General features: G+C 39.3%; 1 protein-coding gene and 1 pseudogene across 1 annotated transcript; one reads left to right on the top strand and one right to left on the bottom strand.

Annotated features, from left to right (window-relative positions):
- The first annotated feature begins 46,581 nt into the window (after nt 1–46,581).
- RUS6 (root UVB sensitive protein (Protein of unknown function, DUF647)) lies at nt 46,582–50,204 on the top strand. Its single transcript, XM_079020264.1, has 13 exons — nt 46,582–47,093; nt 47,412–47,510; nt 47,610–47,723; nt 47,811–47,882; nt 47,974–48,084; nt 48,235–48,354; nt 48,435–48,536; nt 48,647–48,719; nt 48,809–48,892; nt 48,992–49,056; nt 49,132–49,233; nt 49,737–49,922; nt 50,016–50,204. The coding sequence occupies exons 1-13, from the start codon at nt 46,755–46,757 to the stop codon at nt 50,079–50,081; spliced, it is 1,533 nt and encodes a 510-aa protein (XP_078876390.1). The 5' UTR covers nt 46,582–46,754; the 3' UTR covers nt 50,082–50,204.
- Nucleotides 50,205–52,596: 2,392 nt separating this feature from the next.
- Nucleotides 52,597–53,869, bottom strand: LOC145074841 (zinc-finger homeodomain protein 2 pseudogene; annotated as a pseudogene).
- Nucleotides 53,870–72,089: the final 18,220 nt, after the last annotated feature.

The following is a 72,089-nucleotide window of genomic DNA, read 5'->3' as shown; positions in this document are numbered from 1 at the left end:
ATGATGAGCACAGTGATGACTTTTACCTTCCTACAGAAGCTCCAAGTGAATGAATGTTGGATCTCACAACTTTTCCTCATTCCTTGCATGAATCTCACTTCTTATTCTTCCAATGCTTAACAAAAACACTCAAATATTAGCTCTATCACTCTCTCGTAGCTCAATGGCCGGTTAGGGTTTCACTCAGAGGAGTAGGGTAGCTGGTGAGGCAGAAATGAGGAAATAAGTTTCCTTAAATAGGTCCCAAACCCGGGGATTTAGGGTATCCTCACACAGCGCCAACTCGGCGAGTCGGCATCTCTAACTCGTTGAGTCAGTTATTTAACCTGCATGCTCAAATCCAACTCTACTCGGCGATTCGAACACACAACTCACTGAGTCACTCATTAATTCCCAAAAATAAATAAATAAATAAATATAATACCTGGGAGTCAGGATGTTACAGATTTATTTGAGTTTCTTGGGGTGTATGTGTGTATGTGTGTATTTTAAGTTCATAAAGTGTATGTCTATGATATATGTATTCTTTTGAGTTGTAGATCCATTATGTGTGTTTTTTAAAATTTTCAGTGAGTGTATGTAGTTTTATTATAGAGTAAGAACAGTTGATGAAGAAGATGATGGACGGAGAGAGAGAGAGAGAGAGAGAGAGAGAGAGAGAGAGAGAAATATAAAGATAGGGAGTTACCGGTGGGATGGGGTAGGGGTGGGTGGGTGGGATTTTATTTTTTAGTTTTTATATAGTTAATGAAATACTAAAATAAAGAAAGAAAATATAAAAAGAGGATTAATAATGGCAAAATAATCCTTTCAATTTATCAAGGACCAAATTCATAGAAAATTCTTGATTTTGGACTATCCATGCAAGTTGAAAACTTTTTTCACCTTATCCAAAGTTTTTTGAATACCATACGGACCAATTTTGCAATTTTGTCTAACACAAAATAAAAAATTTATTTTTTATAATTTTCGTACGTGAATAACAGTGCATCAGATTTTTATAACAGTATATTTGTTATTCACTTATGAATAAAAAATATGTTTAACTTTTTTACACTTTAAGTATCATTCATATATTAATATAACATGTAATAAACTTTTTACAGTTTACATCAGCTCTCGTCAAATGTTATATTCATACATATGAATAAAACGTGAGTTAGTTTTACTCAAAAGTTATATTCATATATGAATAACATGTTTATCAAAATGTTGTTACAGTTCATTTGTTATTCACATATGAATAAATAGTTTGAATTTTCAAAATACTTCGTCTTTTATTAACATACTACTTATTCATATATAAATAACAAATAAATCTAACAAAAAATTGATACCTATTTATTCATATATGAAATATATGACGAGAACTAATACATGTTTTATTCATATCACTACAAGAAAAAGACCCTTTTACGACGCGCAAACCACGACACTCATTGATTTATGTTACGTAAAGGAGAGTGACATTAAAAGAGTGTCATCTCTTAAAAAAATTATTGATTTAGGTCACGCATTATTGTGTGCCTTTAAATTAATGTCTTATGTAAAAAAAGAAAAAAAAAACGGAGGGCACTTGTGCGTCCTCTGTGAATGTCGTTTTATATTTTTTTTAAGAAACGCGCGCCTCTCTTCCTAGAGGGAAAATGAAATCCCTAAAAATTTTAAACCCCGCTTTCTTCTCCTACATTTCTTTTTGATCTGTTCTCTGATATCTCCTCTCCTTCGTCTCTGCCCCTCACCCACCTCCACTACCTCCCACCCACACTGACTCTTCAGGCCTTCACGACGACGATGTACTGGCCTTATCGACCAACAATTCATCCACCATCACCATTGGTAGCTCTCTCACCCCATCCTCACTGTTAGACCTTGCAAAATCCTTATATAATATTCCGACGACAATCACATTCCGACGAACCCTTAATAGGTGGCGTCTCCGGTGGAAATAAAAGGTGAAATTGAAAACTCCCTATAATTAAGAGAGAGAGAGAGAGAGAGAGAATAAATAAAAATGGGAATCGAAGCCGGGGAGTCCTCTGGTGTCGGAAGTCTTGAGACGAGCAGTCGTAGAGAAGATGTCGGTCTAGCTACCACCCCAACCAGTACCTCCAACTATCTACGCCAGCGGTACCTGTTCAAGGTCGTATCAGAATACAACTTTCGCCCTAGATTCAAATGAGAGCAACGCAGAAGGACGACCAGTATACTTCTTTCGCCCTAAATTCAAAGTTAGGGCTATATTTATTATGTTGTATAGTAGTTGCACTTCGATTGGATCACATATAAACAAGAGGATCAGAATACAACTGCTAAATTGAATACGTTGATGTTCAATTCACTGAAGGCGATACCTGTTCAAGGTCGTATCTATCAAGAGAAAGAATCACCACAATTTATCGCTATTTTCCAGCCGATGGTTCTTTTCAAGGTACGATCGTAAAACATTCATTTGATTTGTGAATCAAATCTCTTTTCTTCTGTTATGGAATTTGACGATGAGTCCACAGTAGCTGAAAATATGGATGTTAAAAGAAAATCAAACTAAGATTTAAGTCTTTGAGGTTTTTTATGAATCATAATGTTTTCATGGATATTCCAACAAGGCAGATGAGTCCACAGTAGCTGAAAAGCAACCATATAAAGAAACCCCATTTCTGAGCTTCTTCAGGGAACTATAATAATGATGATTTAAACAGAATCTTTTCATCAAAACTTTTCACTTAAACTAATAGTTGAAGGAAGTAAAAAGATTATACGTACACAGTCTCTTGCACTACTGAACCATAGAGATTCTTCAATTGCAGTTGTAAAAGATAGTAAGGTAAGTGTTGATGGTTTGTGTATGAAGAATCAAGCATCTACCAAAAGTATCTTGAAAAAATTCAATGATTTGGATCCCAATAATGAGATACTTATGAGTTTAATGAAAGAAATTAGAGCTGAAATGATGGCTTCAAAGTTGAGTGCTTCTGAGTCTGTGACTTCAATTAGAGCTGAAAGTATGATTTTATTTCTTACTGATACTTGGTTTCTTAATTAACTTGATGCAGCTCTTATTAGCGGAGTAACATTAGGCTTTATAAAACCCTAGTCTGGGATGCCTTGCTCACAAATATCATGTAGCAAAATTTAGCACTTGTGGGATATTTCTCATATCAGGTTATTACATGAAAGAAAGTCATGCTTTAAGTTATTCATCAATATGGAAAATATTTTATGTCTTTCTGGTTATTAAACCATTTAAACATTTTAATCTACTTATAATTTGTTATTTCCATATACAGGACTCACACTGCACAGTGAAGAAATAGGTGCAGCTGTTGCTGCATGGCCAGTTGGACTTTATGGGCTTGTATGAACTAAAATTTATAAAATTTCCATCAAAGTTATAGGTTCATTATGTTCACTCTCCCTTTTTAAATAACTATAGGAAATTAGACTAATTTAAAAATTTTGAAATCATCAAAGGCTTATATTTTGTTGCTGACTACCCTTTTTTAAAAATCATCCTGCATTTTAACCTTCAACCTCAATAGTTTGTAATAGGTCTGGTTTTATAAAAGGACCATGCAACATGTTTCATTCATTGATGTGCTATTATCTTATCTTTGCACATGTATCCAGCCAAGCTTTGTTATTTTCTCTATGTTCATTTCAACCTGTCACCAAGTCGAACTTCAACATCATATAAGAATAACTACCTTTTTTCATTTTTTATCTTTTTCCAAATCAGAAAAATGGTTAAGAAACTAAGCTCTCTAAAACAAGGATTGGAAATGAAGGTAAACTTTTTAACTCTATTGACATTTGGAATCTGACATTACCTCTTCAATGCTACAACTACATGTTTGCCTTTTTTTTTCTTTTCAGCTACTAGATTGGATTCAGCACAAGTTTCACCAGAATAACAATGAGCACCTAATAAAGGAATTTGCTCCAAGTAAGTCATGCATCTTCAACTCTCACATGTTTATGTTTTATAACCATATCATTTTACACATTCTTTATTAATGAACAGGGAACTCATGTGCGTTTCTTACGGATTTACAATACTATCCTAAATCACCGTACTGTTACTCCAAGGCTCAAAGCAATAATAAACAAAGAGAGAAGCATTTTCATAAATAATTTGCATGCACAGATACTGCTACATCATACTAAGAGGAACCATCTAGTGAAGTACTCTTCCATGGATTCCTGGCAATTGGGACTGTTGCTATTACTGAACCAGAAACACCAACATTTGCCACCTCTGTTGAGAATATTACATGGAAAGAAACTGAAGCAACTAAGAACGAACTGAACCTTATCAATGGTGAGTTAGAAAAGGTGCTAAGAACCGAAGGAAAGGAAGAAGAAGAAAAAGAAGAAGAAGAAGAAGAAAAGGAAGATGGAGCAGTTGTTTGTCCACTACAGACGTATCTATTAAGTTCGGTAATTGGATTGCTTGAAACAACAACGGGAAAGAAAGAACATCGAGCATCACTTGGAGAGCTCTTTTAGAGAGCTAAAATGGAAGAAAAAGAAACTGATGGACCTAAAAACAATGATGGAGAAAAGAGAAAGGAGAAATTTGTTCTCCATTTGATGAAAAAGATACTAAAAGGAAGAACCCTTTATCCTGGTTCGGCTGATAAAAAACCAAAACCAGGCAAGGTATGTACATTAATCTATTGTTTTAGTAAAAAGTGTTAAATGATTAGTTGAGTATATATCCTTGCATGTTTTTTTTTAATCTGGGTGGGGCTTTTTACAGCTCCAACGAATGTTCCATAGGAAAGTTCACCCTGAAACTGATGCACCTAAGTCTGACTATCTCACATTATTTCCTCTGGTGGATACTTCTGTTTATGGTAGTGGGTTTCAACAGGTGAGTCAAAAACTCAAAATGTGGTGCTTTTAGAATCTCTAGCTATTGTGGTTTCTTGATGGATTTATGGACCTTTGTAGGTTGAAAATCGAGCACATAGGCGTGGTCAAACTAAAGTAGTCAATGTTTATATATTTTGTGCCAAGTTGAGATACATTACTTACTCGTCTATCCATATAGTTTTTGGTCCACTTATGATTAAGTGTTTTGAACTATCAATGACTGTTTTTTATTTTTATTTCAGAACACTCCAGATTAGTCTCACTGGAGAAAAATGAATAGAAGTCTGCATCGTACTTCATCTAGTATAGATGGGAAGTATGATTCATTGAAGGAGATCATGGTATGGTATCTTTTCTTTATTATATTTTGGAATTTACTTTTAGGATTACATGTTGATTCATCTTTAGGAGTTAGTGGACCAAATACATTTAGGTTGCTGAGAAATTTTAAAAGAGAAAGGAACTGTCACATTTTAAAGTGAACACTCTTTTCAGAACTCATGGATCACTTGTTTATTTTGCATGTTTTGTGGAACATATCTACTTTTGAAAGTTGATATTCACTTTGTTAGATAGTTTATCATATGTTTTCTTGTGTTTCTGCTGGTCGGCAATGTTTCTTTACTTGAAACAGTTGAAGAAAAAGAAGGGGATGAATATTTGTTCATTTAAGGGGAATGTAATGATGAATCTTATGGCAATGAGCTAGTGAGATGCTCTCAGTATTCACATAGTGGACAGATTCAACAGATTCTTCACACACTTCATGAGAAGGTGACACGTGTAATTTGATAGAAAAACCAAGTGAAGAGGGCCCTGTTGTCCAGGATGAAGATGAAATAGGTTGCATCTCATCACATTCTCTTCGCTTTGAGGTAAAGAACTGATATTAAATTCATAGCCCAAACGAAAAAAGAAGGTAATTGTTTATAGTTGATTTGTTTTTTTTCCAGGTCAGCAAATACACAGGAAGAATCCACTTGTATTCATGTATCCAAGAAGTAGAAACATGGCCTACCTTATTGTTTAAAACTTTCAAACCGGAGGAACTTGAGACAAAAGATCCAGACAAAGGCAGTACACAAACTTTAACTAGAGGGGCCTAAATGTATGTACGCACATAGTTGAGGGTGGTATTTAAAATTATTATTATCCAACAGGGTTTGCTAAAAGGAGGAAGTAAATTTTTTTTATTTAAAAAAAATGATAAATCCTTTCTATGATTTTGTGTAGACTTGAAAAGCTCATCAGTGATCCTACAGAGGGGAATGCATGGCATGCAGACCACATTGTGCTAGTATATCGAGGGGGAGGTAAATTGAAATCTTCTACAATTTCTTTTATGGTTTTCTCTCCTTAAACCCTGAAAAAGCCTCTGTTTCTGGGTTCTTTGGAAGATGTTTAGGTTATTACTAGTGGCTCTTCATTTGATCGAGGTAGGTGAGTATTTTACAATCCCTCTCAACAAGATAGAAGACTTTGGTGCTCATAATACAAACAGGTGAGTCATATGGAGAACTGTATTGAGTTCATGTTTTGATTTCTGTTCTTGGTCGAATTATTGGGAAAACTAACAATATCGAGTTTAAAGGTTGTAGATTAAGCCAAAAGTAAATTAGAGAACACATGTTGCTACTTTTGTAGTGTTGATTGGAAGCAAAATGATAATCAATCCAAACAAACAAATCTAAAAACATCAACAAATCCGCTCACATTTTCTTTTATATAGAATAAATTTTTTGAGTTAATACACACTCTATATTCTCATAATTGCACTTTCTTGAGAAAAAGGGGGGAAAGTTGGATGAGTTGGATGACTTTGGGAGTTAATACACACTCTATATTGATGGTTGGCTAAATACATGTGAAGAAAGAATTGACACCTTATCTTCCTCTGTTTTAGAACAGAACTGATACTAGATGCAATCCGTGAAATTGAGGAAGAAGATAGAGAAGTTGTGATATTAGTTCTAGACTTTGACATCCAGGTAATCTATTTCTATGAAAAAGACATGAATGCCCTTCTCATGTTCATGTTTGTCTGTTTTGTTTTGATAACATGTGATTGGGTTGCAAATGCTACCAGGGGAAAATCTACCAATACTAAGAAACCAGGAGGTGTATCGCATGCCTTTTGTTTCAAGTATTTCTTAGACATTTGATAGATGTTGTGAATATCAAGAAAAGTCTACATTCTTTCCTATGATTGATCCACTGGATGCATACTATTTGCTCAATCCAGGTGGCGAGCTTCCTAGCACACAAGCTGCATTCTTTCCAACATTCTTTATATATGAACCAAAGGTTGCATCTAGGGTCATCTCCATGTGGAACATATGTGGATGATTCTGATGTTGTATGTTTATGCTAACGGTTGATAAACACATTTTCGATCCTCATCTTATTTGTAACATCGGATATATAAGCAACAATAATTTACTGCAAAGCGTGGGCCCCTTATCTAATTATTATTATTATTATTATTATTATTATTATTATTATTATTATTATTATATTGTCAGCAATTACTATTTTCTTAAGCATGTTCTTATTTTCTTTCTAAATGACAGGTCACCATGCTCCCGAAGAAACCTATGCATGGAGCTCATGAGATACAAAGTTACTGCCTTGGCCATACAGAGTGAGTGAGTTACTGGAAACGCCATAGTTGATTGCTCAATAAGTTTGACATGGTTTATAAACTTTGACATGATGTGTCTATTATTGTTAAAATTATACTCTTGTCGTTTAATTAGTAGTGATGGTGGGCCACCTAGGTGGTTTTTCCCTGTTGCCTATAACAGGCCTCTAAAAGATTCTCATGTTCATATGTATTTGCCTGGTAATTTGTGTTTGGTTATAAAATTACACAAATTACCATTTTTCCCCTGCAAGATATGTTTATATTTACTTACTAATTGGATGTGATACTTTGTGTTGGGTTTGGACATTCTTTCTTATAAAATTTTGTTTTATAGAATCTTTAATAGGAGTATGTAAATGTTTGCTTAAAATTTTGGTGTCTTGGGACTTCCTGCGGATCATATTCAACATTTCAGCTTGTACCAGGTAATTAATTAACTGTCTCTATCTACATGCTCTTTCACTTCACCATTGTATCTATTTTTCTTTAGTAAAAAAATATTAGGTAAAATCATGGTGTGTTGTTATGAAACAAATAGGCAGGACAGACATACTGATGAAAGTGGAAATCCCACAAGATACAGAGCTTGTGGAGCCGCTAGATGAAGCTTGTATATGGCGCCAAACAAGAGGCACCGCCACTGAAACTTTAGGAACAGAGAAGGTTCAATTACAATTTACAAATCTGCCCTTCTGTTTTCTTAAATATTTTATTAATCCAAAATTATCATATCTGTGAAACTTAACAGCAGTTGTTGGTCTTCCTCTTGGTGATCCATCAATGAAGTGGCCAACTTGCATCATGTAATAACATTTTAGGCGAAGATGTAGGTATATGTTTTTTTAATGAATAATGTAATCATATGTATGAATATCAAATAAAGTTTGTTATTTAGTATGTGATAATCATGTATAGGGAGAAAACAACTTTTATTGATTTGTTTTATCTTTCCATGGATCGACTATTTGTATGACATTAAATTTTATGCAATGGATTGTATTTTTTGTATATTGTAATTTATTTTTTTGTTATGAGACATTAAATGCAAATTTAATTTTAAATTAGTAAATCTATAAATAATATTTTTTTTAAACATTTAAAATTACGATACGCAAAAATGTGTGTCATCTTCATTTATGACATGGCCTTTCTTGACAGGGGCTTCCTTGATACGCATTGTGTGTCATAAACACACACGTCGTAAGGTTACGACACGCAATTGCGCGTCGTCTTCCTTTATTACAGGGCCTTCATTAACACGCACTGCGTGTCATAATTGTGCGTCGTAAATGCGTGTCATAAATGCGCGTCGTCTCTCTTTGTGACAGAGCCTTCCTTGACGCGCATTTGTGCGTCGTCTGAGCGTTTTACGATGCGCAATGAGCGTCGTAAAATGCTGTTTTTCTAGTAGTGTAAATAAATATAACATGTGATGAAAGATAATGAAAAAAATATATTTTAGGTAAGAAAACTTTATTACATGTTATATTCCTATATGAATGATACTTAGGTAGTGTTTGTTTTTTGTCTGCAGATCTGTGTGGTCTCTTCTGTCTGCGTCGCGCATACCACACGCAGACATTAGCCTTCACAGACTGTTTCTTTTTTTGAATACTGTAGACCTAAAAATGTCTGTGCGCCATCTTCTTGGCGCAGATGTGGACCAGAGCCTTCTAACATCTTCAGACATATTCTAGCCTAAAAAACATATGTATCTTTAATTTTTTCAAGTTTTTTTTTTAATTTATATTTTTTCCAACTTTATTAATGATAAACGATTTAAAAAAAATAATAAACTTAAAAAAACGTTTGACAATACAAACATAATATTTTTGACAAATTTATAAATAAAGATTTATTACAATAATAGTCGTTGAAGTTATTTATATAAATATGAAAAAAACCATAATATATTCTTATATTTTTTTTCCAAATTTTGTAAAACATTATTTAATACAGTATCGTCAATTTCTCGAGAAAATATTTATGGTACGTTTTTAATGGATTTAATTGAAAAAAATCGAAGTTTATTTTCATCAATTTATGTATCAAATTCTTTGATCACTAATTATAATGTTTAGTTATAACTTTGCAACCAAAGTTGTTGGTTTTTATCAAATATACACGTTAATTCATACCATTTTTATTTTTATTTTTTATACAATAATACATAAAAGTTGATCTAGATTCGTTAATTATTTATAACAAAGTCATAAAAATATTAAAACATCACAAGTTTACAAAAATCAGTTTATTTTAATAGCCTGTAGATGTCAAAAAAAACAAACAGTTTTCTTTTTTCAGACTGCAGACGTTTGGTCCACCTCTTCTACTGTAGAGGTCTACAGATGTGGTCCGTAGATTGCAGACATTTTGCCTCAGAAAAAACAAACAACATCTTAAACTATAAACAAAAATTAGCATACATTTTATTCATAAGTGAATAACGAATATAATGTGATAAAAATATGATGCATTTCTATTCATTTACGAATAACGATAGCTGAAACTACAAAAAAAAAAAAAAAAAAAAAAAAAACTTATTTTATCTTAAACTATATCAATATGTGTGTCTATTTATAGAGAATAAAAAATTATGAATTTTAATATGTTGCAAGTAAATTTTCGATTAAAAATAGCTTTTTAAAAATTAAAAAAAAATATATGTTTTTATATATATTAAGGTAATGTTTAACATAATTTAAGGAAACATATTTGGTTTAAAGATACATGTGTATCCCTTCCCCATTTCCGCCGGTACACCAAGTGTTTTGCGGCAAAATAAATGTGAGGCTGAGATTGATTCCCTCATTCTCAACCTTTTTATTTTCTCAATTGAACTCTAGTCTCTCTTTCTTTCTTTCTTTCTTTCTTTCTCTCTCTCTCTCTCTCTCTCTCTCTCTATATATATATATATATATATATATATATATATATATATATATATATGTGTGTGTGTGTGTGTGTAAGTTTTACTCACCTTATCACCAATTAATTGGTCAAAGTCCTAACACCCGAGCTTTTATCCTTACCTTTATCTCCCAGAACAATTACAACGATAGAGTCATTCTTAAGTTTTCTTACCATTTATTATGTAACTCTCCTTTATACTAAATAGTTCAATATATATCGAGTATTTTAGTTCTATCATATAACACACCACATATACTCATTATATGTTAATCTTACTTGCTTGTCTTTACCCATTAAGACATAAATTAAGTAGCATCTATTCTTTCAAGTTCATAATCTTACTTGCTTGTCTTTACCCATTAAGACATAAATTAAGTAGCGTCTATTCTTTCAAGTTCATAATCTTACTTGCTTGTCTTTACCCATTAAGACATAAATTAAGTAGTATCTATTCTTTCAAGTTCATAATTTAAGTACCTTAATCTATGGTACAAATTCATTAAGCACAATGCTACACCCTAATCAATTATCGTGCAATTTTATGTCATATACAATGAGATAGCTTCCATGAAGCCTTAATTTATTAAGACACACTTTTAACATCATCAATTTACCATAATACATGATTAGGGTTCACAATAACCCTGACCTAAAAAATCAAGAATTTACCACAACACTTGCATTGAACACATGTAACAAGGTTATTCTCATCTCCAATTACTTCAATATATCTTAATCCCTATTTTTCATAGCATAATCATGCTAGTGTTTCAAACCTTAACCCATGATGTCTACCCATCTACTAAGATTTTCAAGCTACAAAAGGATTTACGGTACCACTCGGTTTCAGATGTGCTTCTTTATTCGGGGGTGCGGTCCAATCTTTAGTGGTCATGAGGCTTAGGGCCTTGGGGAAGGAAGAATTTGGCCCTTCTCGGGTGTGGGTGTTATGGTTTAAGTGACGCAAGTGTTCGATTGTGTCTTTAGAGGTCAAGGGTATAATCTTAATTTGATAATTCAGTTGTTTATGAATTTTGAATTTAATTTTAGTTGGTTCTTAAACTAAATAAAGTTTAAAGAAGTTTAAGGCTTCACGTTACCTTTTCTTGGATATAAAGAACGTCAAAAGCGGATAAAGGATGCAAAAGTTATGACCATTTGAAGTTAGAGGGGTGTTGGGCCAAAACAGTTACGCATGGCGTACAAGGGAGGTACGCATGACATATACAGGAAATTGGACGCGGGTGCATTTGGGAACACCCTGCGTTCCCCAAGGGAACGCACTGCGTTCTTCAGGCCAGATTAAAACCCTAAATTAGGGTCTTGGACCCTATTTAAAGATCTTAACTCACCTCTAACCCTCATTTCCTTCAGCTTCCATCCTCTCTAACCCTAAGAACGAAACCCTAGCCTCCATTTGAGTGGTTCTTAAGCTTTAAAGTGATTTATGTGTGTTTTTGGTGCTTGAGGAAGAAGAATGAACTTCTTGAAGAGTCATTGCTTGACTTGGAGCTTTTGGATCCAAGCTTTGTGCACCTAGATCAATCTTCTGGAGGTATAAAGTCTCAACCTTGACAACTCTTTCATGTAGATCTAGATAAGTGGTATTTTGTTATGGTTTTGGCCCCTTTAAGGTGGTTCTTGCAAGTAGAAGTTACTCCAAAAACTTTTGAGCTTCATATTTGGTACTTATTGAGGTTATGGGATCATAAAGTTTGAATCTTGATGGGTATAAACCTTCCATGCATGATTTGATAGTCATTTGATGAAGTTTGGGATTAGGGTTTTGATTTGGGTCCCATTGAGTTATTTTAAGTCATAAATTTCGAAACATTATGACTTAAGAAGTCCCTTGAAATCAGATCTGGAAATTCGTATTGAGGTCATAAGGTATTAAGAAGTTTCTAAGACATTTTGGGGTGATATTGACCTTTGGGATTCATCTTTGGTGTTGGGCATCTTTAAGCCATGAAAAGGCTTAAAGCCTTCGACTTTATGGGTTAATTCACTATTATGGGAATATTCTAGGGTTCTAGACGTTGTACATAATGGATTAAGTCCTTAGAATGAGAATTTTGAACTTTGCCTTGAATGTCGTGTGTAGCCCTTGGGAATTCCATCTTGAGTCCCCGTCAATTTGTCCGGCGATGAACATTGTGCGTTCAGACCTTGAACACTATGTGTTCATTTGATAAATGGAGTTTTTGGTTGTTCGGCTTGGACTTAACTTTGCATGTGGGTCTTGCTGATTTTGGCCTTGTGGTGTCATTTCGATTTTAAGCTACCTATTTAGGCTTTGTTGCTTTAGGCCTTTTGGGCCATCGGAGATCAACTGTTGGACTAAGAGAATTTTTAGGCTTTAGGATAAGGCTCATATGGGTTGCGGCCAATTTGGAAAATTGGGCCATTAGTGGGCCTTTGTGGAACTTTTGGTTTTGGGCCTTTATGGTTTTTGGACTTAGGCCTTAGCTTTGGTTCAAGTTGGGTTAGGGGTAAAATGGTCATTTTACCCTAAGTATGGTTTATGGATCATAGTTTGGAACCCAATTGCTAATTGGGTGTTATCTTGATACTAATAGCTCGGAGGAATCATTAGGGCAGCAACTAGGGATTTCTTTCAGTGAACTTCTGCATTCGAGTTGAGTCTCCTCATTGTTCTATGGGTCAAACGCACCAATGCCGGCCCATTTGGTTTATGTATTGTAGGAAGACCCGGGGGTAACCCTTGGCAGTTTGTATGAAAGACCAGGAGACGGCTCCTGGCAAACTGTATGCAAGACCAGAGTCTGAACTCTGGTAGTTAATTAGTGTAGATTGTATTCTAGTTGTTTTGTGATGCTTGCATGGAAGATGTCACACCCCAAAACCAAGAACGGCGGAAACGTTTTGGGGCGGAGGACGTCATGTATAATATCAACAACAATGTAAAGTAGTAAACAAGCAACAACATCATCCATTGCATTAATAAAATAATTATTATACAATTGTATTCTGTCAAATTTTGATAAACACTAAAGCATAAATCAAAATGAAAGATAAGTCTTGAATAAGCTTCATCTTCCCTTCTTCTTGCATCGGTACCTGTCTATGATGACCTGAGGATACAAGTAATTTTGAAAGCGAGTATCAGCTATAAAGCTGGTGAGATCATAAGTATTAATGTGTCTTAATTTGTGAAAACTTATAATTTCTAAGACTTGACATTACTTTGAAAGAAAGCTAGTATAAGTATGAAAATGTTTGTAGCTCAACTGTAAATGTTTGAAAATCCCTAGAAATCCCTATGATTCCTATTAGTAACAAAAGGAGTCTTCTACCAAGACTTAACTGTTCTCTGTGTGTGTGTCTCTTGTAAGAGTAAGTATTTTTCCAAAGTATAACTATCATTATTCAAAAATATAATTTGTACAATTTTGTTTAAGTGAGGTTATCACTAAAATATGTACTGGAAAAATTAACATAGTACTAAACGTAGCTCTAAAAGGACTACTACCGTACTAACTACCTCAGGCCGGATTTTGGGCAAAGGCATTACGTGATAAATTGCGCCATACTATCGACTAGTAACAACGACATAATGAATGGTCGTAATAAAGATATGACGTTTGGCACCCGCAGACCTGCAGGTCCGGCTGTAGCTAGCAGCAAGGTGTAGGATTGTCAATCCAGCATAGATCTATGCGCAAACTCAACGCTCCCCCTTCAAGAGACTCTGGCCGCAACTCAAGTCATGAGGTTTTAAGTCATGCTCCGATTTAAATCACTGTAACCAACGTATTCTCGTATATGTAAATGTAATGTACTGTTCTACCAAGTATAGCAATGTAATGAACTGTAATGTTCTATGTGTGCTAGCTGTAAAGTGTGCTCTCTCTATCTAGCAAGTATAGTAATGTAAACGTTCTAGTATTCTTGTATACGTTCTCGTCCTAGTATAGATGTATATGTAATGTACAGTAATATTCTAGAAAGTATTGACTCATGAATGAACTGACTCATTGTATGATATCGCGTTCTAGTAATGGTTCTAGTATCTTCCTGAACTACCCATATGGTAGCTTACTAGTAAACTAAGTGGTACGTATGGACGTGGATGTATACCCTTGCTACCCAAGGGCATAGGATGAAATGGAAAGACCTTTTATGACTATATATGTACACATGATATATAACAAATCTTTAAACGACCTTCGGACGAATACCCAATGTCCCACCAGACCACATCTCAAGGCGCGAAAAGGAAATAGGGTGGATAGTCTTCCTAAGTCTTTTAAACATTTCTTATATAACTATACATATAGAGGCATGAAATTTATAATAAAATAAAAGCATAAGTAAGTTTTGTAAAACATTTGAAACAGAAATATTATTTTAAGAGAAGATCGACTTGGTGTCAATCTATAAAACAATTTGAAGGCATAAATATAATAAAACAGTTTTGAGTATAAAGAAACATTTGTTTGAAACACAGTTGTAAATAAGTTTGAAAGGCAATGTACAGAGTAAGATGTACAGTGTAATAAGTAGTTTAAAACATATAAAAATGTTTATAAAAATCTTTTGAAGGAAACTATTTGGTAAAAACGGCTAATGAGTAGCCAAATCTTTTGAATGCTGTATATTAATCACATGTGATTGATGTAATAAGTAATAATGTCCTACTTACTAATCACATGTGATTGACATAATAAGTAGCATGATTCTACTTGTATCCCCCCCCATAAAACATTTAAAATAGTTTAAAACATTAGTTAAGGGGTATGAACTCACCTGCAGTATGTGACTGAAATTGAACGGCTGCTATCGTATGGAAGGATCGGACAAGTGCTTGGTGTCAAGTGATGACTTAGACACACACAATGATCCTAATTACATATGAAGACATATGTATATAAATAATTAGTGATTATAACACTAATTATTCAAGTAATAACATTTAAGCGCGAGGACAACACTTTTGGGTCAAGTGCTAGGAGGCAAATGGGTTGCAATAAAGGAGTGCAATGCCCCTAATGGAAGTTTAAGGTCAAAAGACCATAATCATTAGAGTTTACGGCCCAGGGGAGTAAGCTCCTGGCCGTAAACTCTCAAACAAGCCATGAAATTGAGTTTAGAAGTACTACAACCTTAGAGGGGAATTGCTTCAAGGCTAAACAAGAGTTTAAGGTACCATATTGACTCCTAAGGGGAGTTTACGGCCCAAAGACCCTTTTCCCTTGGAGTTTACGGCCGTAAACTCCCTTGGGAGGGTTCTTATTGTCTTTTCAAGTGTCTAACAATTCTAGGAACAAGTCTAGGCTTCAATACTTGGATTAAGGGAGGTTTAAGGCACTAAATGCGACCATTTGATGGAGTTTACGGCCATAGAACTCTTTGGGCCGTAAACTCCCTCACACATGAGGTCCTAAGAATTTTAACTAGTCCATACCTCATCTAAGTACTTGCCCTAAAAGTTTCTTGGCCTAAGGAAGTGTCTAGGGTGTCCTTTGACCCCATTAAAGGAGTTTACGGCCCAAGAAATACTCTTGGCCGTAAAATCTCCAACACTTATGCTTTTCATGATTTTCCTTGGTCCTAAACCCATTAAGGTGCATGCTAAAAATGAAGACTAAGCCCTAGGAAGAGTTTGAAGGGGTTTTGGCCCTAAATTTTGGAGTTTACGGCCTAAGGAGCATCTTGGCCGTAAACTCCCTTCCAAAGTGGGTTTCTAATTGTTTTGTTGGTCTAAAACACTTGCTTAAGGCTTCTAGGTTCTTGTTCTAAGGCTAAAGGATCACTAGGCACTCATTTGTGCCCTTTACTTGGAGTTTACGGCCCAAGAGGTGGTTCCTTGGCCGTAAACTCCTCAAACCAAGTGATTTTGCTTTGCTTCTAGCCTCTAATGATCATTCATAAAGTCCTTAGTTAGATGCCTAACACGGAAATGGGACAAGGTGGCCTTTAGGCTTGATTTTGGAGTTTACTCCCCAAGAACGTTCTTGGGCAGTAAACTCCCGGATCTTGTGTTTTGGACATGTAATCAATGTTATAAAGCATATAACAAGTATTAAAACACATTTAGGGAAGTAGACTCACAATCTGGGATGAAAACCCGAAGATCCGTGAGAGAGTATTTGGCTTTTCTCTAATTGGAAATCAAATAATGAACCATTTTGGTTCAGAATTCTATTTATAGTCCAGAGATTTTTGGCAGAAAATATTTCTATTCTCGGAATGGATTCTAATGACCTAGAGTAATGGATTTACAGTGTTGCACAAAATCCTAGTGCAACCACTCTCCTAATAACTCCTTAGGTGTAAAACCCTAAAATTGCCAAACTTATTCCAAAAGTTTGAATTTTCACTGTAACTGCTCTACTACTATTGGATTGCAATGGTTTGATTTGAATGGAAAATTTCGGGTTGTCACATCATCCCCCTGTTAAAGGGAATTTCGTCCCGAAATTAGAATTTAGGCATGGAAGTATACACGAATGATCGAGACGTGAGGAGGAAACTTCCTAACCGATTGGTTCTAGCGCACCTAAGTGAAAATCGGGCTCTCGGTTGGTATTCCAACGCACCTTCACTAGTTGGCGACGGCGTTGCTTCGTCCCCTTGACCTCTCAGTCGAGGGTCACTACGGTTCTGATACGAAGGCAAAGATCTCGACGAATGGACTTGCGAGAGTCCTAACGGAAAGATATGGTTTCACGATCGAGATGCGAAAAGTAGAAAGTATGTTACTGAGTTCGCGGAGTAGGTCTAGTTTGTGCGAGGCACAGGACCGATTCCGATAAGAATTTCGGAGGTCCTAACTATATTGGATTTAGATTTCCACGCTTTACGAAGCGTATTAAGCCATTTTCAGAGTGAGTTATCTTAAAGAACTTGGTCACTCACTCGGAATCGCAAAGGTTCCTTTTTCTTGTATAACTTCCCAATCAAAGGCAATCCCTTGCTAGGTCAAAGTCGTACGAGTTTCTGAAGCTTGCGAGGAGTTCTGAATGAACTAAGGCGGTAGGTCGGTAAGACCTAGAATTTGGCGAAAAGCTGTCGGCGTCTCTGGTGTTGATAAATGCTCAATGGTTTTTGACAAATTGAAAGAGTACTCAAAATTTCTCACATTACTAACAGTGTGTCCTAGAAATTTGACTCTTCAATTTCAAAACTCAAGCCTATAGAACTTTGCTAAAAGTTCCTCTGTAGGAAATGTTTTCATGGGTTTTCTTCTTACTACAAGGGTAGATAAGTAAGTCATTTCATGGAGAAATGACGAATCGATCCAAGTAAGAAAGACGTAACCCTAAACATTTATCTCATGAAAACCATGGGCGTATTGGTCCTATCCGAAAGGTATCACTACGGACTCGAAGCGTCCGCATCGAATTCGGAAGATAGTCTTCCAGACATCCTTCCCTAACACATCGAACTGGTGATATTCGGATCTCAGGTCCATTCTTGGAAATGGTTTCTTTCCTTACGTTTGCTCAACCATTTTGTCTATGCAAGGCAGAGATAACGATTTCTATGAAAATCTTGACGGATTCCTCGATATCCGAGGCACATACGAAGCGATCCATCGATCTCTGGAAGAATCTGACCGGGGTTCTCTAGGGTGAGAAACCTAGTCTTCTAATTCTATTTCTGTGTGGTTCGCCAAGTTGCTCGTGCTGTTCTTGTATTTCCGGGGGTGTTTAAACTATAGGGTGATCTGTTTTCGGGAGTCGTATTGGGTTCTAAGTTTATTCACATGACGATGTGATTACTCGTACCCTCAGGCAGTTTCTCCGTCCTGAAGTCCATTTTAGAATTCATACCGGGCTTTACGATCACAATTTCGTGTATACGAGTCGTATATAATTAAGATTGAAAAGGTAGTCGAATAACTGATTCTTCCTTACCCTCACATCCCAAGGAGGAAATGAGTTAAGGTGGAATCATCAATTCTAAACCTGTAGAACCTTGATTATATAACACTCTTATGTATACCTTCCTCAGTGATAGATCATCCGCATGAATCCCTGGATTGAACTTGACGTACTGCACCAGTGGTACCACGGGGATCTCTTCGGAAAGAAATTAAATAAGAGGTACTCCGGGAATGAGTACTTCGGCGTTCTGATATGACGGCTTCGCTGGAAAAGTGATCTAGAAGATAGGGACGTACGTATAAAGTTGTTTTCGCGTCAATCAAATGGAATCTGATTGTATGATAATGTCGGAATCATACAGAAACTTTAAAGACATTAGAATTAAACATAAGACGTTTACAGATAAACACAACCGTGCAACCTTGAACAAGAGTTATAGTACTTTAAGTTTACCACAAGACTATTGCTGCGAAATAAGATATACTACAAAAGACAAGTATACGCAGCACGAGAATTTCTATACAGACAGGATCTCGCAAGAGGTAAGACTCTAGTTGCACTAGTTCTAAATAGTTTATAAGTCTGTTACAACGAACGCCTTAATAACATTAACGTGGTTCCTGAGCAGGCTCTCCTGCGGCTGTGATCCTGAGAATCTTCCCATCTGCGCCAGAATTCTGCGTTATCGGGCAATCTGTCTTGAAGTGCCCTGTCTCACCACATTGGTGACATGACTGGCTAGTACTAGCTTTGGTGACGGGATTTCGGTGCTTAGCTAGTGTTATGTGGACACGAGTGCCTTCCTCGTTACTCCACCTCGAAAATTGCTTCTTGAATCGTTCTGCGCTATAACTCAACTTGTGCGCAGGGTTAGTCTCGATGAAAGGGACTTGAGTGACAGGTCGTTTCGGTGCTCCACAGTCACGAGCATGATGCCCTATGTTCAGGCAATTGCAACATTGCATCTCATGGCAAGTCCCATGATGATGGGAACTACACTTCTCACACTTCGGGAGTTTTCCTTCATATGACCTGCGCGGTATGGGAACGGCAGGGGTTTCCACTTGCTGTTGTGGTATAGCCAGCTTTTGGGCTCTCTTGCGTTCCTTCTGGGCTTGACGCTTTCGTTTCTTGTTCTCTGCTTTCTGGCTTTGCGAGCCTGGGACTGTTACTGTTGGGTGACTTCCTGGATGGATATCACGATTGGGAACTTCATTCCCATCAGCAGTATCGACCGTGTTGATAGTGCTACGGTGCGCAATGACCGCGGTTACTGCAGCCACTACGGCAGTTGTAAACACCATTTGAAAGGTAGCGACGTCCATGGGGAAAGTAGAGGTCTCCTTGCTTGGCTGGTTGTTTCCGGATGACGACATGATTCTGTAACACGAAAGGGTAAAGATTTGTGAGCGATTCTGGTTGAAACCGATGTACTTAGATTGTTCATGAAAAGAGTAAGTGTATGATCTCGAAAGTTTGACCTACATCCCTATGATGCAGTCCCGGTAAAGAATAAATGTATGTTCGCTAAGTTTTGACTTACATCCCTATGATGCAGTCCTAGTACGGAATGGAAGTATGTTCGTAGAATGGTCTCAGAACGTTTGTCGTTCGAACTGAGGTATCATGGGTTGGTGAATAACAAGATCCAACCACTGAAAGAGACTTGGAAATGCCTCTGGAGATAAATCACCATAGTCCAATGACTTGACTAAAGTATGATTCAGATAGACTCCAATGAAAGTAAGATAAAAGTACTCGGATGAAGAATGACACAGAAGTTAGCCGACTGTCAATATCTTTGATATTCACGATGTAAAGATTCTGGAAAATGACCTTGTAAAGGTCTTACATCATATCCACAGAAGATAGTTCCTGACAGCATGAAGACCTAACTAAAGTACTTACGGAACAAGATAATTTCATAGAAAATACCACATCGGGCATAGACAGAAAAACACGATTTCTTTTTATAAGGGAAAATAAAGTAAAGCGTCTACTACGGGCGACGGTCATCCCTCTAGTGAACTCTTAGTTCAACCAATTGACGTTCCATGTCAAGTAGGTGTCTTTCGCACACCATCTGGCGTACTCGGAGTTCTAAGACTTTGGCTCACGATTCAGCCAGTGCTTGCAACAGGGTTTCATGGTTTCTCTTTGATCTCTCGTGAGCATCCTCTAGATGAATGGTGTGGAGGATATGCATTCTAGCATAGGCGACTACTTCTGTAATCTGATGTAGGGTTGTCCTACCTTGAACCTCATTTATGGCCTTTCTGCGGACCAAGATTGGCAAGACTATATCTGCTAAGCCCTCATTGCTCAAGTCGTAAAAGCTTCGGTCGCTATTAATTGGCATAGGTTCATCTTGTCCTTGGCTCCATGTTTCCAAGCATTCCACTCACTCAGGGTCGGGCCATGAAAAGCCGGAAGAGGGTTAGGAATTGAAACGGGAGCTGCTCGGGGTAGGTTCTCAACCTCTGGTTCGGGGTTAGTATCACACGAAGTGTCTTCTTCATGGTGATCATCCAAGGGGATAGGATGATCATTCTCTGGTTCTTCTCCAAACCAACCAGCTATGACTTCATTCGGAAGATACTGGTTGTCAAGGGGATGGAGTCCAGCTATGATTTCTATGCGAGAATTTAGGGTAGAAGGATAATTATTAGACGAACTATCTAAATAATTATTTAGAAAACCTTCATTAGTTACATCGCTATTTGTGAAGTGCATACCAGCTATGTGTAATCTAAACAGGATAGACCTTCGAATAAGTGACCTTAACTCCTTATTCACACAGAATAGGGGTAAGGCAAAATTATCACAGATTCTGGGTCTATAACATCCTAATTACATGTAGCCTCTGTGTATCCACTTAGCAACTATCAACTTAGTAATGAAGATCCCGTTTTAATTCTCAAGTATAAAGTACTTATAGTAACACCAAATACTCCTATAGTATTTTAAATTTATTGTTATGTTCTATTGTTCTCATTGTGGTAGGGTTGGTAAGATTTTAGCATTGTTGCAACCACACACTTAAACTTAGGCACATGCTAGTCAACCCTCGGATAATATAGGTGATCAGGCTATATCTTCCCAGTTTTGACCATATGTCTCTAAGCCCACTTGTGTTGCCCAACAATCATAATTCTTTTGTACTGTCCTAATGACATTGATTTTAGTATGAATGCAGCACATATACTTTATTAAATATTTTACTATTTAAAGTATAAACTCTTGGTCAGAGTATTTTTAATCCCTTATGTATTTATAGTTAGTATATCTTTTATGGGTTGATATACTTAATTCACTATAAACAATGCTCTGATACCAATCTGTCACACCCCAAAACCAAGAACGGCGGAAACGTTCTGGGGCGGAGGACGTCATGTATAATATCAACAACAATGTAAAGTAGTAAACAAGCAACAACATCATCCATTGCATTAATAAAATAATTATTATACAATTGTATTCTGTCAAATTTTGATAAACACTAAAGCATAAATCAAAATGAAAGATACGTCTTGAATAAGCTTCATCTTCCCTTCTTCTTGCATCGGTACCTGTCTATGATGACCTGAGGATACAAGTAATTTTGAAAGCGAGTATCAGCTATAAAGCTGGTGAGATCATAAGTATTAATGTGTCTTAATTTGTGAAAACTTATAATTTCTAAGACTTGACATTACTTTGAAAGAAAGCTAGTATAAGTATGAAAATGTTTGTAGCTCAACTGTAAATGTTTGAAAATCCCTAGAAATCCCTATGATTCCTATTAGTAACAAAAGGAGTCTTCTACCAAGACTTAACTGTTCTCTGTGTGTGTGTCTCTTGTAAGAGTAAGTATTTTTCCAAAGTATAACTATCATTATTCAAAAATATAATTTGTACAATTTTGTTTAAGTGAGGTTATCACTAAAATATGTACTGGAAAAATTAACATAGTACTAAACGTAGCTCTAAAAGGACTACTACCGTACTAACTACCTCAGGCCGGATTTTGGGCAAAGGCATTACGTGATAAATTGCGCCATACTATCGACTAGTAACAACGACATAATGAATGGTCGTAATAAAGATATGACGTTTGGCACCCGCAGACCTGCAGGTCCGGCTGTAGCTAGCAGCAAGGTGTAGGATTGTCAATCCAGCATAGATCTATGCGCAAACTCAACGCTCCCCCTTCAAGAGACTCTGGCCGCAACTCAAGTCATGAGGTTTTAAGTCATGCTCCGATTTAAATCACTGTAACCAACGTATTCTCGTATATGTAAATGTAATGTACTGTTCTACCAAGTATAGCAATGTAATGAACTGTAATGTTCTATGTGTGCTAGCTGTAAAGTGTGCTCTCTCTATCTAGCAAGTATAGTAATGTAAACGTTCTAGTATTCTTGTATACGTTCTCGTCCTAGTATAGATGTATATGTAATGTACAGTAATATTCTAGAAAGTATTGACTCATGAATGAACTGACTCATTGTATGATATCGCGTTCTAGTAATGGTTCTAGTATCTTCCTGAACTACCCATATGGTAGCTTACTAGTAAACTAAGTGGTACGTATGGACGTGGATGTGTACCCTTGCTACCCAAGGGCATAGGATGAAATGGAAAGACCTTTTATGACTATATATGTACACATGATATATAACAAATCTTTAAACGACCTTCAGACGAATACCCAATGTCCCACCAGACCACATCTCAAGGCGCGAAAAGGAAATAGGGTGGATAGTCTTCCTAAGTCTTTTAAACATTTCTTATATAACTATACATATAGAGGCATGCAATTTATAATAAAATAAAAGCATAAGTAAGTTTTGTAAAACATTTGAAACAAAAATATTATTTTAAGAGAAGATCGACTTGGTGTCAATCTATAAAACAATTTGAAGGCATAAATATAATAAAACAGTTTTGAGTATAAAGAAACATTTGTTTGAAACACAGTTGTAAATAAGTTTGAAAGGCAATGTACAGAGTAAGATGTACAGTGTAATAAGTAGTTTAAAACATATAAAAATGTTTATAAAAATCTTTTGAAGGAAACTATTTGGTAAAAACGGCTAATGAGTAGCCAAATCTTTTGAATGTTGTATATTAATCACATGTGATTGATGTAATAAGTAATAATGTCCTACTTACTAATCACATGTGATTGACATAATAAGTAGCATGATTCTACTTGTATCCCCCCCCCCCATAAAACATTTAAAATAGTTTAAAACATTAGTTAAGGGGTATGAACTCACCTGCAGTATGTGACTGAAATTGAACGGCTGCTATCGTATGGAAGGATCGGATAAGTGCTTGGTGTCAAGTGATGACTTAGACACACACAATGATCCTAATTACATATGAAGATATATGTATATAAATAATTAGTGATTATAACACTAATTATACAAGTAATAACATTTAAGCGCGAGGACAACACTTTTGGGTCAAGTGCTAGGAGGCAAATGGGTTGCAATAAAGGAGTGCAATGCCCCTAATGGAAGTTTAAGGTCAAAAGACCATAATCATTAGAGTTTACGGCCCAGGGGAGTAAGCTCCTGGCCGTAAACTCTCAAACAAGCCATGAAATGGAGTTTAGAAGTACTACAACCTTAGAGGGGAATTGCTTCAAGGCTAAACAAGAGTTTAAGGTACCATATTGACTCCTAAGGGGAGTTTACGGCCCAAAGACCCTTTTCCCTTGGAGTTTACGGCCGTAAACTCCCTTGGGAGGGTTCTTATTGTCTTTTCAAGTGTCTAACAATTCTAGGAACAAGTCTAGGCTTCAATACTTGGATTAAGGGAGGTTTAAGGCACTAAATGCGACCATTTGATGGAGTTTACGGCCATAGAACTCTTTGGGCCATAAACTCCCTCACACATGAGGTCCTAAGAATTTTAACTAGTCCATACCTCATCTAAGTACTTGCCCTAAAAGTTTCTTGGCCTAAGGAAGTGTCTAGGGTGTCCTTTGACCCCATTAAAGGAGTTTACGGCCCAAGAAATACTCTTGGCCGTAAAATCTCCAACACTTATGCTTTTCATGATTTTCCTTGGTCCTAAACCCATTAAGGTGCATGCTAAAAATGAAGACTAAGCCCTAGGAAGAGTTTGAAGGGGTTTTGGCCCTAAATTTTGGAGTTTACGGCCTAAGGAGCATCTTGGCCGTAAACTCCCTTCCAAAGTGGGTTTCTAATTGTTTTGTTGGTCTAAAACACTTGCTTAAGGCTTCTAGGTTCTTATTCTAAGGCTAAAGGATCACTAGGCACTCATTTGTGCCCTTTACTTGGAGTTTACGGCCCAAGAGGTGGTTCCTTGGCCGTAAACTCCTCAAACCAAGTGATTTTGCTTTGCTTCTAGCCTCTAATGATCATTCATAAAGTCCTTAGTTAGATGCCTAACACGGAAATGGGACAAGGTGGCCTTTAGGCTTGATTTTGGAGTTTACTCCCCAAGAACGTTCTTGGGCGGTAAACTCCCGGATCTTGTGTTTTGGACATGTAATCAATGTTATAAAGCATATAACAAGTATTAAAACACATTTAGGGAAGTAGACTCACAATCTGGGATGAAGACCCGAAGATCCGTGAGAGAGTATTTGGCTTTTCTCTAATTGGAAATCAAATAATGAACCATTTTGGTTCAGAATTCTATTTATAGTCCAGAGATTTTTGGCAGAAAATATTTCTATTCTCGGAATGGATTCTAATGACCTAGAGTAATGGATTTACAGTGTTGCACAAAATCCTAGCAACCACTCTCCTAATAACTCCTTAGGTGTAAAACCCTAAAATTGCCAAACTTATTCCAAAAGTTTGAATTTTCACTGTAACTGCTCTACTACTATTGGATTGCAATGGTTTGATTTGAATGGAAAATTTCGGGTTGTCACAGAAGACCCGGAGGTGGCTCCTGGCACTTGTCTGTAAGACCCAGGGTTGTGTCCCCCGACCTACAAACGAAGACCACGAGGCGGCTTGTGGCATAATGGAAAGACTATTGTTGGCACATAGCACGTTTATTGATTGATTGGATATGTCTTATATGTTTGGCTCATGGTTATGTCTGGTATGTGGTATTTTGGGAAACTCACTAAGCTTTGTGCTTACAGTTTGTGGTTTATGGTTTCAAGTACTTCCAATTCGAAAAGGAAGGGCCCAACTTGATCGCAACGCACACACCTATGTTTTTCTGCAACTTATGATTTTGGGAATTACTGTGATAATTGTTTTAATTTGGAATACCTTAATGTTGGATAAATGTAAATGGATGTTGAATCTATACATATAAAATAATGAAATTTTTACTCTTGATTTTTGGGATGTTACAACTTGGTATCAGAGCCTTGGTTTGAGGGATTGGGGCGTACTTTCGGGTATGCCTGAATTCAAACTGTGGATTTGGTGAGGATTTTTACAAAGTAAACATTTAAAAAAAATAATTTCTAATCAAAGAAAGGGGTGTGATGCGTACAATCGACCGAGCTCAAGTAAGTGGTTCCCAGAATGTAACACTCCAAATCAGGTAAATACCCTTTGTACCCTTGAAATGAGAAAGTATAGCATAATGGTCCCTTAAGTACGTTGGGCATACTTCAGGAGTACGCTTGGCGTAATAAGGATGGATGATCGCAGAGGGTCATCACGTACGCTAGGCGTACCAAAGGGTACGCGGGGTGTACATGACGAATATTTAAAACCCTAATCCTCGGACTTGACACCTATTTAAACATCCTTAAGTCATTGGGACTAAAACCACCAAGGATCATCTTGCAAGAAATGGAAATATAAGAACCCAACCATAGAAGAGATGAAGAAATAACAACCGTTATTGTTCTTTGGGTCCTCTAGGGAGGCTTGATAGTTGATGAAGAGGGTGGAACCTTTGAGACACCAACAAGAACTCAAATTGACTTCAAGATGCTACTCTTGGTGATAAAACTCTTAAGCTTGAAGATAAAACTAAGTTCTATCTTCAAGAGAACAAGAGATGTATGTAACTTGGACTCTTGGTCTTCAAAAGAAAGAGAGAATGAGAGAGGGTGGTGGAGGATTTAGATTTCTCTCGAAAGGAACGAACCAAATGAAATCCTTCAAGCTAGTTAAAGTAGAAACAACGTCTAAAGGTCATTAACCATTAAGCCCTTATGACATTTACACAAACTTGTCCCCCATGCATGCAAGCCATGCTTTTTTCTTTTTATTAAACTATTCAAAAGTCCATACTCTTCATCCAATAGAGTATATATGGTTTTGTTTATAAGAGAATTCAACATTTTTTTTCTAAAACTCATAACTGTTTATAAGTTATAAATTTTAACCTTTTGGTAAAAGAACAAAGGATTAATCTCGTCCAAAACGTTGTACATGACTTATTAATTCATACCATATGAAATTATGCATGTAATGTTACTTGCTATTATAAATTAACATTTCCATGAAATAAATAATTTCTAATTAATTATAAGAGTTTATTGAATATTTATTAAAATCAATTTCTAATAAATAATCAATTATATTAAGTTGTTGTTAGTGTGACCCTTAAGATCATATGTTAATTAGAAATATCATTTTAATATGACTCTTGAGCATACAAGATCTTTCATTTTCTTCATGATTGTGGAAGTTTGAAGGAATGGATTCCATAAATTTGGTAACTTTATGGATCCTTGAGGTCCCTTTGTGGTCATATGTTGTAGATCTATAGTTTCTTGGAGTTTTTGGTCCCATGAATAAGTTTGAGTTCCTTTCTCCCCTATTTTTGACCTAAAATGGAAGAGACGTGCATTGAACACGCATGTCCATAAAGCATCAATTTTTATGATCCATTAGGTGTAGGAAAGCCTTCTGGAAAATATGGATGAATGATTTTGGTTATTACGAGCTTAATCGATAAGCCATGCTTCATGAGGTCATTAAGAACTTAGGTTTAGAGGTTTTGTCTTATTGAGATGTCTTAATGGATAATGTGGGAAACTTTATCCATCAAGACATTGGAGAGTATCAGATCTGAGCTTTGCAGCTCTTAAATTTAAAGGAAAACAACTTAATCTCTTAAGTCGTTTAGACCCAGTTCCCATGATGTGGTCTTCTGGCCGCAGGGAGGCCATGACGTAGAAGCTTGCTAATGATAAGTTTTGACCTCAACTTTGACTTTGACTTTTGACTTTTGGTATGGGTTGACTTTTGGGAAATTTTATATTTTAAGAAGTTGGACTTGGTTCACCTTGTGTGGTTTATTAGGAGGTGTTTAGCACCCAATCATTGGCTTTGAATGCTGTTAGTTGTGGACTGCATCACAAGGTAAGTTTTCTCACTATACTTTGTATTGCAGTATGTGTCCTTATGTGTATGATGCTGTTATATTGTAGTGTCCCATTAGACTGGTAGATCTACTATAATTGACTGTGTTCTCTTGTTATTGGTTTGTGCATATTATGGTTGGACTGAGGCTGCACAACTTTGTGTTGTAAGCCAACAAACTCGGGAGCAATCTAATCTTATGTTGTGGGCTCGGGAGCAATCCAATCTTAGGATGTGGGCCAAAGGATCAATCCAGTCTTAAGTTGTGGGCTCAGAGGAAATCCAGTCTCCGTAATGTGGGCACGAGGGTAATCTAGTCTTCGTGTTGTGGGCCCAGGGGCAATTCAATCTTCGTGTGTGGAACTGCAGGCAACCTAGTCTCTTTGACTATGGGCCTGGGGGGGGAATCCATTCTTTGCGGTTGTGGGCCCCGTATGCATGCATTGTGTATGTATTATTGTTTAAGGTATTTTGGGGGGAAACTCACTAAGATTTGACTTATAGTTGTGGATTAAATGTTTTTCAAGTAATTATCGGGTGGCGAAGGCGAGAATTGTAAACACACACATCAATGATTTTATGATTCGAGATTCTGCAATGTTTTCCTTATAACTTTGATTTTGAATTATGGTTTACGAAAAAATGGGTTGACTTTAATGTAACTTTATAAAATGAGTGTTTATTTTGTTTTAAAATGAACAATTTTATTATGGAATTTGGGATGTTACATGATGTGTCAGTTAATGACACACGTTCCATTGTCAGAATATAACCAAAATATTTGTTTCCATGGGAAGTACAAGACTCACATTTTTCGAATTATATAAAATAGGAATATTTTATTGTTATTACTTGATTAATACTTTTAATATTGAAAGACAAAATCCATTTGAACCCTTTCGGTAACTCCACTCTCAAAGTATGAAAGGCGGTGAGGGGGTAAACGCGAATCATATTAAAAAGCGACTTCATTAGGAATCAAAGAGACTTGCTTAAACCATATATTAGAGTAGGTCAGCCTAGTTTTGATTCAACGACAATGTCTTTTATTAAATATGTGAGGACACATGTGGTATTTATGTTTTACGTATAGTAAATAATACCATATAATAAATTTATGCTTTTAAATTTATATTCTTATCTTTCTAATTTAATTTTCTTATTAAATAAAGTCCAAGATAATATTCAAATTTTAATCTGGTTTTTATGATATTCAAATATATTTAATTAAATATTCAAGTTTAAGATAATATTTCAAATTATTTATCAGATTTAAATATTCAGATTTATCCGGTTAAAATAATATCTTAAAATTGAGGTTTCTCCCTAAATTTTCGAAATCAGTAAAAATCCCGCAAACCTAAAATTCCGGTGAGCGCGATGCGCTCAACGATTAGCTAGTTTCTTTCGTTTTTCCTTTTTCACAAATTTTTGTATCATAACTAAAACAATTATGCTCCAATACCATTGTAGGAGATTATTAGCATCAAGTACATATCACATAGTAGCAAAAAAAATCAAAACTTTATATACCTAAGTGCACATGCAACTTAAAATCTATGTTTTACTATTATAGCAACATACTTTGAAAACCATTATATAAAGAAGGGAAAAGACTTAAAATGGCAACTAATAATCCGAATTTTGCTCTTTAGGCTACTAACCCTTTAATTGTATCCAATAAACAAACCAACTTTTTATTTTGGTTTTAAAATTCCAACGATTATGATTTTTATTTATTAAAATGACAACAAATACCGTCATTTCCCTTGCCATGTCTAACTAGTAGTCTATTATAGTCATTTTTCTCAAACCACAACTTCAAGTACAAAGATTTTTATATATTAAAATGGCAAGTTCATAAAACAATATGGCATTACTAATGGTTATCGGTTGTGGTTTGAGAAAAATGATTACAATAGGCTTTTAGTTAGATGTGGCAATGGCAGTGACAGTGTTCGTTGTCATTTTAATCGATAAAAATTGTAATCGTTGGTATTTTAAAACAAAAAATGGTTTTCTAATACGATATAATTAAATTTTTATTGATCTAAAGAACAAGTTTTGTGTTATTTGTTGCTATTTTAAGTCATTTTCCTTAGAAAGAATTACTAACCTTAGATTCACTTCTTTGTGATCTCGTACGTGCCAGTTTGTTACAAGATGAAGAATCCAAAGGATAGCCCATCTGATGGAATCAGAACCACACACTGAGTAGCAAAAGAAGAACCCACAAATTAGGGTTTATTTAAAACTGAAGATCCCTAGGAGAGGGGTTGAGAATTTGGTTATGGAGAGCGAGAGACATAGGTTATATGATTTTAGAGAGAGGAATAACTAGCTCTAGGGTTTACCATAACAGTCTATTTATATGTAGCTATTAAAATCCCAGATGAATACAAACTGTAGGGTTTATCCTTATCTGATTCAAACCAATTTTATCCTTATCTAAGGATGATCAAAACCATCCCCTATATCTCTCTAGAAACTTCTGGAATATTCTAATTAATCCTTATGATTAATTAATATTCAACCACTTTTGTTTAATTAAATCATTTTAATCAATCACCAAAATAGTTTCTAATTAATTTATTAATTCCTTAATAAATTAACACATTATTAAACTCCATTTCCTTATGCTATTTGGGACATGAGGCCAAGCCAAAAGGACCATGATATTATTAGAAATATTACCGAAACATTAATAACCTTAGACACCATTTCCAACAAATACAATTATGAACATGTTATCCACCGGTTCCAGTGCATTTAGTGTTGCTTTATTAAATAAAAAAGAAGGCTTGTAACGACTCATCCTCCCCTTGTTGGAAAACAAGGATTGCTTGGGCGTTTGTTGTATATTTTCTCTACTGCACGAAATGTCCCATAAATTCTTCGTGTAATTGTTTGAAATCATGTATATTTTCTATTGATTGTAGTCAGGAAAAATATGCACCAATACTTCTCATCCAGGTAAGAGGCATCCATCATCCACTTATAGTTCTCGATGTGTCCGTTCGAGTCGCCAGATCCATCATACTTTGAGATCTTGAGCAAGTTTTTTCTCATTGGTAATTGGTATTCACAAATGCTTCTTATTAAAGATGATGATCAGAGAATGCAAAAATGAATGACATTCTAGTTTCTATCTTATGGAGCCTCATTGTTTGTCACTTTTTGAGTCCATTAGATTTGCGGGATGGCCTGGTTTTCAAAAATACTCGAAGGTATATATGGATGTGGGGCTGGTTGGGGCCATAATGCTTGGTATTGTGCATGTGGTAATGGTGGTGGCATTGGCAAGTAAGATGGTACACTTTGGTGCATTAGCATGGTTACTGCGACTAAATATTGTTGTAGAAGGGGTGACATGAATTGCATGGCTAGTTCATTGTGTTTGGAGATTGATTTTGACAATTGTTTGGATGCATTCTGCTTTCTTATGGTCGAACTACTTACCAATTCCATAATAACCAAGGTAGCTTGCCTCGTCTTTCTCTTTTCGACATGTAGTTTCTTGTAGGGGCGGATCCCTTTAGGGGCCAGGAGGGGCCATGCCCCCCCCCCCCCCATTTTTTTGCCTTCTAATACCAAAGACCAATAGTTATGATAATGTTTTCCCCCTCATGATTTTTAGATAAACACTATAGTTGGCCCCTCACGTGTAACGCCCCGATTCTGGTATGTTATTTAATATTATTATTTATTCAAGTTTCAAGAGGGACTCGATGAGTCAGTAGCCCGACTCGTCGAGTAGAGACGGGATTTCGAGCACGTTTGAGTTGGCGACTCGGCGAGTCCATATCCTGGACTCGGAGAGTCCATCAGTCTGAATGAAACCCTAAATCCCTGGGTTTTGCACCCTATTTAAGCCATGTTATGAGCCCCAACCTCGTCCCCTTCACCCTCAGAGCATCATTTAGCAAACCCTAACATTTCCTTGAGCATTTATTGTGTGAATCTTGAAGTTTTGGAAGAGAAGAAGTAGCTATATGATCTTGCATCTATTACAGAGTTATTGAGGTAAAAACCGGATTCCCTCTGTTGCTATGATTGATTCTCCTTTGATTGAATCATATTTAGACCATTTTATCCATTCCTTAGCTTGTTTATGGTAGAGAAATCACATTAGGGTGATTGGACTTCGGGTATAGCCATGTTTCAGTCCCAAAGTCGTGGATCTAACACCTTTATGGAGCCTTTTTGCTTGAAAGCCCTAGATCTATTTCTTTAAGTGTCTTTTTAGCCTTTAAACCCATTTTCATGCATTTGTACACGTAAAGTTGGAAACTTTACGTGGTAGCTAAGCTTTATGAACCTAGATCTATAAGTTGTATGCATTAGATTTGAGCAGAATCGTTGGAGTAGTGTTGCATGCAACCGACTCGGCGAGTTGTTCTTCATACTCGGCGAGTCGGGTCGCGAGTCCCCGAGTTCTTCCCCTTTTATGTGTTATGTTGGGTGGAATCAGTGATTTACGGGAGGACTCAGTGAGTCGGAGATCGGACTCATTCATGAAGAGACTCGACGAGTCAATGCCCTGACTCGGCGAGTCCAAGGCAATCTTCATGCCTCAAGAGCAGACTCGACGAGTTGTTCATACAACTCGGCGAGTCACAGCCAGAGTGTTCATGTGTTGAAGGAAGACTCGACGAGTTGTTCATATAACTCGGTGAGTCGGATGCAGATTGACTGAGTGTTAGTATCGAAGAGGAACTCGTCGAGTCTATGCCAAACTCGACGAGTAGTAGCGAGCAGAAGCAAGAAAGTGAGAGTAAGGACTCGACGAGTTGGTGACCCAACTCGACAAGTCAGGTCAACTGTATGTTGACTTTGACCAATAGGTTGACTTTGACCAGGGGTAAAATAGTCATTTTACCCTCAGTATAGTTATCAGTGATTGATTGAGTGTGCTTATGGAAATTGTAGCCGGGGAGATACCGGAGCAGCAGCATTGTAACAGCCCAAAACCCAGGTAAGCTTTATGGCCCTTCTATTTTGGAAGTTGGCAAGATTAGTCCCTTGAGTTGTATGTTGAATTGGTGAGTACGCTGGGAATACTGGGGTGTACGCCGCGCGTACTCACGCGCTTGATTTGGACGCGGACTTGACCGAGTACGCTGGGCGTACTCAGGGGTACGCTGGGCGTAGTGAGCCCAGATACAAACCCTAATTTCTGGCTTGTGCATTATAAAAGGAACATGTGGCCCTTTGCCCTAGCCACCATATTCCTTGAGTGAGTCCCTTGAGAGCTGAGATCTGTGCCTTAGCCTATATGTGTATGTTTTGAGCTTAGAGCTAACTTTTCAAGGTGAAGAAGGGAAGGAGGAACAATTGTTGGTGCTAGAAGTGGAAGAACATGTGTAGATCCGTGCTCTACAGTGGTTGGAGATCTCTTTTGAGGTAAAAAGCTCAGAGCTTTCCTTGTTCTTCTTAAGTTTTGCTTTTTGGGACCATTTTAGGGTTTTTGGGTCCAAAGTTTGAGACTTTGTGTGCAAATAGTTTCCATGAGCATGGATCTGGCCTCTTCTAGTGTGTTTGATGTTAATGATTCATAAAAATCCAGTCTTGGTCGTGGATCTAGTGTTATGCATGAGTTATAGTCCCATTATGGAAAGAGAAATGGTGTTTTGAGCACAAAGTGACCTCTACAGCCATGCAAAGGCATAAAGGTCTCGACTTTATGGGTTAAGTCGTATAAAAGGAGTCGGATTTGGAGTTTGGACGAAAGTATTAACAGATTAAGGTCTGAATGAATGGGATAAGGGAACTGGGTGTTACATTGGGCGTAATCCCAGTACGCGCGGCGTAGAGTGTCGCGTACCCCGATTCTGTGGAAGCTCCGGGTACGCCCAGCGTACATGTTGGTACACGCAGCGTAACCCGGAGAGGGTTGCCTTTTGTTGACTTTTAGGGTTTGGTCAACTCTAGTGTATTTGAGCCAAGCAGGGGGGTAAAATGGTCTTTTACCCTTCCTAAGAGTGTTTAGAGAGTTTGGTCTAGCCTTGGGAAATTATGTTGATGAAGTGTATATTTCATATGATTAGGCGGAGGCTAGGTCCTATTCACCGAGTTCGAGGTTTTCCGAGTTACCGAGTTACGCGAGGTGAGTCTTCTCACTATACGTTACCTTGAGTGGTATTCTGCGTAGACCGGAGGGTCTTATGTGCGATGTATGAGATTATGTGTTATATTAGAGATTACATGCTATGTGTTATTTGTATGCTGTATGATTATATAGACCGGACCGGAGGGTCCAACGATTCAGACCGGGCCAGAGGGCCCAATGATCTATGACCGGACCGGAGGGTCCGACAAGCTGCGGGACTGGAGGGTCCGACAAGCTGCGGGACTGGAGGGTCCCGCTGAGACATCTTGACCGGAGGGTCGGGTTTAGCCTCAAGTGGCGTATTTGTGGTATGTGGTATTTTGGGGAACTCACTAAGCATTTATGCTTACAGTTGTTGTGTTTGATGTCTCAGGTACCAGCGAGGACCGTGGGAAGGTGACGGCTTGACTCGTATACACCCACACCGATGGAGTTCACATTAGAGAGATCTTGGGATTTGTTTTGAAAACACTGTTGCTATTGATTTGAGATTATGATATAATATACATTTTGTGGTTTAAAAATGAAAATTTAAATTGGAATTTTACGTTGTTACAAGTTAGTATCAGAGCCTTGGTTTGAGGGATTTCGGATGCACCTTCGGGCGTATTTGAACTCAAACCGAGGATTTGAGAAATTTTACAACCAAAATTGCAAATTTTCTATAAAGAAAAAAAAGAAGTTTTGGAAACGAGCAGAGTGGATGGTGTGTACGGTCAGCCAGCGCCCGAACGGTGAATCCCCAAAATACCCTTACATTATATGTTATGAGTTATGAGATATTATGTTATGCATGTTAGAGAGGCTAGGTAATCCTATGAGGACTAGAGTGGCATGATTTGTGATGCCTTAGCCTAGGAGATTACTGCTGCTATGGGATACTTTGAGAGTGAGTAGGTAGCAGTGAGGAGCTCATGAGAGGTCTACTGAGGGTAGCCAGTGCATAGCGAGAGTAGAATATTTACGACTTGGGATCCTAGGAGGAGGACTTGGGTTGTATATTGATTCGATGTGGATGATAGTATTAGGCCCGTACTATTGAAAACACCGGATTGATGCGCAGTCCAAGTAAGAATCCTTGGGGTACCAGAAGTTGAGGATGATTGAGTTATCGAGTGTGAGTATACTCGAGAGTGTCCCTAATATTTCTTATGTCGTATTTCAGAGGTTGATCATGGTCGGGACACGCCATACCGTCGGGGGCAGTGGGGTGAGTGATGAGGAGATCCGTCGGATCATCCATGAGGAGGTGGCTGCTGCCATCAGAGCCGAGATTCCGGAGATGTTTGGGTCTATTAAGACCATACTGATCAAGACGTTTGACGAGCGTTACGCTGCCTTGACTGATGCTACTGTTACTGCAGCCACAACAGCTGTTGCTGCTGCGAGACCCCAGGGTGGTGATTCGTTGCTGTACCGAGAGTTCAGCAACACGAAACCACCAGAGTTCGATGGTACACAGGATCCGATCGCCGCTATGAGGTGGATCTTAGACATAGATGGGTGTTTTTATACGTGCTCGTGTCCGGAGCACTTGAGAGTGCGGTTCGCACTCAACCAGCTTCGCTTGGGGGCAAAGGACTGGTGGAAGTTTGTGACCGCGAGCTATTCGACAACTGAGCTGACTGTAGTGACCTGGGAGAGGTTTACTGCGATGTTTTGTGACGAGTATGTTCCCTAGGTGGAGAGGGAACGTTTAGCTCAGGAGTTTCTGACCCTCAAGCAGGGGACTAAGTCGGTGACAGTGATTACGAGGATGTTTCATGAGCGGGCGCTGTTTTTCCCGGAACAGGTGTCCACTGAGCAGGCTCGCATGAGCCATTATTTGAGTATACTGAGGAGGGACATCCGTGAGTTCGTGGCGAACTCGACTTACCGTACATTTGCCGAGCTTCAGGAAAATGGCTGGAAGAGGGAGATTGAGCTTGAGACACAGGCGAGGGAGGAGACCGAGTCTCAGAGGGGTGATCGGCGACCGACGCAGTCGCAGCCGGCCGCCAAGTGGGCAAAGCCCGCTGATTCGAGGACGGGTAGTTCGAGGGGCTGCACTTGTGGGAAGTGCGGCAAGAGCCATGATGGGCCGTGCAAGACTGGGGTATGCTACAAGTGTGGGAAGGAAGGACATTTCGCGAGGGATTGTCCTAAGGGGTTCTCGATTTGCTTTCATTGCAACCAGACCGGCCATCGGAAGGCCGAGTGCCCCCAGCTTCAGAGGTCAGCGCAGGGATCTGCACCTGCGGTTCAAGCTACTGAGACCCGGCCAGCGAAGGCCGAAGCACCGAAGGCTAGGGGGAGAGCCTTCCAGTTGACTGCGGAGGAGGTCCGCACAGCGCCTGACGTCGTGGCGGGTATGTAATCTTTATCTATTTATGTTGAGTTTATGCTATTGTGATTGCTATATATTATGCGTAAGTACTTTTCTTGTGAGTTCTATACCTGCATTAGTGTTGTTCGACTCGGGTGCGAGTCGGTCTTTCATATCTGTGACTTTTAGTCGACACATTAGTATTCCGAGAGAGGCGTTGAGTCGACCTCTGTGGGTTTCCATAGTAGATGAGCGTGAGGTATGTGCTACCGAGGTTATACATGGATGCGTGCTGGAGATCTTCAGGGTGGAGTTTCCGATTGATTTGATTTCGATTGCTATGAGGGATGTTTGTGTTATAGTAGGCATGGATTGGTTGAGCCGTTTCGGGGCTGTCATAGATTGCGAGCGTCAATTGGTGACGATCCGAGATCCTAGTGGGGGAGTGCTGACAGTTTATGGCGAGGGGACTCGTGGTGGTTCGGTATTCTATTCGGCTGCTAGAGCGAGGCGGAGTTTGCAGCAGGGCTGCAAGGGGTTCGTAGCCTATGTGACGAATGTACGAGAGGCCGCTGGGAGGCCAAGTTCAGTGGATGAGGTGCCGATAGTGTGTGAGTTTCCGGACGTGTTCCCCGAGGAGTTGCCGGGTGTGCCTCCCGAGAGGCAGGTGGAGTTTCGTATCGATTTGATTCCCGGGGCTGCGCCTATCGCTAAGGCGCCATATCGGCTAGCACCGCCAGAGATGCAGGAGTTATCCTCACAACTGCAAGAGCTGTTTGGGAAAGGGTTCATCCGTCCCAGTAGCTCTCCCTGAGGAGCGCCGATCCTTTTTGTCAAGAAAAAGGATGGTTCACACCGGATGTGCATTGATTACCGGGAGTTGAACAAGTTGACGGTCAAAAACCGTTATCCGTTACCGAGGATCGACGATCTATTCGATCAGTTGCAGGGGGCGTCTTGGTTCTCCAAGATAGACTTGAGGTTGGGATATCACCAGATGAGAGTTCGGGATGAGGATATCCAGAAGACGGCGTTTAGGACTCGTTACGGGCATTACGAGTTCGTGGTGATGCCATTCGGGCTCACCAATGCACCAGCGGCGTTCATGGATCTCATGAACAGGGTGTGTAGGCCGATGTTGGATCGTTCGGTAATTATATTCATTGATGACATCCTGGTGTATTCGAGGACCAGAGAGCAGCATGAGGAACATTTGAGGGAGCTCCTCGGAGTTCTAAGATCGGAGAGGCTTTTCGCCAAATTCTCCAAGTGCGATTTTTGGTTACGTGAGGTCCAGTTCTTAGGGCATCTCGTTAACCAGAATGGGATATTGGTTGACCCAGCCAAGATCGAGGCTGTGATGAGTTGGGAGGTGCCGAGGTCACCAACGGAGATCAGGAGCTTCTTAGGGCTGGCAGGCTACTATCGGAGATTTATCAGAGATTTCTCCAAGATCGCCGTGCTACTTACCAAGTTGACCCGGAAGGGTGTTACTTTCTCATGGGGTCCAGAGCAACAGACCTCGTTTGAGACCCTTCGCCAGAGATTGTGCGAAGCTCCCGTGCTCGCACTACCGGAAGGGATGGAGGATTTCGTAGTGTACTGTGATGCATCGATATCGGGGTTGGGAGCAGTGTTGATGTAGAGAGGGCATGTGATCGTATATGCATCGAGGTAGTTAAAGCCTCATGAGACAAGATATCCCACCCACAATCTGGAGTTGGGGGCTGTGATGTTTTCCCTCAAGATCTGGCGTCACTATCTGTATGGGGTTCGGTGTACGATATACACGGACCACAAGAGCTTGAAGTATTTGATGGATCAGACCAATCTGAACATGCGGCAGAGGAGATGGCTGGATGTGGTAAAGGATTATGATTGCGAGATCCTGTACCACCCGGGCAAGGCTAATGTGGTAGCCGATGCCCTGAGTCGTAGGGCAGAGGGTTCCCCGATGCGAGATATTTGTATGAGGTTGACGGTGATGACTCCGGTATTGGATACCATCAGAGGGGCCCAGGCCGAGGCAGTGAGACCGGAGAACCATAAGAGAGAGCAAGTTATCGGGCAGGTGTCAGGGTTTGTTACCGATAGCCGAGGGCGTATGACCTTTCAGGGTCGGATTTGGGTACCGTTTGTGGGCGGGACGCGTACTATCTTAATGGAGGAGGCGCACAGATCGAAGTTTTTGATCCATCCCGGGGCCACTAAGATGTATCTGGATCTGAAGAGGGAGTATTGGTGGCCCTGTATGAAGAGGGATGTGGCGTGGTTCGTTGAAAGATGCCTAACATGTCGTAGGGTTAAGGCCGAGCACCAGAAACCGCATGGTAAGTTGCAGCCACTTGAGATTCCGGAGTGGAAGTGGGAGCAGATATCCATGTATTTCGTCACCAAATTGCCGAAAACGGAAAGGGGTGTCGACGCGATTTGGGTGATAGTGGAACGATTGACAAAGAGCGCCCACTTTCTCGCTATTAGTGAGAGTTCTTCTGCGGAAAGATTGGCAGAGCTATACGTGAGGGAGGTGGTATCGCGGCATGGAGTACCCATCTCGATCGTGTCAGACCGAGATGTGCGTTTCACTTCCAGATTCTTGAAGAAATTTCACGAGGAGTTGGGTACGAGGCTGCATTTTAGTATCGCACACCACCCACAGACTGACGGGCAAAGTGAGCGGACGATTCAGACGCTCGAGGACATGCTCCGAGCATGTGTGTTAGATTTCGGCGGGAGCTGGGACACATATTTGCCCTTGGCGGAGTTTTCCTACAACAACAGCCATCATTCGAGCATCGTTATGCCACCCTTTGAGCTGTTGTATGGGAGGAGGTGTCGTACCCCTATTTGCTGGGGTGAGGTGGGGCAACGCGTGATGGGTAGTATGGAGATAGTGCTTCAGATGACAGAGCAGATCCAGCAGGTCAGACAGAGGTTGTTGACCGCTCAGAGTCGTCAGAAGAGTTATGCGGATAGGCGACGATCTGAGCTCGAGTTCCAGGTCGGTGATTTCGTACTCCTGAAGGTATCTCCTTGGAAAGGAGTGATCCGATTCAGGAAGAGGGGCAAGTTGGGGCCCCGGTATATTGGGCCGTTTAGGGTGATCGCGAGGGTGGGCAAGGTAGCATATCGCCTAGAGCTACCCGCGGAGTTGGACCAGATTCATGATACCTTCCATGTGTCGCAGCTGAGGAAGTGTATTGCCGATGAGTCGGCAGTGGTACCGTTGGAGGACATCCAGGTGGACGCAAGTTTGAATTATGCCGAGAATTTTGGATCAGAGGATCAAGGTTCTGAGGAACAAGGAAGTGCCCCTCGTTCAGGTCCAGTGGCAACATCAGAAGGGGTCGAGCTGACCTAGGAGCCGGAGTCGGAGATGCGGGAGCAGCATCCGGAGTTGTTCGCAGCATGAGACTTCGAGGTCGAAGTCTGCTTCTAGTGGGGGAGAATTGTAACAGCCCAAAACCCAGGTAAGATTTATGGCCCTTCTATTTTGGAAGTTGGCAAGATTAGTCCCTTGAGTTGTATGTTGAATTGGTGAGTACGCTGGGCGTACTGGGGTGTACGCCGCGCGTACTCACGCGCTTAATTTGGACGCGGACTTGACCGAGTACGCTGGGCGTAGTGAGCCCAGATGCAAACCCTAATTTCTGGCTTGTGCACTATAAAAGGAACATGTGGCCCTTTGCCCTAGCCACCACATTCCTTGAGTGAGTCCCTTGAGAGCTGAGATCCGTGCCTTAGCATGTGTGTGTATGTTTTGAGCTTGGAGCTAACTTTTCAAGGTGAAGAAGGGAAGGAGGAGCCATTGTTGGTGCTAGAAGTGGAAGAACAAGTGTAGATCCGTGCTCTACAGTGGTTGGAGATCTCTTTTGAGGTAAAAAGCTCAGAGCTTTCCTTGTTCTTCTTAAGTTTTGCTTTTTGGGACCATTTTAGGGTTTTTGGGTCCAAAGTTTGAGACTTTGTGTGCAAATAGTCTCCATGAGCATGGATCTGGCCTCTTCTAGTGTGTTTGATGTTAATGATTCATAAAAATCTAGTCTTGGTCGTGGATCTAGTGTTATGCATGAGTTATAGTCCCATTATGGAAAGAGAAATGGTGTTTTGAGCACAAAGTGACCTCTACAGTGTAACGCCTGTGTTTCCGGGCTTGCCATATTTAGCAATATAATAGTCTAGGTTAACCTTTGTAACCCGTTTTGAAATAATAAGAATGTATTATTTGAGTATTATGTGTTTTGTGCTTAATTGCTTAATTATGTGGTCTGATTAATTAAGAACAAAAATAAGCGTCAAAATTTAAGTGTGAAATAAACTTAATATCTTTGGTTAATGTTGTAGTAGTCGAAACGAGGTTTCCGAATATATATAGAACGCCCAAATCTGACTTCGTATGAGGAAGTTATGATTTATCGAAGTTCCGGCTTAGCGGTATACAGCCTGAAATACTCGAATTGAGATCGAGCGGTTGTTAGCCGAAGCAATCTAAATGAGAATCGAAGATCTCATTGTTGGTATCGAAGCGATAAAAAGTTAGGCGAGAACGGACGTCAAACGAAGAAGTTATGAATTTATAACGAAAGTTTCTGTCGCGGCCTATTAAAAATAATTAATAAAAATAAAGTCAAAATTAGCCGACGGAGTCTAAACGAAAGTCGTAGAGCATGGTCTCACCTTTCCGTGGATATAAAGAACGTCGAAAACGGAGTTCGTATGAAGAAGTTATGAATTTCCGAAGTTTATTAATCATTTTGTATTTATTTTTAATTCAAAATCGAAGGTATTATCCGAAGCCGTGTCACCGGTGTAATCCGGAGTACGCCCCGCGTACGAGGTTACGCTATCGCGTAACTCCGATAGTGTCGACACTTCGGATGACGCATGCAATGACGATTTCGGACGCGTACGCGCTGCGTACGCCTGTACGCCCCGCGTACTCCGAGGCTCCAGCCTCTATATAAAGGATCCGAAGGCAGCCTCATTTCTTGTTCATTTTCTTCTCTTCTCTCTAGTCTTTTGCATCGTTTTTCGTGCCAAAGCTACCCCGAAGCCCCGGTATTATACTCTAGCCCCGAGGAAAGTCCCGAGACCCCGAAGATCCCGAGAAGCACGGTTCCCGAGTCGAAGCTCTGCCCGCGAGAAGTTCGATTTTCGAAGAGATCTTCCAGATCTGCTGAGGAATACTGCTTCTATAAGCCGTAGTGCTGTCGGATCGTCTTCTGATCATGTGAGTGTGTAGTTATTTCTTCCAAATACAATAATACGAAGTATTATATATAAAATACGTGCTATGTGTATATAATTGGTTGTGTTATGTGTGAATGAGTATTCACTCTCTTCTATCTTATAGATCTGCTTATTTCTATATGAGATATGTGTTATGTGTGTGTGTGCCTCATCTGTTATGTGATATATGTGTTGATTAAAGCATGCTATACAGGTTTTCTTTAAACTACGTATGAAAATATATATTTTATCTACTAATATGTTGGGTAGAAATGGGTAGATAGTTGGTGTGTAATAAACAGATGAGAGGCCTCGATGTTGTTGTTGTTGTTGATCTAGTTATTCGGCGGAGTATGGATAACGACCACGGACTCTTTCTAGACAGTCCAGTGGAACGCTAGCAGGTTCATAACCTGTAGGTGTTGTGAACGATGTGTTCACCGGTGTACTCTATCCCCCTCATGGTTGCCTTTAGGATATCTATTGTTGAGGAAACCCCTTCGCAGTGATGTCCGTCCCGATGAAAATCCTAGATTAGGTCCCTTGAGATAGTTGTTTTAGGGACGTAAAGTGAGGATAACGGGAATGGGTAATCGGGATAGTGATTGGTTGGTGAAATTAAATATAACTTATTTATTGTGGGTTGAAAACCGTATATGCTCACCAGGCTCCCAAGCCTGACCCACTCAGTTTTATTTGTATTACAGGAAGTGGCACAAGGGCGTAAGATGGATGGATCATCTTGTTGTTTTGTTTACAAGTCTGTATATGTATATATTTGTTGAATGACTTGTAATGTTTATCGTTTATGCTTTATGGTCTGTATCGGAACATGACATCCCGAGTTTTGATTATATAATGAAATGCATCTCTTGATGAAATGCTTTGATAAATATTATTTTATCATGTTTTGTTTTGGGAACAAATTCCGCAACTCTTTCAAATCAAAAGGATTTACTCTGAAAATATTTAAAAGCATAAATGAAAATCGGTCTTTTCTGGCCGAGATTTTGGGGATGTCACATACAGCCATGCAAAGGCATAAAGGTCTCGACTTTATGGGTTAAGTCGTATAAAAGGAGTCGCATTTGGAGTTTGGACGAAAGTCTTAACAGATTAAGGTCTGAATGAATGGGATAAGGGAACTGGGTGTTACGCTGGGCATAATCCCAATACGCGCGGCGTAGAGTGTCGCGTACCCCGATTCTGTGGAAGCTCCGGGTACGCCCAGCGTACATGTTGGTACGCGCAGCGTAACCCGGAGAGGGTTGACTTTTGTTGACTTTTAGGGTTTGGTCAACTTTAGTGTATTTGAGTCAAGCAGGGGGTAAAATGGTCTTTTACCCTTCCTAAGAGTGTTTAGAGAGTTTGGTCTAGCCTTGGGAAATTATGTTGATGACAAGTGTATATTTCATATGATTAGGCGGAGGCTAGGTCCTATTCACCGAGTTCGAGGTTTTCCGAGTTACTGAGTTACGCGAGGTGAGTCTTCTCACTATACGTTACCATGAGTGGTATTCTGCGTTGACCGGAGGGTCTTATGTGCGATGTATGAGATTATGTGTTATATTAGAGATTACATGCTATGTGTTATTTGTATGTTGTATGATTATATAGACCGAACCGGAGGGTCCAACGATTCAGACCGGGCCAGAGGGCCCAATGAGCTATGACCGGACCGGAGGGTCCGACGAGCTGCGGGACTGGAGGGTCCCGCTGAGACATCTTGACCGGAGGGTCGGGTTTAGCCTCGAGTGGCGTATTTGTGGTATGTGGTATTTTGGGGAACTCACTAAGCATTTATGCTTACAGTTGTTGTGTTTGATGTCTCAGGTACCAACGAGGACCGTGGGAAGGCGACGGTTTGACTCGTACACACCCATACCGATGGAGTTCACATTAGAGAGATCTTGGGATTTGTTTTGAAAACACTGTTGCTATTGATTTGAGATTATGATATAATATACATTTTGTGGTTTAAAAATGAAAAATTAAATTGGAATTTTACGTTGTTACAAGCAGACAGTTTCCCGAGCAGTTCATTCAGCAACCGGATTATGAGGTGAGTTTCCTTCCAGTAGGAACGGGTCTACGGCCATAATGCCGGCCTGATTAGCTAGCAGTAGTTTCCGGACTTCGATCTGATGCAACAGATAGTGTGTTTGATGCCTTTGTGGCTCAGACAGGATTCATGTGTTATGTGTTCCGGGCTACGGCCTGATGTAGTATGACGTATATGTGTTTATGCTAGATGATATGAGCTATGCAAGTTGATATGTGTTTATGCTATGCTATAATCAGTTAGTTCCGGACTTCGGTCCGATGCAGTCAGTTCCAGACTTCGGTCCGATGTAGCTAGTTCCGGACACCGGTCCGATGCAGGGGACAAGGTCCCGTCCGGACTTCGGTCCGATGCAATGGGCAAGGCCCAATATGTGATTCATACATATTGTATGGTATGTGGTAGTTTGGGGGAGCTTACTAAGCTTCGTGCTTACAGTTTCAGTTTTGGTTTCAGGTACTTCCGCAAGTAAAGTGAAGAGCTCGGGACGATGACATCGCACACACCACAGCTTCAGTCTTTGTCCTGGGAGTTTGTTTTGATTCATAGTCTGATTTGATACAGTTGTTTCATGACATTTTATTATGATTTGAGATATTTGACGTATGGTTTTATGATATGACGTTCAGTATATGATTTTTATTATTATTAAAACAAATTTTGTTTGGGTCGTATTTTTGGATGTTACATCACGATTTTCAAAAAGATAACAAGAGAAGATCATGTATTCATTATAACAGCCCTTCACGATATTTGCACTCATAAATTTGACAAAAATAAACTAGTAAACAATAATCTGTTACAATAAAGGATATATATTTGGAAGAAAAGTAGGAAGAGAGAAGTTGTAGAAATTAGAAATTAGAAAAAGATATTTACACTCATAAATTTGACAAAAATAAACTAGTAAATAATAATTTGTTACAATTAAGGAGATAAAATTGGAAGAAAAGTAAGAAGAGAGAAGTTGTAGAAATTAGAAATTAGAAAAAGATATTTACACTCATAAATTTGACAAAAGTAAACGGATCAAAGAATAAAGAAAATATCTTCAAAAAGTTAAAAGAAGACTAAGTGAAAGACAAGGAAGAAGGTCCCCTTCCACCGGAGAATTGATGCTAGCAGCCGGAGAGCAACGACCCTTCCTTATCTCACATTTCTTGTAGTGTTGCTTCACCTACCCACCGTCATTGCAACAACATGTATGCATTCTTCTTCATTGGTGGATGTATTCCTTTTGCTTTTGAGGATTAGACTTGTGCTGTTTATATTTATTTTCTTTTGTCTGTTGTTATGTTTAGATGAACACAGAACACGCAATGTCAGAATATAGTCACTATGACCTTTGGCTTTAGGACCTCCCATGACGAGTGTGTCTTGGTGTTTATTACATTTGTTTATAATGGGATTTATAATATCGTAAAATTACTAAGGTCTCCCAAAATGCATCCTACAACCCAAAACAATTGATTTTATCTTTTTTTTTTTCTTTTGTTATACCTTTTCTCTAGATGCTAATTTTCAGTTAATGTTATCATTTATATTTTATTATTTAATTAGTTTTTAGTAGAAACTTTATAAGTGTAATATTTTACTCAATTGTATAATTTATATTACTATATTTATATTATTGATTCCTATTAAGCTTTAATATATATATATATATATATATATATATATATATATATATATATATATATATATGAATTCGGCCCCCAACTTTTATTGCTTGTGTTCCACCCCTGGTTGCTTGTTTGATCCCTTGTTAATTTTACATTTTGCGGTGAAGAAGTGTGTGTAACTTGTTTAAAGGGTGTCGTTGTGGGTTGAGTAGTACTTGGTGACACCACTGCTTATCGTGTGAATGATGGGATCAATTTAATCAGGCTGAAAGGTGAATCCGACGTGGGTAGCATGGTTTGTTGTTTGTCTTGCATGTTGATTTCGGAAGACGCCAATGATGCTACGTAGCCTCCCAATTAGTTGATTGGACGAAAGTAAGGTCTCTCCAAATGCTAATGATAGGAAGTTATGTCTGTAAAATAGATGGAAAAAATAGGTATAAGATCATTACCATAGGGAACCCCGATAATGCTCTCTGATGCCTAAGTTAGTATTGAATGTTGTTCTTGCGTTATATTGTAGTGAAAAGTTTCTAAGACTGAGTGATTGTTATCTGCCTTGCTGGGGCAGATCGAGGTATTTAAATATGCAAGGAAAACCCTTGGTTGCTCATGTTGTATGGGTGATTGTATAGCCTTACGGTAATAAGAGTAATATCCTTTAATACAATAAAACCTTTCTCCTGATTTCCAAGACATTGTTTTAACATTATGAGGGTATATTTTAATTGGGGTTGTTCTCCAGATGAGTGGGGATCAGGTAGATCTGGTTCGAGTAATTTGGCCTGAATGATGTTTGCTTATATGGGTCGGAAAGTTGCATTATTTGATTAAGCCTGCTTTTGTGTATGGATTAAGTCTATACACCATTAGTGTACAACAGATTGCATACAAAACCATAGTAAAACAATAATTATATATACATAACCATAAATAAAGTCCAATCTCTTTAAAATCTCGTTGCTAGGCTTCACATTCACTAATTCCTAGCATGTGATACAAGATATGTAAGACAATAATATCTCGTGAGTCATATGGATTTGCACCCAAAACATTTACAACATTTGATAAAGCTTACTATACTTAAAATCCACGATCGAATATAAGCCTCTTTTATTCTAAAAACATATTTTTTTTATCTCTATTTAAAAGTCTTAGCTCCTCGCTATAAATACATGACAATGAATATTTTTCTTTTATAGTTATCTTAATTCATATCAATAAATTAAAAGTTGAAAACTAGAAAATTTTCAAAAATACAAATTTTAATAAAAATAATTTAAAAAATAAATGGACTTAGGGTTTGTTTGACACGGAGCGTTGGTGAGCTTCTAGAATTTGATAAAACACCCCGTTTTGAACATAAAACTTTGTTTAACACTATAAACTTTTAGCGTTTAGTTTAAACAAAACGTTCAAAATACAAATGCTACTTCACATAGCGTTTAAAAAAATGCTACCAGATAGAAACTATAGCTACCAATTATTTTTGTCCAATACGCCCTTAATAATAATAATAATAATAATAATAATAATAATAATAATAAAATAGATCGCTAGCTTTTACTCTTTTAGGCCAAAAGAGAAATAGGAAAAGAAAAAACTGGCGTGCACCGATCCTTTTAAATCGGTTGTATCTTTTTTTTTTTTTTTTTGAACCGAAATCGGTTGTATCTGAGTGTGTCTCTGAAACTCCGTAGGAAGGTAAAGAAGTCTAATTGTCAGCCACCTGTAAAATGTAATTGATGCATCCAATTCCTCCATCGTCAATTCCAAAGCCCCCCTTCACTTCTCCCACTTCCATAAGCACACAACTCATTCTCCGATTCCTCCCACCATGAAGTTCGAACGCCCCTCTAAAACCCTCACCGCCACCGCCTCCAGCTCTTCTCAAGATGCTCATTTGCTCGTCCGCGAAACTCTCAGAATCTCCGCCAATCTAGCATCTTCACCTCCGCCGTCGGTGGTTGCGCCTCCGGAGAGTAGGTCGTTAGAGGCCACGAGCTTCGGCCTCGTTGAAGACCAATTCGTTGATGCCAGTTTGAGATTAATTTGTTATGAGGAGGTCGACGGCCGTAGGTTTAAGTATTTGGCACATACTAATGGGAAGAAATTCAACAAGGGTTCCAATTCGATTCGTTCCGTTAGCTTGCAATCTCGTAAAGCCCCTGCAGATGTCGGTTTTTCCTTCTCTCTTTCAGTCTCTGTACACAGATACACATACCTATTTCTTTTTATCTTCAATGCACCTGTATTTTTGTCTCTTAACTAATTGTTACTCATGATCACTTGAATTCCTCATTTTTTACTCAAAATTTTCGACTATTCTATGCTACATCGTATACAGAACAACAAAGAGATGAATCTTTCCTGTACTAATTTACACACATATCATTTCATATATGCGAGAATTTTTGTTGCTGTATCAGTTTTAGTATCCATTGATACTGAGTAATATGCATATTCATGCGAATAATTTAGATAAGAATTGCAGGAGTTGATTTCGTTTATAAGATCCTATGTGGTTCCAGAAGGCTTCCCTGACAGTGTTAGCCCTTCATATGTGCCCTACATGACATGGAGAGCTTTAAAGGTACACCCTTAAATCATTAAACGGAATACCACTTTCATACAAAAATCCTCATAAGTCTCTTGATGATCAATTTGTCAATTATGTCAAATTATAATTTAGCATTTCTTTGGTGGAGCAATGGGCGTCTTCACCACACAAGCACTTCTGCATTCTGTTGGTGTCTCCAAAAGCCAAGCTATGCCTGGTGCTGTAGCTATCAACTGGATTATCAAGGTAAAAGAAAGGAAATAATTAGTTTCTGATGAAAACCAATTTAGGGTTGCTGTTTCTTACATAATAAAATCCTTTTTTTTTTAATAGGATGGTTCAGGGCGAATTGGGAAAATGCTATTTTCTCGGCAAGGCAAGAAATTTGATTATGATTTGAAGCAGGTGAAGTGAATTTATCTTTACCTAATTTTGTACAACTCCAAAAAGATTACAAATCTCATTATTATTTATTTATTTTTTTATCTTCTTTTAGCTTCGATTATCAGGTGACCTTTTGATGGAGTTGGGTGCCGGTGTAGAATTAGCTACTGCAGCTGCACCTCACCTCTTTCTTCCTCTTGCCTGTGCTGCCAATGTTGCAAAGGTTTTACTTTTACCACTTTCCTGACTCCATTTAATGTGCCTAATACATACTTGTATATATTATATATTATATATATTATATCAGGCATGATGATGAATATCATAATAGATAAGTTGTGAAAGTGTATCATGATCTTAAATTTGATTGTAGAATGTTGCTGCTGTTACATCGACATCAACACGTACTCCAATATACAAGGCCTTTGCAAGGGGTGAAAACATAGGTGATGTTACTGCCAAGGGAGAATGTGTGGGAAATGTTGCAGATTTGGTATGCCACATTAAATAATTCTTTTTATTTTTTATTTTTAGGGTATAGATATTTAATTATTTATGTATTCTGATTAACAGTTGGGAACGGGATTGAGCATCATTATAGCTAAAAGAAATCCTTCATTGTTCACCACATTTGCTCTACTCTCTTGTGGATACCTTTATAGCTCTTACAGAGAGGTACACTAACACTACATCTAACCTTTTTAATCCCTTTTAAAGTACATTAAAATGATTTCATTTGATAACTTTTATGGAATTAATTGCTTTACTTTTTTTTATACGACCAGGTAAAATCTGTTGTGCTGCATACACTGAATCGAGCAAGATTTACAGTGGCAGTAGAATCGTTTCTCAAAACAGGTCAGTGTAAATTTTCAAATGTTTATTTCCCCTATATGACAAATTATTATTTTCTTTGATTATTTAGTAAATAATATTTTATGATTCAGGCTGTGTACCAAATTTGCAAGAAGGAAACATGATGGAAACAGTATTTAATTTCCCATGGTGTAAAGACAGACCAATTGTTCTTGGTATTTATTTATTTATTGTTAATATATTTTTCGTGCTTCACTTCACATATAATCTTTTAATTTCTTTCTTGTACAATGTTTCTTATTCCTGTGTTTCAGGCTCAAGATTTAAGGATGCATTTCAAGATGCAAAATCATTTTATGACGTGGAGCCTGTTTTTGAGGTACCCATTTTTTTTATTATTTTTTTTAACAGCACATGAACTTGTATGTTTATTTATTTATTTATATATTTGCAGAAGGAGAGATATGTAGTGGCGTATAATCCTGCCAAAGGGAATATATATGCAGTCCTGAAAGATGAAGCAAAATCTGATGATATTTTGAAAGCAGCCTTCCATGTAAGTACCTTGATCTATATTGTTTTATAGTGGCGTAAGTTACATTTTTGGTCCCTGAGTATAGTTCATTTTTCATATCTGACCCTTAAAAATTGTCTTGCATTTTTGGCTCTTATTCGTATCTTTTTTTGGTCCTTGTTCTATGGTTTTTGGACCAAAAGTGCAAAAATTTATAGTAGAGTAAATTGCATTTTTTGTCCCCAAGTATAAATGATTATTTCATATTTGTCCTCTTAAAAAGTTTTCTCTTGCATTTGTGGCTGTTATTTGTAAAATTAGTTATATTTTGGGACCAAAAGGCAAACATAGTCATTATACTTGGAACAGAGACTACAAAACCGGTTGCAAAACTGCGAATAAGGACCGGAATTGCAAAAACAAAAAAACAAATTGGGACCAAAGTTGCAAAAGTCAGCTATACTCAGGGACCAAAAGTGTAATTTACTCTTTATTTTTATTGTAAGACTAAAACCGATTTCATTGAGATGTTTTATGTATTTCAGGCTCATGTGCTTCTCCACATAATCCGGTCATCAAAAGACAGCCAAATTATAAACGAAAATACAAATACAAGCGGTGATCATTCAACTCTTTTGCCAACACCCTCAGATCTTCAAGGCCACGTGGCAGAATCTTATAGCATGGTGTCTGCTTTGTATGGGCCTTTTAAGACGAAAGCTAAAGAACAGGTAGGTTAAACCAAAATCTAATAATCTTTTTTCCCAGTTTACACCAATAACAATCAAAACTATTTATTAATTTTTTTTTTTTGTATAATATAGGGGTGGGTGATGTCAGATTCCCTTCTCAATCCTGGTCGGGCCCGCATATGTCAACAAGTTAAATAATGACTCACATGACATAGTAATCTTATGGATTTCCGTTGGGAAAATTTTAAACCGTTTATCCTTTTTACATCATTCACGCCTTCGGTTTGTATATGCAAGCAATTAAAAAAAAAGTTTTAATCATGGGTATAACTATTTCCACATTTAACCTCCGAAAAACGACAAATCTATAGTTCCCATATAGGATTCATATAACCAGTTTGTATTGGTGTGAAAGGTGATGTTTCTCTTTAAACAAACCAAAATTCTCAAGATAGGGATCATGTATAAGATTGTTTTTCGTTTTATAAAGATTGCGATCGTAATATTCAACAAAAAGCATTTTAAAACATGAAAAAAAAAATACATTTTTGTTAATCAGTTAAAACATGAAAAATACATTCTTAAATCTCAATACATCATTTAAAACTAGACAATTCAAAAGAGGTTTTCTATGGTTCATATTCCATGTATTTAGTTAGTCAAAGCCAAAATATTAGATTTCTAAATAAATAAATAAATAATAATGTTCCTATTTCGATTTTACCAAATAACGACTTATATATGATCATGATTAATTTACCTAGATTAGATCATACGATTGGAATTTTAACAGCTTTGAACCAAAGTACAAGCACATGCATGTACATCATGTCAGTTGCACAAGTGAGTTGATTTAATTTTCATGCCAAAAATCAAAGACTTTATTAATGGAATCTATTTTTATATGATTAAAACAAATATACGGAAAAAGATAAATGACGAAACCAAAGGAAAAGATTGAGGGTGTACTGTGTCCTTGGACATTGTATATGTACTATATAATGTAGATTGTAGAATGCATTACAGCTGGTGATCAGTAGCCCGTATATAATATATATATAGTTACAATGATACAATGTATGATACAAATGGTGTTGTGGTTACAAGTGTGTACTGTTTACAATTTCATAAGACGTGGCTATATATATATATGTCATCATCATCGACAGTACTGATGCACTCACTGTAGCAGGTACACTTGACATCCTATTTTGCAACATTCATTCGTTTCCTCTTAAACCCAATCTTGTTTCAATTCCCTATACCATAATGAACTATTTCTTCATTAATTATAAGACAGACGTAACAGTTGACAAGTAATTAATGATATAGCGTATGAAGTTTGAAGTTAAGATTTGCATTGCATATTAATTAATATATTATAAGGACAAGGTCTGACTTGAGGTCGCAAGTGGTCCCATGATGTTGGGATTAATATGATTCACAATATGAGAGTGAGAATGAAAACACCTATATTAAATGCTTTACCAACATTCACAAGAATATTAAAAGTCATATGGTCCAACAATACAACAGACATATCGCTCTTTTCTTTCTGGTTTTAATTCAAAACTTTTCACTTTTTTATTATTATTATTATTATTATTTTTGATGTCACTTATGAGATGATATTAGATAACGAGAAATTAAATATCCTTTGATTTTTTGTTTTACAAATCTTCTTACTTAGTTAAACAGTGACATTTGTAATATTTAATATTTATTTGATGAAATCTAATAATATTTTAGTATACTAATATGATATATGTTATCATTTAATTAGGTAGAAAGATATTTAGGACAAAAGTAGAAAGATATTTAACATAGATAACATTATTTTCCTTTTTCAAACTGTATGTAATGTATCAATTATATATTAACTGCTATTGGTGGGACTTGCTCATGGATCTGACATTAATTTGTTGCTAAAATCTCTATCGTGTAAATATTTTAGTCTGGGAATTTTAACGCGTAAAGAAGGCTACATAAATTTATTACTCTTTCATCTTTTAATTTAATACATATCTAGTTTTATGAAGATAGATATTTAATTATTAATCAAATATATCAAATATTCAAATTTTAAGAAAAGTATAATAAACTAAACTAAAATCAAATCGATCAATACTTTCAAAGAATCATTACAAACATGTGAAAACAATACGGAATAAAAACTTATTTAAAAAATAAGAATTAATCGTTGCGTCTTCTCAAACCACTCATACAAATAGTACATGTTTACAAAGTAATGTTTACAATGCAGGTCAGCTCTTTGGCTAAATGCTACAAATATGAAATATATTTTAATATGATATCTTATTTTCTAACTTTTTTTATAACATTATTGTACTTCTAAAGTATTTTTATTATCATTTTATATTTTTTTATTTCATATCAGGGTGTTCTATTTTGAAAAATATACCCCTTGTAATATTGTTTTATTATTTAAATGACGTTGTTATAAAGCAAACAATTATATTACAATGATTAATATGAAGATATAAAAATATAAAAAAACTATAATAAATAAATCAGTTAGAGTAGCTTTAACTTTGAAAATCGCTTTAACGAATATCCAATATGTTGCCTAGATTTTACAAAGTAGATTATATAGGATATTTCATCAAACTTTTAATAGAATTTAGCAAAGGGACCACAAATTTTCAGACAAAGGAGTAATATATAAAGAAAAAAAGAAAAAAGAAGCAAGAGATAAAAAAGTTATCAAATTAATATTCCATACAAATGGAATCCTTTACGTTAATCCATCCCTCATTAACTAATCATCATAACATCACCAAATCACATATATAATCCCCTAATTAAACCATATATAATATAATCCATGAGCATGAAGGCCTTCTTACTACTAAATCACAACACAAGATTCATTTTTTTTTTATATATTTAATTTGGATCTTGAGGTTGAGGTGCATTAATGGAGATAGAGTTGGTGATGTTCTTTGCAAGATTTTGTTTGTTGTTATGCATCCAGACTTTTAACACTCTCCTTTTGATCCCGATTTCTTGACAGAAGTGTTGAACAACGGATTCCTCTTGTCTTTGTATCTTCCACCCAACTTTCTCTGCAAAATTCATCATCTTCTCCTTCTGTTCTTGTGTGAACTTGGTTCTGAACCTCTTCTTCACCACCTGCTGCGCCACCGCTGCTCCCCGCCGATCTTCTTGCTCCTCAGATTCTGATCGGAAACCACCCATTCCCATTCCCATTCCCATTCCCATATTGTATGGTACAAGTGCCCCTCCGCCATTTCCAAGAACACCATTTGGGTGATGATGATGAGCTTGAAGGATGAGGTTTCTACCGTTTCCAAGATCAAGTCTTTTGAGATGTGGAGAGGAACTGTGGTAGTTACTGTAGTCGTAGGAGGTGGTGGGAATGGGGTGGTGGTGCCGGTGGTAGGAGGGGTTGTCACCTTCCATTTCTTTCCGGTGGAAGTTTCGGTGGCAGCTGCAGACTGCGCAAGTGAGAGCTTCAAGAGTACCCTCTTCACCGGAAGCCATGAACTCACCACACCCATCTGTCGCCTTTCCTCCAATGGAAGCTGCATGGTTCTTTAAACATTCTCTGTACCTTACAACCACCATCATCTTCTTGCTAATGTCCTCCATGGACGGTGGCGGCGGCGGCGGTGCTGTTATGGTGGACATATCGGGTGGTGGTTGATGGAGTGATAATGGGAGAATGTGATTGTGTCCATATGTGGTGTTGATCGGGAGAGCCATCTCTCCTACTTCTTCTTCTTCTTCTTCTTCCTCTTCCTCATCATGTTCATGGTGAAATTCCATTTCTACCCTTGCGCCTGCACTAAGATTGAAGAAGTTGAAAATGGAGGGTTTTGGAGGTGAGGGGAGTACTAAACATGAGTTTATGGGAGAAATGAAGGCTGAAAGAGGGTAAGGGGTATAAGAGAGAAAAAAAGAAGGAAGACAAAAGCTGATTGCTTTGCTTGCACTATCAGGCATCAAGTTTAGCCTGGTTATCCACACCTTATATTGTTAAATTCAGAATCTCATACTAATTTTGTTATATCGTGTCCAAGTTATTATACATGTGATGATATCAAATCAGTGATTATTGGTCTGGTAATAGTTTCTTTTCCAACGGTTTTGTTAGATGCTAAAAAAAACCCTAATAATTGGTGACGTGTAGTCATAACATCATTTCTTTTTGAAACTTAAAAAAATATTTGACATTTCTTGAGTTTTATAGCGCCCATTTGCGGATTTTATTATTATTATTATTATTATTATTATTATTATTATTATTATTATTATATATTAAAGTTATAAAAAAAATGAACAGTATACTGCATTAGAGTTGGCAGAATTGGTCCCTGTTTATTATGTGAATTACAGTTTGGTCCCTCCGTAGATATTTTCCTTTTTGCTTTTTTGTTATCTCTGGTTTTACCTGAGCCTCTAGATTCTTCGTCTCAGATAAACCCAAAAAGGGCCTCTCCACCACCGCCCTATAGGCGATTGCTCACCACCAACTCTGCCCCTTTTGTTACCCTTCTCCAACTTTCTTCTACGCCGATCCTTCTCTAACTCTACATCTCCCTTCTAATTCTGTGCTTCTCTTTCTACACCTAGAAAAAATTCATATCGTCCCTCATACAAGCTACTGCTCACCGCCGCCATCCCCTCCATTTTCTCGACTTAGGACACCGGCAGCAAACCACCAGCCGTCACCAAACGCTGCTTCATCTTTTTGGATATACCACAAACGAATGCAAACCCTAGCCTTATCTACTCTTCACCACCGCCAACACAGTCGACGCCACACCCCACCCACCTTCAACACAATCTGCTATTTCTCTACTTCATCGTTGTAATCACCTTCTTCACTTTCACCATTTTTTGTTTGCAACTACGGAGCTCTGTTTCTAGATCAGAGTTGAGATCGTCCTCACAATTTCCTAATTCATGGTTTCAACGGTTGATTCCGCCATTCAGAAACTCGCCACCGTTCAACTCAATGAACTCTACACATCTTCATCTCCTAATCTCCAGAAAAAAACTCTCCAATCTATCTCCCGAACAGGTATGTGTGTGTCTGTTATAACAATGAGTCGCACGGGATTGATTTTACCTTTTTTGGGGTATGTGCAGAATGAGCTCAGAAAGATGTTGTTGGAGACGGGGCAGGTTCATTTGTTTGAGAATTGGCCTGATCCTGGTGTTGATGATGAAGATAAAAAAGCTCTGCTTGCTCAGGTAATTTTACTTGCTGCTAGGGCTTTTGAATCAGCCAATTTATTTAGGTCAGAATCCGTCGATGACCTATCCGTCTACACCATGAGTCTACACCATGACCGCAGAAGGAGGCGAGAGCGAACAGCCGACTAATTGCCACGGAGCCGTCCGTTCTTCCCAATTCGATTAGGGTTCAGATTACTCGAGTTTGTTAGATTGAAGATTAAACCTTGAAATGAGAATGGAGGAAGACGAGAGGAGAGAAGCAACAATCGCATCGGCTGCGTGTCTGAACCCTAAATTCAAGCCCTCATCTACTGTTGCACAAGCTCGCGTTTCCAAATTCCAGGTTCCATGATTCATCTTTTTAATCAAAATATGGTATTGGGTCTGTCATAACTCATCGATTCCTTCGATTATGTACAATCAATAGCGATATTGGATTTATTCAGATATCTGATTTGCTTCTTCTACGCTCTTCGATTTAGGAATCTAAAGTTCTATTTGCATTACCATGTCGGAATCTGTTTTGGAATTCCAATTCATAATAACAGGAACTGGAACTAACTATCATCTGTTTGATTGTGATCCTTTCATCGATAGGAACCGCACAAGAGACAATTACAGATAAAAGAAAAATCCAAGGTCAAAAAGAAATCACAAGGTTCGTTCTACAGCTTCCATTAAAACTACGTTTTACTTTTTTCTTGTTGTTCACTATAAGGTGATCAATCATGGTTCTACAGAATTTATGCTTTCATCAAAGGAATCAAGAACGCATTACAAATGTGGAGGGATAAAAGGGATAAAAGAGTATGAAGTATGTGAAAATTCCCCTGAGTATTTGTTCTTTGACTCTTTTCATTTTAATGAAGTGGTAAGTCGACATACTTGCTTCTAGATGTCGTACTCCAATAATGCTTTAAGTATCGTTAGCCTTTCTCATCGTATATTTTGATTTTTTTCTATTGTAATTGGCTTTTTTTAAATGTTTTTTATGTGTGCAATTTGGGAGTTTATGTTCTGCTATCCCTTGATGATCAAGGGGGAAACTTAATTCTAAGTAAAATGCGTGCATATATGATGTTCGAATAATTTTGGCTAAGTCATTTCTCCAATGCTAATGACCTTATTAATATGTTAATAATTGTGTTAATGAAGATGGAAGCCTTGATGAAGAGAAGAGACAAACATATATTCTCTAATTGGAACCTTTGGATCAAAATTTGAAGAGCTTCGTATAACCTAATAGGGTAATTGGATTTTAATTATGTGGCAACTCCACTGTTTCAGGTTAGACTCAGCTGGACATTTATTGGATGTATGTATGGGACAGGTGGGATTACCCCATTTGGAGCCAGTAACATGTTAAATTTACCATTTTGCCCTTTATTTACACCTTTTTAAAGGTTAAATCCAGAATCCAACAACGACTTGTATAAAGTGTGTAGTAATAGAAGACAGTTACAATTATAGTTACTGATTGTTTGATTCCATTCCGTTGATTTGTGATTCCATTTCATTGATTTGTGATTCCATTCCATGGTTTTTTTTTTCAGAGTGGAAGTAGTTCCGGGGATGCACACTTGTATCTTTTGGTTTGATTACAAGAAATATCTTGAAGGATTGTAGGATCGTAAAAAAGGAATTTGTAATTTCTTTTGCTTCTGTTATGTTGGGTGTAATTTAACAAAAAAAAAATGTAACACCGTAAAAATTTGAAACAATTTTTCACTTTTGAAAACCATAAAATATCATTCACATTCATTTTAAAAACATTGTATCAACATTGTATCAGTACAAAACCCCAAGATCAGAATATATATAAACTCCAATGTGTGTGTGTACGAATCATGCCGGCGCCTTCCCGCGCTCATCACTGGTACCTGAAACACATAACACAACAACTGTAAGCATAAATGCTTAGTGAGTTCCCCAAAACAACGCATACAACACATACGCCACTCAAGGCTATAATGCGACCCTTCGGTCGATGTGTCTCAGTGGGACCCTCCAGTCCCGTAGCTCGTTGGACCCTCTGGTCCGGTCATAGCTCGTTGGACCCTCCGGTCCTGTCTATATCATCATACAACATACATATATCACATATCACATAATCTCATACATAACACATAAGACCCTCTGGTCATCGCATAATACCACTCTAGGTAACGTATAGTGAGAAGACTCACCTCGGTGTCTTGGTAAATATCTGACTTAGAAGAAATGTGATCTAGCCTCCGCCTAATCACATAAAGTAATACTCTCATAAATACAACTGTACTCAACCCTAAAAGTCAACAACATCAACGGTCAAACTTTGACCCGACTCGTCGAGTGCACTAGGGCGACTCGGTGAGTCTACACGTGTCCACTGACTCTCTTAGTCCCTCTCTTGGCACGTCGAGTACTTCCACTGACTCGACGAGTTCCACCTGACATGAATCGCGGGGCCACCCCGACTCAACTCGCCGAGTCTCAAGAACAACTCGGCGAGTTCCGCCTTGAACTCCAGTCCGCCTGACTCTCCCTGACTCACCGAGTTATTTCCCAACTCGGCAAGTCCACTCACTGAGTGATTTATGGGAAACCCTCATCCTACTCACCGAGTCTGTTCTTCGGACTCGGCGAGTTCATGCCATGCACAAACTCCATAGGCCTCCTAAGGTCAGATCTGTTCCATACATTCATAGATCTGGCCTTCCCAAGCATGATAATCACGTAAAGTTCAGACCTTGACACTCATATAACATCTAAATGGTCTAACTTGGTGATTTAGCCCCAAAAATGACATCCCAAGCTCATGGCTCCCAAAATAACTCATAAAGCTCCAAGTGTTAAGGTATCTGGACGTCTTTTGGTCCAGATCCAGAACATAGACTCGAGAAGGGACCAAATGCTCTACTTATTCATCCTCTAAAAGGGTTAGAAAACCTTAACACTAAGAATCAACATCAAAACTGCAGAAGGTCCGAGCAAAATACCTCAATATGATCTCTAAGAACTCAGAAATCACCACAATCGCTCCTCCTTTAGCCTCCTCTTTCCTTGGTCACCTCCTTCTTGCAAAAACACCCACAAAAGGATCAAGAATGACCTCTCCTTCCTCACAAACGCTCTAGATCTCTTAGGGTTTCTCTCTGGGGGTTGGTGGCCGCAAATGACGACCCTAAGGGCCTTTAAATAGGTCTCAAACCCTGGTAATTAGGGTTTCATTAAACAGCATGGACTCGCCGAGTCCACTCATGAACTCGCCGAGTCCAATCATGAACTCGCCGAGTCCAACTGTGAACTCGAATACGTATCCGCGACCATACTTGGCGAGTTTAGACGCCAACTCGCCGAGTCTCCTCACAATTCCCAAAAATAAAAGAACAAATTAGGATACATGGGAATCCGGATGTTACAATTCTCCCCCACTAGAATCAGACTTCGCCCTCTAAGTCTCATTCTGCAAACAACTCTGGATGCTGCTCCCGCATCTCACGCTCCGGTTCCCAAGTCAACTCTGACCCTTTCCGATGCTGCCACTGGACCTGAACCAGAGGCACCTCCTTGTTCCTCAAAACCTTGACCATCCGATCCCTAATCGCTACCGGTCTCTCAACATAATTTAGGCTCGCATCCAACTGAATATCTTCTAATGGAACCACTGCCGACTCGTCGGCTATACACTTTCGCAGCTGCGACACGTGGAAAGTGTCATGAATCTGACCCAACTCTGTTGATAACTCTAAACGGTAGGCTACCCTGCCTACCCTCATGATCACCCTGAAAGGACCAATATATCGGGGCCCCAACTTGCCCCTCTTCCTGAAGCGAATCACTCCTTTCCAAGGAGAGACCTTCAGGAGCACGAAGTCGCCGACCTGAAACTCGAGCTCAGACCGGCGTCTGTCCGCATAACTCTTCTGACGACTCTGAGCGGTCAATAACCTCTGTCTGACCTGATGGATCTGCTCTGTCGTCTGGAGCACAATCTCGGTACTACCCATCACACGCTGCCCTACTTCTCCCCAGCAAATGGGGGTCCGACATCTCCTCACATACAACAGCTCAAAGGGCGGCATGATAATGCTCGAATGATGGCCGTTGTTATAAGAAAACTTCGCCAAGGGCAAATACGTATCCCAACTCCCGCTGAAATCCAACACACATGCTCGGAGCATGTCCTCGAGCGTCTGAATTGTCCGCTCACTCTGCCCGTCAGTTTGTGGGTGGTATGCGGTACTAAAACGCAGTTTCGTACCCAATTCCTCATGAAACTTCTTCCAGAACCTGTAAGTGAAACATACATCTCGATCTGAGACAATCGAGATCGGCACTCCATGCCGCGATACCACCTCTCTCATGTACAATTATGCCAACCTCTCCGCGGAAGAGCTCTCACTGATGGCCAGGAAGTGAGCACTCTTCGTCAACCTGTCCACAATCACCCAAATTGCATAGACACCCCTCGCGGTCCTTGGCAATTTGGTGAAGAAATCCATGGTAATCTGTTCCCATTTCAACTCGGGAATCTCTAATGGCTGCAGCTTACCATGTGGACGCTGGTGCTCGGCCTTAACCCTGCGACAGGTCAAGCATCTCTCTACAAACCATGCGACATCTCTCTTCATACAGGGCCACCAATATCCCCTTTTCAGATCCAAATACATCTTAGTGGCCCCGGGATGGATCGAGAATTTCGATCGATGAGCCTCTTCCATCTAAATGGTACGCGTTCCGCCCACAGACGATACCCATATCCGACCCTGAAATGTCATAAGCCCCCGACTATCGGTAACGAATTCCGATACCAGCCCGACAACTCGCTTTCTCTTCTGGCTTTCTGGCCTCACAGCCTCAGCCTGGGCCCCACAGATAGCATCCAACACCGGGGTCATCACTGTCAATCTCAAACAAACATCCCGCAATGGGGCGCCCTCCGCCCTTCGGCTCAGTGCATCGGCTACAATATTAGCCTTGCCCGGGTGGTACAAGATCTCACAATCATAATCCTTGACCACGTCCAACCACCTCCTCCGGCGCATATTCAGGTTGGGCTGATCCATCAAATACTTCAAGCTCTTGTGGTCCGTGTATATCGTACACCGAACCCCATACAAATAATGTCGCCAGATCTTGAGGGCGAACACTACCGCTCCCAGTTCCAAATCATGAGTGGGATATCTCGACTCATGAGGCTTAAGCTACCTCGATGCATACGCTATCACATGCCCCCTCCGCATAAGCACCGCTCCCAACCCGGATATCGATGCGTCACAATATACCACAAAATCCTCCATCCCTTCCGGAAGGGCTAATACTGGGGCCTCGCATAATTTCCAGCAAAGTGTCTCGAACGAGGTCTGCTGCTCCGGACCCCAAGAAAACGCAGCACCCTTCCAGGTCAACTTGGTGAGTGGCACAGCGATCTTGGAGAAATCCTTAATAAATCTCCGATAATAGCCGGCCAATCCCAGAAAGCTCCTGATCTTGGTGGGTGATCTCGGCACCTCCCACCTCATGACTGCCTCAATCTTGGCCGGATTGACCAATATCCCATTCTGGTTAACGAGATGCCCTAAAAATTGAACCTCTCGCAGCCAGAACTCACATTTGGAGAACTTGGCATAAAGCCTCTCCGATCTCAGAACTCCGAGGATCTCCCTCAAATGCTCCTCATGCTGCTCTCTGGATCTCGAATACACCAATATGTCGTCGATGAACACGATCACTGAGCGATCCAACATCGGTCTGCACACTCTGTTCATGAGATCCATGAACACCGCTGGTGCGTTGGTGAGTCCGAAAGGCATCACCACGAACTCGTAATGCCCTTAACGAGTCCGGAATGCTGTCTTCTGGACGTCCTCCTCTCGCACCCTCACCTGATGATACCCAGACCTCAAATCGATCTTGGAGAACCAAGATGCTCCCTGCAACTGATCGAACAAATTGTCGATCCTCGGCAACGGGTAACGGTTCTTGACCGTTAGCTTGTTCAACTCCCGGTAATCAATGCACATCCGGTGTGAACCATCCTTCTTCTTGACAAAAAGAATAGGCGCTCCCCATGGCGAACTGCTCGGCCGAATAAACCCCTTCCCCAGCAGCTCCTGGAGCTGCGAGGATAACTCCTGCATCTCTGGAGGCGCAAGGCGATAAGGCGCCTTGGCGATAGGCGCAACTCCCAGAACCAATTCAATACCGAACTCTACTTGCCTCTCCGGAGGCACACCCGACAACTCCTCTGGAAACACATCCGGAAACTCACGCACTATCGTGACCTCATCAACTGATCTCGGTCTCTCTGAATCGACCCTCGCATCCATCACATATGCCACAAATCCCTTACAGCCCTGCTGTAGACTCTGTCTCACTCTGGCGGCCGAGCAAAATGCTGAACCCGTACGTGTACCCTCGCCATACAACGTAAGGACTCCCCCACTAGGGTCTCGAATTGTCACTAACTGACGCTCGCAGTCTATCACAGCTCCAAATCGGCTCAACCAATCCATACCCACTATAACACACACGTCCCCCATCACGATCGGAACCAGATCTATCGAAAACTCCACACCGAAGATGTAACGCCTGTGTTTCCAGGATTGCCATTTTTAGCAATGTAATTGTCTAGGTTAACCTTTGTAACCTGTTTTGAAATAATAAGAATGTATTATTTGAGTATTATGTGTTTTGTGCTTAATTACTTAATTATGAGGAAGTTATGATTTATAGAAGTTTCGACTTTGCGGTATGCAGCCTGAAATACTCGATTTGAGATCGAGCGGTTTTTAGCCGAAGCATTCTAAACGAGGATCAAAGGTCTCGTTGTTGGTATCGAAGCGATAAAAAGTTAGGTGAGAACGGACGTCAAACGAAGAAGTTATGAATTTATAACGAAGTTTTTCTGTCGCGGCCTATTAAAAATAAATAAAAAATAAAATCGAAATTAGCCGACGGAGTCTAAATGAAAGTTGTAGATCGTAGTCTCACCTTCGCGTGGATATAAAGAACGTTGAAAACAGAGTTCGTATGAAGAAGATATGAATTTCCGGAGTTTATTAATTATTTTGGAATTAAATTAAATCATTAAATCGGAAGCTTTATCCGAAGAGTAGTCACCAATCTGATCCGAGGTACGCGCCGCGTACTCGTGTACGCCCTGCGTACTCCGAAGGTGTCGACATCGCAACAAGTGGCTTCGGATACGTAAGCAGTGACGTTTCTCGGACCAGTACGCCCCGCGTACTCCGAGGCTCCAGCCTCCTATAAATAGGATGCGAGGGTAGCCGACTATTTTGCTAATTTCCTCTCTTCTCTCTCCTATTTTGCATCGTTTTGCGTGCTAGAAATACCCCGAAGCCCCGATATTATTCTCGAGCCCCGAGGCAAGTCCCGAGATCCCGAAGATCCCGAGAAGTGCGGTTCCCGAGCCGAAGCTCTGCCCGCGAGAAGTTTGATTTTTGTAGAGATCTTCCAGATCTGCTGAGGATTACTACTTCTGCAAGTCGTAGTGCTGTCTGATCGTCTTCTGATCAAGTGAGTGTATACTACCTTTCATAAACACGATAATAATACAAGTATGGTTCGAGTGTATTAAGTATATTGTTGTTTATATGTGTGAGTGTGTAGTTACTTTCTTCTAACACATGATTATGGAGTATTATATACGAAATACGTGTTATGTCTAGAATTTGTTGTTATGTGTGTGAATGTATGTTCACCCTCTTCCATCTCATAGATCTAAATTGCTTTCTATGAAATACGTGTTACGTGGGTATGCCTCATCTGTTATGTGGAATATATATTGAATGAAAATGATATACAGGTTTCAAACTATGTATGAAACTATATATTTTATCTACTAATATGTTGGGTAGAACATGGGTAGATAGTTGGTGTGTAATAAACAGATGAGAGGCCTCGATGTTGTTGTTGTTGTTGATCTAGTTATTCAGCGGAGTATGGATAACGACCACGGACTCTTTCTAGACAGTCCAGTGGAACGCTAGCAGGTTCATAACCTGTAGGTGTTCTGAACGATGTGTTCACCGGTGTACTCTATCCCCCTCATGGTTGCCTTTAGGATATCTATTGTTGAGGAAACCCCTTAGCAGTGATGTCCGTCCCGATGAAAATCCTAGATTAGGTCCTTTGAGATAGATGCTATTTTAGGGACGTAAAGTGAGGATAACGGGAATGGGTAATCGGGATAGTGTTGGTTGGTGAAATTAAATATAATTTATTTATTGTGGGTTGAAAACCCTATATGCTCACCAGGCTCCCAAGCCTGACCCACTCAGTTTTATTTGTATTACAGGTAGTGGCGCAAGGGCATAAGATGGTTGAATCATCAAGTTGTTTTGTTTACAAGTCTGTATATGTATATATTTGTTGAAAGACTTGTAATGTTATCGTTTATGCTTTATGGTCTGTATCGGAACATGACATCCCGAGTTTTGATTATATAATGAAAATGCATCTCTTGATGAAATGCTTTGATAAATATTATTTTATCATGTTTTGTTTTGGGAACAAATTCCGCAACTCTTTTAAATCAAAAGGATTTACTCTGAAATTATTTTAAAAAGCATAAATGAAATCGGTCTTTTCTGGCCGAGATTTTGGGGATGTCACAGAAGATCTCAAGAACACATCCTCGAATCACATCTGAAGCATCCACTGCTCGCTCATCAACTATAGAAACTCGTAGAGGTCGATCCAACACCTCTCGACGGATACTAATGTGCTGACTAAAAGCTACTGAAACGAATGACCGACTTGCACCCGAGTCAAATAATACCAAAGCAGACACAAAACTCACAAGAAAAGTACCTACGCACATCATCATATAAGCATAAAAACTCAACTCAAATAAAAGATGAAAAGAGAATACATACCAGCCACAACATCGGGCGCCGCGCGGACCTCCTCTGCGGTTAACTGAAATGCTCTCCCACGAGCCTTCGGGGTCTCGGCCTTCACCGACCGAACCTCGGTAGCCCTAGCAGCAGGTGCAGATCCCTACGCTGACCCCTGAAGAAGCTGAGGGCACTCGGCCTTCCGATGGCCGGTCTGGTTGCAATGAAAGCAATCCGAAAATCCCTTGGGGCAATCCCTCGCGATATGCCCCTCCTTCCCACACTTGTAGCATACTCCAGCCCTGCACGGCCCCTCATGACTCTTACCGTACTTCCCACAAGTGCGAACCTTCCTGCCCCCAGATCTTGAATCAGCGGGTCTAGCCCACTTGGCTGCCGGCTGAGACTGAGCGAGTCACCGATCCGCCCTCTGTGACTCGGCCTCCTCCCTGGCCTGAGTCTCCAACTCAATCTCCCTCTTCCGAGCATTTTCCTGGAGCTCAGTAAATGTACGGTAAGTTGAGTTCGCCACGAACTCCCGATTGTCTCTCCTCAGCACACTCAGATAACGACTCATACGAGCCTGCTCAGATGACACCTGCTCAGGGCAAAACATCGCCCTCTCATGAAACTTTCTGGTGATCACTGCCACAGAATCAGTACCCTGTTTGAGGGTCAAGGACTCCTGAATCAACCGTTCCCTCTCCACCGGGGGAACATAATCCTCTCTAAACATAGCAGTGAACCTCTCCCAGGTCACCTCGAAAATCTTAGCCAAAGTGAAGTTCGCTGTCACGAACTTCCACCAATCCTTCGCTCCCAAGTGGAGCTGGTTCAGGGCGAACCGGACCCTCAAGTGCTCTGGACAAGAACACATATAGAAACATCCCTCGATTTCAGAGATCCATCTCATAGCGGCAATCGGGTCCTGTGTCCCGTCAAACTCTGGTGGCTTCGTGTTGCTGAACTCCCAAAACAACAACGAGTCACCTCCCTGAGGTCTGGCAGCAGCAATAACAGCAGTAGCTGCAGCTGCAGCAGCCTCAGTTAGCTCTGCATACCGCGCATCAAAAGTCTCAATCAATGTGGTCTTGATGTCCCCAAACATCTCAGGAATCTCAGCCCGAATGGCAGCAGCCACCTCCTCGTGAATCAATCGTCGGATCTCCTCGTCGCTGACACCACTGGTCTCAGGTGTGTGTCGAGTCCCAATCATGATGCCTCTGAAATACAACAATAATTATCAGAGACCCGATCAAGCATACTCATACCTGATAAAGCAACCATACTCGTCCTCCGTTGTCCAAAAGATTCTTACTTGGAATGCCCACTGATCCGGTGTCTTCAGTAGTACGGGCCCAATACTACCGACCACACCGCATCAGCATTCACTCCAAGTCCTCCTCCTTGGATCCTCGGTTACGAGTACTCTACTCTTATGAGCTCCTAACTGTTATCTACTCGCTCTCAAAGCATCTCAGCAGCAGAAATCTCCTAGGCTAAGGCATCACAAATCAGGCCACTCTAGTCCTACAATGTATACCTAGCCTACTCTAGCATGCATAATGTATCATAACATATCTCATAACACATAATGTAAGGGTACTTTTGGGGATTCACCGTTCGGACGCTGGCTGATCGTACACACGGCTCTGCTCTGTTTGTCTCAAAACTCTTTTTACTATTTTCTAAAATTTTACTTCATTATCAAAATTTTCCTCAAATCCTCAGTTTGAGTTCAGATACGCCTGAAGGTGCATCCGAATCCCTCAAACCAAGGCTCTGATACCAACTTGAAACACCGTAAAAAGTTGAAACAATTTTTCACTTTTGAAAACCATAAAATATCATTCACATTCATTTTAAAAACATTGTATCAACATTGCATCAGTACAAAACCCCAAGATCAGAATATATATAAACTCCAATGTGTGTGTGTGTGTGTACGAATCATGCCGGCGCCTTCCCGCGCTCATCACTGGTACCTGAAACACATAACACAACAACTGTAAGCATAAATGCTTAGTGAGTTCCCCAAAATACCGCATACAACACATACGCCACTCGAGGCTATAATGCGACCCTCCGGTCGATGTGTCTCAGTGGGACCCTCCAGTCCCGTAGCTCGTTGGACCCTCTGGTCCCGTCATAGCTCGTTGGACCCTCCGGTCCGGTCTATATCATCATATAACATACATATATCACATAGCACATAATCTTATACATAACACATAAGACCCTCTGGTCATCGCATAATACCACTCTAGGGCGACTCGGCGAGTTTACACGTGTCCACTAACTCTCTTAGTCCCTCTCTTGGCACGTCGAGTACTTCCACTGACTCGACGAGTTCCACCTGGCATGAATCGCGGGGCCACCCCGTCTCAACTCGCCGAGTCTCAAAAACAACTCGGCGAGTTCCGCCTTGAACTCCAGTTCGCCTGACTCTCCCTGACTCACCGAGTTATTTCCCAACTCGGCAAGTCCACTCACTGAGTGATTTACGGGAAACCCTCATCCTACTCACCGAGTCTGTTCTTCGGACTCGGCGAGTTCATGCCATGCACAAACTCCATAGGCCTCCTAAGGTCAGATCTGTTCCATATATTCATAGATCTGGCCTTCCCAAGCATGATAATCACGTAAAGTTCAGACCTTGACACTCATATAACATCTAAATGGTCTAACTTGGTGATTTAGCCCAAAAATGACATCCCAAGCTCATGGCTCCCAAAAATAACTCATAAAGCTCCAAGGGTTAAGGTCTCTAGACCTCTTTGGGTCCAGATCCAGAACATAGACTTGAGAAGGGACCAAATGCTCCACTTATTCATCCTCTAAAAGGGTTAGAAAACCCTAACACTAAGAATCAACATCAAAACTAAAGAAGGTCCGAGCAAAATACCTCAATATGATCTCTAAGAACTCAGAAATCACCACAATCGCTCCTCCTTCGGCCTCCTCTTGCCTTGGTCACCTCCTTCTTGCAAAAACACCCACAAAAGGATCAAGAATGACATCTCCTTCCTCACAAACGCTCTAGATCTCTTAAGGTTTCTCTCTGGGGGTTGGTGGCCGCAAATGACGGCCCTAAAGGCCTTTAAATAGGTCTCAAACCCTAGAAATTAGGGTTTCATTAAACAGCGTGGACTCGCCGAGTCCATTCATGAACTCGTCGAGTCCAGCTGTGAACTCGCATACGAATCCACGACCATACTCGGTGAGTTTAGACGCCAACTCGCCGAGTCTCCTCACAATTCCCAAAAATAAAAGAACAAATTAGGATACCTGGGAATCCGGATGTTACAAAAAAAGAAGAAGAAGATTGATGTTGGCTCATCGCTTCATCCAACATATTTTTTTTCTTTTTGCTTCAGGGTGTTAGGTCGTCTTCCGTTGTGAAAGAAAACCTCTGGTTGGGGTAAATCTTCTCTTAATCAGCGTAGAAAATGTGACTTTCTCTACCAATTTCTTATATTTAAAATTTTTTAAAATCAGGGTTTTAAAAATTACCTGTGATGTTGATTCTTATATTCATATGATATAGCATACCATGTGCTTGATTAAATGTCTAAGAGAATTAGTTTTTGATTAAATTCAGCTGTTTTTATGTGATGATCTTATAATATTTTTATATTTGTGTGGAATTTCATCTAGGTACAAATTTGAAGTCTTTCTTTTACTACTTGAAACATTTGGTTGGGTGAAGATGAAAGATGATTACCTTCATAACATTCACACAAATCAATGTGAGTAAGTTTAAAAGCTCATTCCCAATTGTTTGTGTTTATACTTAATTCAATATTGACCTTACAACATCATTTCTCACCCCACAAAAAATTTGGGCAAAGAATTAATCTTCTACAGTAATGGTTTTAAATTTATGCACTTTTGTTTGTTTGGGGGCTTTTTTTATTTGATTTTTGTTGGTCTCACTCAATAAACTATAATTTTCAATCAAAAACAAGGTCTTGAGGTCTTAAAGACACCAAAAACAAGGTCTTGAGGTCTCAACTGATGGGTTTTGGCCATATGAACATTCCTATGTGCACATGCAACCCTAATGCTTGGATCTAGGTTTCTCTAATTAAACATACATTGAATCCAAGAATTCTAATGGATAATATACAATAACAATAATATGAAATCAGAGATTAGAAGTTTACCTTGAATCACTTGCTTGATCTTGTTGTCCTTGAGGGTTTAGAGTCACAATTGTTACTCCTCTAATGGCTTACAAACACCAACTAGCAAGGAGGATGATTTGAGAGAGAGGAGGGAAGAGAAATTCGGCCAGGGTTTCTTCTCTAAGCACAAGTGCCGAAATCCCTTAGCCATTGGGGTCTATTTATACTTGTAAGGCTCCTAGGGTTTCACCCTTAAACCCTAATTGGATAACTTAAGCCCTAAGCAATCCAAATCCTTTCCATGATAAGCCTTGGACGATTTTATGACTATCCTTAGCCCTAGAAATCGTCCACCCCTTATCCATAAAGGATATATAGCCCAAATTGCAACTATCAAACAATTGACAGTTTATACCCCTTTATTTAATTAATCTCTTTAAGTCACCAAATTAATTCCTAATTAATTTATGACTTATATTAATCAAATAATAATATTATTATTCCTTATATTATTCTTATAATATATTAATAATATTCCTTCTCTCATTATAAATCATCTTGTCAAGTTGCTATGGTGAAGGTAACCCAAAAGGACCATGCTCAACCGGGTCAAATACTTGCCTAATATAGTTGTAGCCTTAGACACTATTCCAACAGTCTCCCACTTGGATAAGTCTAGTAACTATATATACAAGTATATTCCGATTAGCAATCGTAGCTCTGAAAGACGCTGTCAAACTCTGATCTAATCAATCTTGTCCTTTAGATAATGGATCGTACAGTCCTCTGTTTAGACATCATGCTGACAATTCTATGGAACAATTTGTCTAGCATTTGGTTTCTTGATCTCCGATTCATTTGAAATAGAACTTAATCGAACACATCAATTCAGTTCTGACCGGGCCCGACACATAAGTCAAATCAAATCATCGAGCGGCCGAGATATCGCTTTTACCCTCTTGGGATAAAAGTAACAGATAAACTTCGACTTATATGCATTTACTTATTCATTAATCAGCCATACACAACAATGCGTTTTATAACATCAAGTTACTGATGCGGTTTCGCATTATCAATGTACAACCAATAAACAAATAACAAACCATATATCTTGGTTTTAAGACTATATGATATTATCTTCTTGCAATCACCCCTTTTATCACATTCCATAAGGTGATTCCAGCAAGCGTGGGTTTGTTCCAATGCTCAAAACTAGTTCATAAGCACTCATGAACGTTGCAGCAAACTTTTGCTATGTCTAATACCATTTAGACAATCTACACACCAATTCATGACAATCTTCATTCATACCTACTTCCAACATATGAACGATTGTGGACAATTTGAACAATTCGATTATTCTTAATAAACTCAATTATTCTGGAAGTCAAAACATGCAAAATGAAACAATAGTTAAACAATTAACATAAGACAGTAACATTACTCATAAATAATACTCTTTTATTTAATCATCAAATGTTAATTACATTTATCTATTACACGTTTCTACTATTATCGAATCTATACTAATATCATCCTTCAACCCAATACTCCTAGCATGCTGCAAGTGCTTAACCCTACTCAGTCCCTTCGTAAGCAGATCTGTTGGGTTATCTTCTGATGATATCCTCTTCACTACGAGTTGTACTTCTTCTACACGATGTCTAATAAAGTGATATTTTCTGTCGATATGTCTAGATCTACCATGATCCCTCGGTTCCTTGGTTAGGGCAACCACTCCTTCATTATCACAGAAAATCTCCATGGGCTCCTTTATGGCGGGTACAACTCCAAGATCACCGATGAAGTTCTTTAACCATATTGCCTCCTTCGACGCTTCGCTCGCTGCAATGTACTCTGATTCGCACGTTGAATCAGCTACGGTTTCCTGCTTGGAACTTTTCCAAATTACTGCTCCTCCACTCAGGGTAAAGACCTAGCCCGACTGCGAACGGTAGTTGTCCCTGTCGGTCTGAAAGATGGCGTCACTATACCCTCGCACCTTCAAGTCATCACTCCCTCCGAAGACTAAGAACCATTCCTTCGTCCTCCGAAGGTACTTAAGGATATTCTTGACCGCAATCCAATGGGCTCTGCCAGGGTTCCCTTGATATATGCTAACCATGCTCAAAGCAAAGGATACATTAGGGCGAGTACAAGTCATAGCATACATAATTGAGCCAACTGCAGAAGCGTATGGTACTCGACTCATTTCTGCTATTTCAGCTTCGGTACTCGGACTTTGAGTCTTACTCAACTTGGCATTACTTTGTATCGGTAATTCTCCCTTCTTCGAGTTTTCCATACTAAAACGTTTTAGTACCTTATCTAAGTAAGTGTTCTGACTAAGTCCTATTAGTCTCTTACTTCTTTCTCTCACTATCCTTATTCCCAAAATATAGGAAGCCTCTCCGAGGTCCTTCATAGCGAAGCACTTCCCGACCAAGACTTAACCTCCTGCAGAGTCGGGACGTCGTTTCCTATAAGTAGTATGTCGTCGACATACAGAACGAGGAAGCTTACTATACTCCCACTGGCTTTGACATATACACACAATTCATCTTTGCTTCGTACAAATCCAAACTCTTTGACTTTCTCATCGAAGAAAAGATTCCATCTGCGAGACGCTTGCTTAAGTCCATAAATGGACTTCTCAAGCTTACACACTCTATTCGGATGCTTCGGATCGACAAAACCTTCTGGCTGAGCCATGTAAACATCCTCAGCCAACTTCCCATTAAGGAAAGCGGTTTTGACATCCATTTGCCAAATCTCATAATCATGAAATGCAGCAATAGCTAGCATCAGTCTAATAGACTTAATCTTCGCAACTGGTGAGAAGGTATCATCATAGTCAACTCCGGGAGTTTGAGTAAAGCCCTTCGCAACCAATCGCGCCTTATATGTGTGTACGTTTCCATCTACGTCGGTCTTCTTCTTGAAGATCCATTTGCACCCGACGGTCTTACGTCCGGGCACATTATCAACCAAATTCCAAACTTGGTTGTCATACATGGACTGGATCTCGCTGTCCATTGCCTCTTTCCATTTCGCAGACTCCGGGCCTGCCATAGCTTCCTTATAGCTATTAGGTTCATCTAGATTTATTAGTGTACCATCACTAATATACGTATCCCCTTCGGTAGTAATATGAAAACCATAAAACTGGGGTTGAACTCTAACTCTTTCGGAACGTCTAAGAGGTAAGGACTCGTCAATCGGTTCAACCAGAGTTTCCTCCTCGGGTTGAGTGCCAGCGGTAGAGGTTCCTTCATCTATCGATTCTTGAATCTCTTCAAGCTCGATTTGCCTCCCACTGTCTCCTTGGCTTATGAGTTCTCGCTCTCGGAAAACTCCACTCCTCGCAACAAAGACAACATTGTCCTTCGGTCTATAGAAGAGATATCCAAAGGATTTCTGTGGGTAGCCGATGAAAATACATCTCTCACTACGAGGTTCGAGCTTGTCGTGAGTATCTCGTCTTACGAAAGCCTCGCAACCCCAAATCTTGATATGTGCCAACCCAGGAGCTTTCCCTGTCCACATCTCGTGAGGTGTTTTGGCAACCTTCTTAGTAGGGACTTAGTTAAGGATATGGGCGGCAGTCTCTAAGGCATACCCCCAAAAAGAGATAGGTAGTGAAGCACGACTCATCATAGAGCGAACCATGTCTAACAAGGTTCAATTACGCCTTTCTGCCACACCATTCAACTGCGGTGTCCTAGGTGGCGTCAATTGTGAAACTATTCCACACTCCTTGAGATAATCGTGGAATTGAAGACTTAGGTACTCTCCTCCTCGATCGGATCGAAGCATCTTGATTTTCCTGCCCAATTGATTCTCCAATTCATTTTTGAACTCTTTGAACTTTTCAAAAGTTTCCGACTTTTGCTTGATTAAGTAAATATACCCATATCTACTATAGTCATCGGTAAAAGTCACATAGAAGCGGTTTCCATCCTTCGTGGTTGATCTAAACGGTCCACATACATTGGTATGTATTAGGTCCA

Source organism: Lactuca serriola, chromosome 9, assembly GCF_051521515.1.
Source record: "Lactuca serriola cultivar US96UC23 chromosome 9, Lser_US96UC23_V15, whole genome shotgun sequence".
Lineage (NCBI taxonomy): Eukaryota > Viridiplantae > Streptophyta > Magnoliopsida > Asterales > Asteraceae > Lactuca > Lactuca serriola.
This window is presented reverse-complemented; position numbering and strand designations above follow the sequence as displayed.

What these genes read in the sequence shown, in the direction of transcription:
- RUS6 (XM_079020264.1), top strand. Translation starts at nt 46,755, where the DNA reads ATGAAGTTCGAACGCCCCTCTAAAACCCTCACCGCCACCGCCTCCAGC. An exon ending in CTATCAACTGGATTATCAAG is followed by an intron (nt 47,724 to 47,810) that starts GTAAAAGAAAGG and finishes TTTTTTTAATAG; the next exon opens with GATGGTTCAGGGCGAATTGG. An exon ending in AGAATCGTTTCTCAAAACAG is followed by an intron (nt 48,720 to 48,808) that starts GTCAGTGTAAAT and finishes TTTATGATTCAG; the next exon opens with GCTGTGTACCAAATTTGCAA.